This window comes from Eumetopias jubatus, unplaced genomic scaffold, assembly GCF_037043125.1.
Source record: "Eumetopias jubatus isolate StellerSeaLion01/CBP00866 unplaced genomic scaffold, mEumJub1_p1.0 scaffold_9, whole genome shotgun sequence".
In the NCBI taxonomy this organism is placed as follows: domain Eukaryota; kingdom Metazoa; phylum Chordata; class Mammalia; order Carnivora; family Otariidae; genus Eumetopias; species Eumetopias jubatus.
Window position 1 is genome coordinate 136,316,661 of NW_028274815.1, and position 64,281 is coordinate 136,380,941.

The window sequence follows — 64,281 nt, forward strand, 5'->3', positions numbered from 1 at the left end:
AGAAAGAAATTGGTAACTGTGTGGTTGAGTCTAAACTAACATCAACCATATAAAACAATTTAGTAATGACTTATGGGATGAAAAGGAAAAGATTAAACCTGAAATACACCACAATTAAGGCATATAATTTGGGGGATGGGTGGTTAGAGTTAAAGTGTCCCAAATTCCTTGTATTTTAATGAAGCATGGTAAAGACATTTTTAAAAATTGGACTTTCATAAGTACCCACGTCACAACTTCTAGGGTAATTATGAAAACAACAGAGATAGTGTATAAGAGGAAGAAAAGAGAATGAGAAAAAAGAAAATCAGCCCTAAGGAAGAAAGGAGAGGAAAAAGAAAAAAAAAAAAAACCGTCACGGCAAGTAGAAAGCACAAAATAAGCTGCTAGAAATAAATCCAGATGTATTAGTAAATATAATAAGTGTAAATGGACCAAATGCTCTAGTTAAAAGACAAAGATTATCTTTAAAAAACTTATTATGAAAAATTTCAAGTACACAGAAAAGTAGAAAGAATAGTAGAAAGAATACCCAGATGCCCACCACAGTAGGGTCAACATTTACTATTCGCTGTTTGTTTTCTCTACATATATATATGTATAGGAGACGATTAAGAACATGCATATTTTTTAAAAGATTTATTTATTTATTTGAGAGAATGACAGAAAAAAGGGAGAGAGAGAGCTCACGAACACACGCAGGGTGGGGAGGGGCTGGGAGAGTCTTAAACAGACTCTGCCTGAGCGGGGTTGGATCTCATGACCCTGAAATCACCACCTGAGCTGAAATCAAGAGTCGGTCACTTAACCGGCTGAGCCACCCAGACGCCCCTTGAGAATACATATTTTATGTAGTAAACATTACATAATGACATATAGCAATAATGATGTATTGTTCACTTTGGAGGCCAAGCAGATTTAGGTTCCCAGCAATTTTTAATAACATAATTTATTTGTGTGGTTATTTTTTCAGAGGCTGGCTCTCCAGCTGTTTCTAGTTAGAGGGTAGGAACCAGGTCAATTTCTCTGATCATTTTATTTGTAAATGTTTGTTGCATGTATTAGTAAAGGATGCAGTACAGTGCTTGTTACATAGTAAACATTTACTAAAGAGTAGCTTTCATTCATTGGATGGTGCTGTTATTGAAAGCGTTCAGCAGAGTGGCACAAAAGCAGCAAGCAGTAATTGGTAGCTTGCTATATATTTATTGCTTACCATACGTCACAGGGCCTAGCACATACCTCTCACTTATAAACATGCTTATGATAAGAATAAATAGTACTTTCATTATTATTCAGTCTCTACCAGTGCCTGGCACTACATAAGCAAGGGTAAAGTGGAAGCTTCTTCTTTTTATTATTGTTGACTAAAGCACTTTACACAATGGTTGGTCCCCATGGTCCCTGAGTAAGTAACCTTTGAGATGACTGTCCTCACTTCTGAGCATCCCGGACGGCCCCGCCTCCAGACCTGCACGACGCCCCGCCCCCTGCTACCCGGTAGCCCCGCCCTGCGGCCGCGCCACGCCTGCGCACAGCGCCGGGAGGGGCTCCGCGCGCGCAGCTTCCCGCCGCCCGAGCGCGCGCAGGACCCAGCCGGCCGGCCCGCTGCGTGCGTGCGTGCGTGCGTCGCTGCGTGCGTGCGTGCGTGCCGTGCGCTCGCCGGGCACCGCGGCCTCGCCCTCGCCCTCCGCCCCTGCGCCTGCACCGCGTAGGCCGCGCCCCCCCCCGCGCGCACCCCGTAGACGACCCCCGCCCGCGTCCCGGCCGGCCCCCCCTTTCCAGATTTAAAGGGGGCGCAGCATTAACGCCTCCCGCCTCAGGTGACCTCTCAGGGGGTCTCCCCGGCAGAGGTGTCTCGCCGCTGAGGAACATGGCGAAGGTGGAGCAGGTCCTGAGCCTCGAGCCGCAGCACGAGCTCAAATTCCGAGGTAAGCCGGAGGCCCGCCATGTTCGGCCGCGGGCCCGGCCCTGCCGCCCCGCGCCCCCTTCCGCGCTCGCAGGCACCGGCGGCGCGGCGGTGACGTGGGTGCCCGCCCGGCCCGCGGTCACCGCCCCGCCCCGCCCGACGGCGCGCCCGCCCCGCGCCCCGAGTCCGTCGGGCCGCCGGGTGTCCCGGGCCCGCGCCTCGCCCCGAGCCTCCCCGCGCGCGCCCGGCCCTCGAGGCGCTGGGCGCGGTCACCGTCCAGCCTGGCGGCGGGGGGGGGGGGGGTGTCCTCGGGCCGAGCGCGCGCCGCCCTGCGCGGGGCCGCCCTTCCCCGGGGCTGCCTCCTCCGGGCGGCCCGCGGCGGACACCTGCGGTCGTCCCCAGGCACACCTCTGTTCCGCGCCGGCAGGGCACTCACTACCTCAAAGGACCGTTTTACGCACTTGTTTACTGCGTTTCTGCACTAGAAGGGAAACTCCATGAGGACAGGACCTGGCCGTTTGTCTGCCGAGCACACTTTAGGAGCCTGATAAACATCTGTTGGATAAATGAATGGAAGCGCCCCCGCAGTTGTGATGGGACAGGGCTCTGCTTGTCTTCTGCTGGCCTCCTGGTGCCCGTGGCCCCCTTCTGTGAGGCTGGGGGCGTGCGGGGGGGCCGAGGTCCTTTCCCGCCCAGAGCAGCCTGGACCTGGAGCCGGGGGAAACCCAGTGCGCCCTGTGCGCTGGTGGCAAGCCAGGGCCCTGTGTAAAATGCGGCTTTAGACTTTTTATGTTTTTTTTTCTCCCCTGCCTTCCCCACTGAAGTACAAGTGTCATGGGGCAGTGGGGACCACGTAGACGTTCCCAGTCCTTTTAGAACGTGTTGAGTAGTCGTGTACTAGGTATGTGCTTGGCACTGGAGAGGCAAAGAATGAACAAGAGACAAATCCCCTGGCAGCATAGAGCTTACCTTCTCATGGGGAAGGTGGGGGGCAGCAAATCAGCAAACGAGAATATTTCAGGTAGTCGTAAGTTCAGTGAAGGAAATACAGCAGGTGATAGGATCAGAGTATACTTTAGGTCAGATGGCCAGGTCACCGGGGACCGCCAGCACTTGGCCCTCAGTAGGTGCTCAGTAGATATCTGCGGAATGAATGCTGGTCACAGGCACCCAGTTTATATGTACTGGCAGGAGGTAGTATAGAGTAACTTACCCAAAGTTCCGCAGTTGGCACGTGGCACATTTGAACTCAGACTTCAGGGCTCACACTCTTTAACAGTTATGCTGTCTGACCCCTGGGGAATACTCCAGAACTGTGGCTGCCACTTTGCCTCCCAAAATAACAATCTGAAATGCCTCCACGTGGTATAAAGAACCAAAGGTTTTCCACTTAAAATGAAAATAAAACAAAAACAAGAAACCCCACAAACCTAACCTGGATTGTAGTTCTCTGACAGTACTTTGTCTTTGGTGATGTTCTCGTGGCCTTCTGGAGCCGCCAGCCTGGGAAAGGAATCCAAGTAGCGAAAGTGAAGGTGGAGGGCGATGGTTTGCGCTCGAATTGTCGGAAGTTCTCTACCCCAGAAGCATGGTTGAGCTACTCCTGAGTACTGGCACATTCATTCATTTAGTTCACATTTACTGAGTGTCTGCTCCACATGTCAGATACGAGGGAAGACGAATGACATTCTCCTTCAACACCCTACCCCAGAATTCAAGTCTAGGGAAGGGGGCAGATGACAGAATCATCCAGGACGGTGCAATGATAGGAGGTAATCAGAGTGCTCTGAGAGCAGTAAGGAGGTCAGCTCCTGAAAAAGATGTCATTTGAGCTGAGTTTAAAGGTCAAATGGAAGCAGACTAAAAGAAGAAATGGGTGGGGAGCATGTCAGCCAGAGGAAATCCCACGTATAGAGGCAAAAAGACTGAGATGATTGGGCCCCTTTGGGATGCCACTAGGAGTTCGGAATGACAGCAGCAAAGAACATTTGTTGGGGTTGCAAGGCAAGGTAGGAGATGAGGCTAGCTAGCAGGTAGGAGTAAGATCAAGGCCTTCTGTGCACAGACACAACCAATATCCAAGTTCAGATTGTGTTGCTTTTCCTTAGCTAGTCCTTCCTCGGTTGATACCCATCCCCCCACCTGGCTCCCAGTACATACACTCCTCTAATGTTATGTTATGGAAAGAGGTCCTGATTTGAGAAAATTAAAGTTTTTGTACCACTTCTTTCATGTAAAGATGTTTGACCTTGGGCTGACTGCTTCACTCTTCAAAGTCAGGTCATTCTTCAGTCCATGGGGATGGAACCCTTGCCTCCTCTAGAAAGTTTTGTTGTTGCTTAGGAGTGATACTCTGGCTGTTCAGCAGCTTTGTAAACACACAATATTATGCAGATATTGGAGGTTGTATTTAGACAACTGGTTTCATCATTTCGGTTTCTTTACCTGAAAGGTAAAGCAGAGAACAGTGATCTTCGTGGCCCTGGGTTGGCCAAAGTAATGACGGCCAAAGTCACTGGATATTTTTACTAGGGAAGTGGTCCAAGAGAAGTCATGGTGTCAAATTGTTGAAGGCTGTTGGCTCATGACTTCAGAAGAGGCCTCTGTAGGCATGTGTAAACTGGTTTATGAGATAGGTTTATTTGTCTTAAACTGAGCACTAAGACAAATTAGAGGCTCGGTACTGTGGTTTGCTGTATAGAGTTCATTTCAGGATGAGAACTGCCACATTTAACTGATTTCTTCCAAGTTACTCGGGTGATGACTCTGACTTCAGGTGGTTCACTTAGATGAATCAAACCTGCAAGCTAACTTAATAAGAAGGCAATAATTAAAATGCCTAAAACACAACTTATCATCCAAAGGAAAAAAGTTAATTATCTTTTAAAGGAAAAAAAGAAACATCTTTTAAATGCAGCTTAAGATGATACGGGATTATATATGTTGGATTCTTTTTCATCTTGGGCATTTTTTGTGGTTATGTTGAAGTTAAAGATGTCACTGAGGAAAAGAGAACACAGACTTATGTGACTTTGTTCAGACTGCCAGAAAGTGCCGGGCTGCATTGTGTTAAGAATCAGAAAAGAAGCATGACACTGTGACGTTTGCCCTGGTGAAATAGTACTAGCTCTTCCTGGGGCGGGGTGGGTAACGTTTCTGAAAGAGTTAAAGTTCTTTGGAAACCTGTGAAAACTGTGCTTTCTGTTGTTACTCTTTCTCTCGATCTGAGGTCTTCCAAGGCCTAACTCTTCCTTTCCCTTGCATTTCCTGACCCTGAGGCCCCACTTGTTGCCCAGCTCAAAGACAGCTTTCTGAGTGAGTCACTTTGAGGGCATTTTGTGTCTTTTCTTTCTCCTCTCTGTCCACTCCTATCAGATTCCATCTGTGGTAAATAGTATGTCTTGTGTTTTTTTTGGTTATTGTCCAAGACTCTTAATCGTTCTTCACATCCTAGCACCCCCTCCCGCCCATGAAGCAGTCACGTGAGAATGGGCTGTTAACTGTCCTCATGAGCTGATTAGTTGAGGTTTAAACCCACTGTGGACCTTTGCTTTATTCTGAGACGAACCCAGTGGCCTTCAGGACATCTCGCTGTTGGTCAGCGAGGGATGACACCGATAGATTGGTGTGGTTGATGACCACTGTGGGGAGAAAATAGGAACCCGGGTGCTGTAGATAGAGGATAGGTTAGTGACACTGTCTTTTCTGCGAGGAGAGCATGCTTAGAATCATTAGTTCACGCCCTTAAGTTAATGTGTAATTTAATATTGTTTAGGAAGCTAAAAAATATAAAACCCTGTAGATATAGTCCGTTAGATGCAGTAATTATCTTTCAGATGCTGAGTACAGCATTAATTCTTTAGCTTTAGTATAGCACTGATTTCCTTAACATTTCATGATCACATAGAACAGACTGTGTTTTACAGCACAACAAAATGTCAGCAGTGTGCTTAAGATTCTTTATGGTAGTGGTTTAAATCCATCCTGAATAGATTATCTTCATTTATTTAATTATTAACCAGCTTGCTCATCAAAAGCAAGTGGCATTAAACTTACTAAGCTTTAATCAAACTTAAATCTTCTTAGATTGTACTATTTACTTCTGAGTTTATGTTCCTGGGAGAAAAATGTGAATCAGAAGTTAACTTTCTTTTATTCACTTAACTTACTTCTCTTCTTCATGGTTAACTCCTTAGGGGGAGAAATGGATCCACGTGGCCATGTGCTTATATCTGGAAGGTGGTGACAGCTCCTTGCCGAGTATGGTTGTGACATGTACCGTAGTTCTCTTCATGATTGCTTGGTAGCTTTGCATCTGTGTATGGCTTTATTAAAATAATTACTCTGAATGGATGCTCATCAAAGAGGTGAACTCTTAAATATTATTAACACTGTCCTTTATTTATTGAAATTATATAGCATTCTTTTTTCCAGTTCTGAGGACAAAATACTGAGAACCTTGACCTGCAGTACCAACCATTTGGTAGTTGAAAATTAGGGGAGGAGTCAAGGGAGTAAACTGTTCTGGTTATCACTTAAGTATTACGCTTAGGCTCAAATTTTAAAACCTGAAGCTTGAATTTTTACATAAGGAATTACCTCCAAGATTGCTTTATCCATCCCCCATTTGTATTTGAAAAATTTGCCATCTGAAGGATGACCATGATTTGGAACAAATGAGCACAGCTTTCAGCAAGATGACAAGAAAGACCAACACAAAGAGCGCTGAGTTCCATTAGTCAAGACAAGGTTGCCATAGAGTGTCTTTAATAAAATAAAATAAAAGCCTTCTGCACAGTTATTTTGCAGCGGGGATTGTGTTAAAAACAAAGTTACATTATGGTTTCCAGGCTTGCTTCCTCGTTTTCTGTCATTTTCAGCCCCTTTCAGGCTGTCATCAGCATAGCACATCTAGGATTGCTTTGGCCCTTGCTCAGTGGATATGTGCCTTCTTTGAAGTTTTTACCTGAGGGACCTGGGCTGCTGGCTTTATAAAAACAAGAGTTGTTTAAAGAGCTTTGTTTATGGAAACAAAGTTACTGAACTTGACAGACATTTTAAGATTATTTAAAAAAAAATCAACGTGGCAAAAAAGTATCTCTAGAATATCTCTTTTTCAAAATGCTAAATGTGTTAACAGAAGCCATTGATACCTAGATACAATGCCTTAATGTGCTTTAGCGTTTCGTTCTTTACATGGAAAAAAAAAATCATTGAGAAAATGGGGATAGTTCCATGGGAAACAATCTTTAAGTGCTTTCTTTTAATAACATTTTAGCATTAATTGCACAAAACTGTAAAGCTGTAGAAACACCTTCTTAGAGTTTTTCTTTATCATTTCAGAGGGTTATCATAGGTTTTGACTGGTAGGTTAGTATTTCTTTTCATCAGCGTCAGATAATGTCTTCAGTAGTCAGACTTTGGCTTGTGTGTATGTGTACATGGCCACGTGGGCACCTCAAGTATGGCTAGTGGGTACACATTCCTACCGATAACTCATAATGTGTTTGAATTAGTATACACGGGCAATTCGGTAGGCTCCTACATTAGCCTATCTGGGAAGGGTGGTTAGGGAAATAAATATTTTGGGGGAGAGAATGAGAGACTGTTGTTTGAGTCTTTTGAATTGTTCTTGAAGGCAGTGGAGTGGACCCCTGGACCATTTACCTAGATTTGAATTGCTTGCGATGCGGCTCAGTTGCTTGGATTGTCTCCAGAGGCTGGAGGGTGCACAGAGAATGGAGTGGAATAGAAAGCTGAACCTAGGGAGCTAGGAGCAGAGGGCATATTTGTAAGGGACCAAGTGGTAGACTTCCCCTGCTTCCCCACTGGATTGGGTCTGGAACTAAGAGCAGCAGCTGTGGTGGTATGCTGATGTTCGTTTGGAAAGAAAAGGTAGGGGAAGAACGAACACTTCTAGAAGATAAATGTTTAATTTCCAGAAGGTAGTCCACAAAGTGTAGGGACTGTTGTAGATGCTTTATGTTTTTATCTTGCTTAACCTACGGCATAATCCTGTGAGGCCAGTTACTCAGTGGTTAGACAGCTGGCCCCTGAATGAGTCTATAGTGGTAAATGGGGGTGCAAGCATTTAACCCTGGTGTCTAGCACCAAAGCCCATTTCTTTCCAGTATATCACTGTCATCTCTTTAGAATGAACTTATAAAGGGGTTCATTCTTGGGGGAGGAATGCAGAGAATTTATAACCATTAAGGAAGTATTAGTAGCTGTCAGGATAATTGCTTAAGAACATGAATTAATTAAGAATTATTCTTTGTGGAGTTTTTTAAAAAGATTTTATTTATTTATTTGAGAGAGAGAGTGCGTGTATGCATGAGCTGTGGGGAGGGGCAAAGGGAGAGGGAGAAGCAGACTCCCCACTGAGCAGGGAGCCCAATGCAGGGCTTGATCCCAGGACCCCGAGATCATGACCTGAACTGAAGGCAGACGCTTAACCGACTGAACCTCTTCGTGGAATTTTTTTATGAGGGATTTTGTACCATACTCTTAAAAAAAGTTCATATTGATGACAAATGCTTTGGAAGCATTCTTTGGTTTACCTTGTGAATATTCACTTTTTATATCAGATTTTGGTGGTGTTTCATGATTATGTATATAGAAAACATTAGCTTTCAAGTAATTTGCCGGAGTTCTGTTACTGAGTCTTTGGACGGTGGCGTGACATGTGCGTGTGATAGGGATGTCACAGGTTTGCAGGTTTGTGAAGGGGGAATTAGAAAAGTTCGAAGGGTGTTTATGAAGATAGGAGTATCTAACATAAATGACCTTTACAGATGCCACCTTAAACTCTAAACTTTACAGGTAGGGCTGCAAAGCCTTTAGTCCTGAGTGTTCCTGATAGGTCCCTCCCTTCAGCAGGAAGCAAACAGGGTAAGTTAATATATAACTAGAGATTTCTCAAATGCTGAAAGAGACTAACTCAAGGTGTATAACAAAAAGTGCTCTTTTATTCTGTATGAGGTGTACTTTGGAGGTCCTCGTTTCCCCAAGTGATGACCTGCAAGGATAGGAATCCGACTGGAGAGGGTTTAGAGACATGCATGGATATGATGATTGTGTGCATAACAGATGATCATCCAGTTGCCAATATTTGGGGTTTTTTCCTTTTCTGCAACTCATCCTTTGAGGTTTTCTTCATGGACAGACAACCCCTTCTTTTCTGGTGGAATAAACATTACTGATTTGGGGTTGGTTCTATCACCACATAGTGAAAGCTTCCTATGGGCCAGGCATTGGGTTGGGGACTGGGGAGGAGTCCTGGCTCTTAAAGTACCCAGCTTCTAGGTGGTAGAGGGGGAGAGTAGACTATGGAGACAGGACACTTAAGCGTTGTTCCCAGTTGGGAGCCTAGAAAAAGCTGTGTTGTTGTTTGGGATTTCGATCTCATGGGAAGGAAGCACGTGAGATTTATGACTCAGTGGGCTTATACTGTGTGCTAGGCAGTTTTCTAAACCTGCTCGTTTATTTAATTCTAACAACAGGCTTAGGAAGTAGACACAGTTATCTTCAGGTTCATGAACCTGCATTAGAAATTGGAACCAAGGTCCGTCTGACTGCAAAGCCCATGTCCTTTATCACCATGTTGGCACTGTTTCTTCCCTTAAACCATGAGTGGGAGCATGGCTGACTAGGAAGGCCCTAGATTTTCTTATTTATTATGTTGTTAGGAAGATGAAAGAAGGACTGGAAATAGGACAGTGGGAATCGAGAAGAAGCGAAAGAGAAATGAGAGAAAAAGAAAGGAATGGTGCTTAACTGTAAACGTAATCCAGTAATGGCCTCCGTGGCCTCCGTGGCACTGCTGCCACAAAGTACAGAGTTGGTCTGGAACCTTAGAGTGACTAAGTTTACTGACTTCCAGCAGATCTTTCTACCACTTCTTTTTTTCCCTTAAGAACTTCTGTTCTAACTTGATTACTTCTGACTGTGTCATTAATTTATTAGTGTTGAAAATTATGTGCTAATGTTGTCACTGTACCTTCCCTTCTACCTACTGGAAGTCCTTTATTTTCTCAGTGCCTGAGACCCCAGATGATGTCACTTGACTGGGGACGAGTTTAGCCTTTAGCTTCACCATTCAGCATGTATATAGTACAGTAGAGGGAAGGGAAGGAAAGGAATGGTACCTATCTCAGAAGTCCTGTTACCACCATCTCCAGTTTATTTTTTATTTTTTAAAGATGTATTCATTTAAGGGGGGGGGAAGGGTGTGGGGTAGAGGGTGAGGGAGAGAAAGAGAAAGAGAATCTCAAACAGACTCCACATTAGCACAGAACCAGAAGGGCTCAGTCCCACGATTCTGAGATCATGACCTGAGCCCAAACCAAGAGTCAGACCCTTAACTGACTGCCCCACCCAGGTGCCCCACCATTCCCGGTTTAGAAGTGAGAGAACGTAGGCCCAGGACTTGGTGAAAGGTGTAATTTGCACCAAAGTCTTTCAGCCTGCAAAGCATATGTGCCCTGTATTACAAAGGGAGACTTTGTGCCTGCCCTTGCTGTCACTTGGGGACACTCAGCGAGGATCACTGGCTTTGATTTCCTCTTCTGTTGGGGGAGGGCGCTTGAACTGAACATCTCTCTCTCTTTTTTTAATTATTAATTTGACTGAGAGAGGCACAGTGAGAGAGGGAGAAGCAGGGAGCCCAATGTGGGACTCATCCCAGGACCCTGGGATCATGGCCTGAGCCGAAGGCAGATGCTTAATGACTGAGCCATCCGGGCGCCCTTGAACTGAACATCTCTTGGTGTTCCTTCCAGCTTGAGCCTTGAGAACGTGAGATAAAAGTTTATTTTAGCTGAAGAAGAAAGATGGAAAGCTCCTTGAGGGCAGAAACTGGGGCTTGTATTTCCCATAGTACCTACCAGTGTGCTTTGTACTAGCAGGCGCCTGAATATTTAATTAACAAACGCTCTTTTTCTCTTTAAAAGCTCACTATTCTATTGACCTTTCCTGAGTATTCTTGGGGATATTCTCATCTAGTTTTTTCTGCATCTCCTCAAATTGTACAGATTGTACGTCATTTGCATATTTTGTTGATGCCTTACTCTCAGTGCTTCATTTTCTAACTGCTTTATTTTTTCTTCTAGAAAGCAAACTCCTTTAGATTCTGTTTCTTTAGTTTTTCCCAGTAGTGAAAAAAAACCCAGTAGGTACTTTTTGAGGACCACCCTCCCCCCTTTTTGGGAGCAGTTTTAGATTCACAGTAAAATTAACAGGAAGGTACAGAAATTTTGTATATGCCCTTTGTTCCCATGTGCACAGCCTCCCCAGTTGTCAGCGTCCCCCACCAGAGTGGCACATTGGTTACAACTGATGACCCTACACCGACCCATCATCATCACCCACAGTCCACTGTGTACATTAGGGTTCGCTCTCAGTGTCGTCCATTCTGTGGGTTTGGGCACACGTACAATGACACATATTCACCATCATAATATCATACAGAATCTTTTCACTGCCCTAAAAATCCTGTTTTCCACCTAGTCACCCCTCTCTCCTCAACAACCCCTGGCAACTACTGATCTTTTTACTGTCTCCACAGTTTTTTCTTCTTCAGAACACCATAGAGTTGGAATCATGCAGGCTGTAGCCTTTTCAGACTGATTTCTTTCACTTAGTAATGAATGTATTCTTTTCTTATCCTTTTCTTCTGCTAACTCCAAAGAAGGGATACAACCCTGTACATGGTCATTTTTTTAGTGTTTGGTATGACTGTTTGAAATAGAAGCATACATAAGAATGAAAAGAGCGGTTTGCTGGAAAAACCAGAGGTTTGTCCTTGTGGAGCCTTATTTGAATTCTCATTCTGCTGGTTGAATTGATTTGTTGGCATATAAATGTATCCTGATGGACTGCTCTGAAAATCTAAATCTGTGCTTTGTGACCTTTTTAAAGTCAGACACTGCTTTACTAATTGGATGAAGGAAAGCCATGAATCACTCCTTAGAGAATCTGCAGGTGTACTCATTCAAAACTTCCTCCTGTGATTTGGGGACAGAGGGATCACAGTTGCCGTGGGGGTCTAGCTGACCTCTAATCTCACTCGGAACAGCAGAGGTGGAAGGAACATGGGAGGTCATCTGAAGAAGTCCCAGGAAAACTTCCAGCGTTCATTTGGGTCTTTTTATTTTATTGCTACTTTTTTAAATGAATGCCTTTGTTGCCTTTCTCCTTCAAAGCAAGATCATTTCCTTTTTTTCTCTACATATCCCGCTCGCACCGAGGCCCTGAGTGTAGTGCTTGGCCAGTCCGTGGTCGCCAGTAAGCCTCCGAGGGTGCTCTCTTCTGCCTTTGACTGCTTTCTCAGTCACGCTTGCCCTCTCTCACGGCTCCCCTCACGTCCCCTCTGGTCCCGACAGGCTTCTGGAGATGGCAGTCTTCATACCTCTTCTTACGGCCCCTCGCCCCTCGCTCCTGCTGCTGGTGCCGCTGGTGCTGGACCGTCGGTACGTTACCGCCACGCTCCCCCGCGCTCCCCTGTGCGCAGTGTCCCAGGCTTCCATGTGCTCCCGGTGGCGCTTACTGGGGCCCTCCTGCCTCTGACGCTCCTCCTTCCCCTCCCTCAGCCGTGGTGGCTTCGTCCGGTCCTCTTGGGAGTCCTGTTGGCAGTGCGGAGGCCTACAGGGTTTCCTTCTCTGCCTCCTCCCGCTTTTCTTTCTCAGATGCCTTCTCTCCCTCCCTCCCTCCCTCCCTCCCTCCCTCCCTCCCTCCCTCCCTCCCGCGTTCCCTCTGTCTTCGCTTTTCCCTGCTGGGGGGCTCTTCTGCCGGCACTCACGGATTGGCCCCGGGCTTGCCCCAAGCCCATGCACAGGGCTGCAGGGACCTCAGATGCAGCAGGTTCCAGACTGCCCTCTGCACTCCCTTTGCTTTTTCTCTTCACATCTCCTCTTCCTGCAGCCGTCTCTGCGTGTGAGCGGTGCCCATCTGCACACAGTTGACCCGTTCAGTGACTCAGAGAGCCCACGACTCAGATCTGCCCCTTCTTCCTTGTCCCCTCTGTGGCTGCCTCATTGCCCCCTGGATGACTGTAATAGCCTCTTGATTGGCCTTCCTGTCTGAGTCTTCTCCCTTCTCTCTATACCAATGACACTTCCAAATATGCAAATCGGAGCGCATCTCTCACTTGCTTAAAATCATTAAATGTCTCTCCATTGTCAAAAGAATGATTTTAAATTTTTTAGAAGATTTATTTATTTATTTGAGAGAGAGAGAGAGAGAACGAGTTGGGGGGAGGGGCAGAAGGAGAGGGAGAGAAGCAGACCCTGCGCCGAGCACAGAGCACGATGTGGGGCTTGATCCCACAACCCTGAGATCATGACCTGAGCTGAAACCAACCAGACACTCAACCAACTGAGCCACGCAGGTGCCCCTAAATTTTTTTTTTAAGGTTTTATTTTTAGGTAATCTCTACACCCAACGTGGGGCTCGGACCTACAATCTTGAGATCAAGAGTTGCGTGCTCCACTGACTGAGCAAGCCAGGCATCCCTGAAGTTTAAGTTTTTTAACAAGACCTGGAAAATAATTTTTTTTTAAAGATTTTATTTATTTATTTGACAGAGAGAGACACAGCTAGAGCAGGAACACAAGCAGGGGGGCTGGAGAGGGAGAAGCAGGCTCCCCACTGAGCAGGGAGCCTGATGCGGGGCTCGATCCCAGGACCGTGGGACCACGACCCAAGCTGAAGGCAGACGCTCAGTGGCTGAGCCACCCAGGCGCCCCTGGAAAATCCTTTGGGCTTGTTCCCCTTGATCCCCCGTCTTCCCTTCACCTGTGTTCCAGCCTTTCCTCCTTCCTGGTCTAGGGCTTTGCAGAATGCGTGTGTTCCTCACCATGTCTACTGCCCCTCCCACTTCCCTTCAAGGCTCAACACAGCTTCCATTCTTGGGGTCACTCTCCTGTCATCTCCCCTCACATGTGTCTGGGTCCGTACCCCCACACTTAGTAAGGTGTGTTTGGTTTCTTGACTCTGTCCCTCGTTAGTCAAGAAGATCTTTGCCCTTTTCGGACTGTGTCTGTCCTCCCCAGATGCCAGTGCCGTGCATGGCACATGGCAGGGTCTCAGGGCATTCGTGGTGTCTGGGCGTAAGGAGGCTGAGAAAGGAGACAACTGGGAAAGAGAGGAGGGGACTTGGCACGTGCGGCACGGTGACACGCACCAGTGAAGCCAGTGGGAGCCTCTGACCCGTGCGGCACAGTGCCTTCCACTCAGAAATACGTGAGGAAAAAAGAAAAAGATAACAGGAGAGGAAGAATGAAGGGGAGTAAGTCAGAGGGGGAGAGGAACCATGAGAGACGATGGACTCTGAAAAACAAACTGAGGGTTCTAGAGGGGAGGGGGGTGGGGGGATGGGTTAGCCTGGTGATGGGTATTAAGGAGGGCACATTCTGCATGGAGCACTGGGTGTTATGAACAAACAATGAATCATGGAACACTACATCAAAAACTAATGATGTAATATATGGTGATTAACATAACAATAAAAAAATTAAAAAAAAAAAAAGAAATACATGAGGATTTTCTACCGTGTGCAGGCACTTTCTCCCGCAGACTTCTCACCCGTCCTCACCTCCTGTTTCGGAGCCAGACCTGGCTTCTCACCCCGTGTTCTTTACCCGTTCCTTTCCCGTCACGTGGTATCTTGCTCCATTAGTCAGCCTGTTCTGGTGTCTCAGTGTCTCTTCTACTTAAGTCCCGCCCTGTGCCTACAAACGTACTGAAGTTTCCCCTTCCTGAAAAGCAATCGCGTTCCCCCAGACCTTCCCCCACTTAAGTGAATGCCCAGTCTTCCATCACGACTAAATTTCTGGAGACAATGAATCTCAATCACTGGTTTACGTCTTCACTTTCCTTTCAATTCTCAGGCCTTACCACTCCACTGAAACCATTTGTAGTTCACCAGGTTTCTGTCTGTGACACTTATTTTTGACTTTTCTGGTGAACTGCCCACCTCTTTATCATTTCTTTTACTGGGTGTTGACATCTCCCAGGCTCTTTCCTCTGTCTTCTCCACTTAAGTGCCATTCTCTTTATGTTTTCTCATTAACAGTGCCTTCAGCTGTCACTCCTGCACAGAAAATTTCCAAGTTGTATCTCCAAGCAGGTCTTTTGATCCCTGGGCTGTGCCTACTAGGCATCCCTCCCTGCCTGTCTGGTTATCATGAAAGCACCTCAGACTCAACATTTTCCATCCTGCATTCAGGATTCATCCACTTGTTCCCATCAAGTATTTCTTTCATATCTTGGGAATGGTCCTTGCACCGTGCTGGGTTATTTGGGAGTCCCAGACTCATTTTTTATCCCCGTCTCCCTACTTCTCCACCTCAGCACCCTCTGCACCACTGTGTGTCTTTTATCCCCACTGCCGTGTCCTGAGGATAGACCCTGTCCCTTCAGGATTATTGCCCCATGTCCCAACTCTGTTTCTGATTCTCCCTCCTTCCCCCACCATTAAAGCTCTTCTGTGTGCAGTTTTCAGAGCTGTTTTTCTGAAATTGAAATCTGATCATGCCATTTCTTTATTTTAAAGCATTCATTGGCTTCCTGGATCTTACAGGTTATTGTTCAGAATTCCTAGGCCGGGATCAAAGTCTTTCAAAATTGGGCCACACTTTTTCTCTTTTTAAACAGTGTCAGCTTTCATTTTCCATTTTAAATGACTACAGTATTTATAAGCTGTTTAGAGTAAGAAACCCTCCTACACACACACACACACACACACACACACACTCAGACACGTGCAAACACATGTCTTATTTCTGGTTTATACTACATGCTGTAAATGCTGTAGAGGCAATGGATGCTTTCAGAACCCGTGTCAGAAAAGAGAGACACGGTTTTTTCCCTCACACCTGTCTTCCTAGGATTATTTTTAATATTCTTCTTTTCATATCCTCATGCTTCCATGCATTTCTCAGCTTCATTCACTTCCCTCGTATCCCTTCTGTACCCCTGTGACGTCCCCTGTGAAAGTCCCGCTTTGATTACACCACACGGCTCTCCCCAGGGCTTTCCTGCAGCTCAGAAGATGTGTTCCTTCATCTTTTCAGACCCCAGGACTTCCCTCAGGGTTCAGCCCCCACCCTTAGCTTTAGTGCAGCATTCAGTGCAGTGAGAGGTGGTGTACAGCGCACCAGTTCAGAGGTGAACTCTGGGGCCAGACTGCTTGGGTGTGAGTCCTGGACCTGCTCCCTAAAAGTCACATGACCTTGGATAAAGTATTTAACTTCTCTGTGCCTCATAGTCTTCACTATGGGGCATGTTAGGATTAAATGAGTTAACGCATGTGAAGTGCTTAGAATAGACCTGGCACAATTTTTTTTTTAATTTTTCATTTTTGTGTAGTCTCTACCCACAACATGAGGCTCGAACTCATGCCCCTGAGATCAAGAGTCGTATGCTCTACTGTCTGAGCCAGCCGGGCGTCCCAGACCTGGCACAATTAAATGTTAACTAATGTCACTATCATTTGATAATTTCTCTCTCTCTTTTTTCTTTTTCTTCCCAAAATATATCATCCTAGAGCCTCAATCCTAGATTCTTATTTCTTAATTCTGGATGGGTCCTGGAGTGGTTCTCCAAGCATACTTACTGTCTTCCTAGGGTTCTGGCAGGAGGAACAGAGCCATCTCTGTAGCTGGAGGGCTTAGCACAGCACCTGGACAGTTCATTCATGTTACTTATTGAATGCCTACAGTGTGCGAAGTACTGTTCTGGATGCTTGAGAGACCGAGGTGAAAAAACTGACAAAACCTTTGCCTTAGCTCATCTTCTGGTGGGAAAGATGGGCACTAAATAAAAAACCAGGAAATACATATAACATGGTGCCAGATAATGCGGCAGTGGAGGGGGGGTTGTTGTGTAGAGGTTAAAGGGGTTTGGCATTATATTAAAGGGGTTCTGTATTAAAAAGGGTGATTGGAGAAGGCCATGTCCCTGAGAAGGTGATATTTGAACTGAGACCTGTATCGAATGAGTGTGCAAACCATACACACATTTGGGGGAAGAGCATTCCAAACAGGGAAGGGCAAGTGCAAGGCCCCAAGGTGGCACCGAGTTTGGTGTGTTCAGGGAGCAGCAGCAAGATCATTGTGCCTGCAGAGGAGTGATGGAGTGGCGCAGGAGATGGACTCAGAGCGAGAGGAGGAGCCTTCCTGGTAGGCCAGCCACAGGACAGACTTGGGATTTTGTTCTGAGATGAGAAGCCATGGAGGATTCTGAGCAGGAGTCCGTTTTTAAAAAAGACCACGGTGTGAAGTAGGGAGAGTAGGCTCTGGGAGGTGTGAGATGTGTGTGATGGTATGTGTGCAAGCCGTAAGGCTACTGCATGAATCCAGGCCCAGAGTACACGAGAGACCGTGGCTAGCACTAGGGTGGTGGCGGTGGAGAGAATGTGGTGAGAAGTACTCTGATTCCAGATCTGTTCTGAAGGTAGAACTGGCTGATGGGTTAAATATGGAGTGGGGAAGGAAGAGAGGAATCTAGGGTAATTGCTTTTGGCCCAAGCATGTTAATGAGTGGTGGTTCCTTTTCCTGAGATGGGAAGCAGTGGGTTTGGGGGAGGGGAGTGGGATTTAAGAGTGTTGCAGCTTCAGATGCTTAGTACACCTGCAAGCCGTGATCAAGGGAGAGGACCAGGCATGGATATAAATTTGGTTACCACTAGCTTATTAGAATATGGTATTAGAGGGAATCCTTTTTTTCAATTGAGAGATTAGGAAGCCTTTCCAAAAGAGAAGGCATTTGAGCAAAACTTTGAAGAATGAGTATGATTTCTAAAGGCAGAAAAAGGGGGAAATAGAAGATTTTTCATCCCAAGTCTCAGAGCCTTTTTCCCTGGTCCCTGGTTGAATTTGTTTAAGAAGGTGCTGACCTGGTTGATAATCTCTTTTCACTGGTATAGCCACTTAGGTTCTCTGTTGAAAAGGAAACCAGAGCAGATTACATGCTGACTGATAAACCACATTCTGCTATTCCTCATTGTTCACAAATTGAAAATGTAAGATGAACCATAGAGGTGCCGAATGCAAAATGTGTTTTGCTTCACTCTCTGTGTCTGCTGTGCATTGGGATGTGTTGATTTTGGTGTGGAAGCTTTTCCCATGCCATCATCTTCACTAAAGATTGAACATTTTTGGGGAGTTTTTATTTCTACTGATACTGACCTTATGCACTTGACTTGAGCTGTTAATTTATAACTTAGTCAAGTTAAAACCGCAGCTACAACCATAAGGAATTGGGACCCCCTTGCTGTCTTACCACTCATGTCCCTCACTTGGGCATAATGTCTGTCCTGACTCTTCTTGCTTTGTGTGAAAAAAATGAGTCATGTTTTGCCACTCTCCTGTTTAGGTGGAATTTTATTTGGAGCGGAATATCGCTTATCTTTTTATTTTCATGATCACTGTACTCTTGTGATTATTTTGGTCTTCTAAAGAGAGAAAAATTACTAGATATTTGTTACAATGGGATAAAGATTGTACCTTCAAAAAATTCAGTTTATTAAATGGTCTAAGATACTTTTAGAACTGATATATAAAATACTAGTCAGGTGTACTATTACTTTAATCTTCAGCTGTCTACTGTAGTCTGTCTTAGTGCTGAGTATAGATAGGATTATGCAGTTTCAGCCTTTATATAATACTTTTAGCTATTTTTCTATTTAGAAAAAAAAGTGTTGCATTAAAGAAAAGTAGTCATAGTATTTCTCTCTGAAGGGGTAAAGGCTTTGTAAAAAATTTTAGGTTTGGGTTTTTGTCTTAAATTAGTGAGACCACTGCTACTTTAAATATGTTTTTAAATGATAACCTTGGTTTTTATAAATTACACAAGAATGGCTGTTGATGTAGGTATATTGGTTTTCAAGAACTCCATAATTCAGGATTCTAGTATTTTTTATATATACAAGGCATTCTGGGTAAGAAGAAAATGATCTCAAACATTGCCTGGATCTGACATAAACTGCAGGTAGCTTTCTTTATCTGGAAAAACACTTAAATACAGAGAAATACAGATAATGTAATGAATACCCAAATACAGAATAACTAAATGTTAATTTGTTATACTTGTTTTAAATCTTTCTTTAATAAGTACACTTTGCTAAGAATTTGAAGACATGTCTGCCCATTTTTGCTCCTCTCTTTACTTTACTCTCCAGAGGAGTTTAGTGTGAACTGCTTCCACTGTTACATGACTTCATGTGCTATTATGGCTCAAGTGTCCCTTAGCATTTTGAGACCCATCTCCTGTCGAAATTCAGGTCTGGTTAATTCTTTTCAATTGTTGTTTAGTATTCCTTCGTAAGAATGTAGCATATTTACTAACAATAAGAGTTCTTTGTATAGTCTGAATAGTAACTGCTTATCTGTTAACATAAGCTACAAAGAGCTTTCAGTTTCCTAAGCTGTTGTTTCCAGCTGTATGTCTTTTTCAGTAGCCTTCCTGAGTTTGACCTTAGGCCTTTCACAGTACTTTCATCTATTGAACTCTTACACTACAGTAGAGTGCCTTGTGGTCTAGCTTTCCCACCTGTGGAGTTGGTGGCTGACTGACTTTTATTTCTTTCTGCTCCAAGGGAGCTAGGAGACTAGTGAGTTGAACAAACAGCCTGAAAGTTGGTAGTCTGTTTCAGTGAAGCTGGCTTCTGGTGTGCCTGTGATGGTATTATCAGTGAGTATTCTTGGTGTTGATTTCTCCCGCTCTAATAATGGGTATGACGTGTCTGTCTCCTGAGGATATTCTATTTACTTTATTAATTTAGAGGTTACTTTATTAATTGAGAACACTTTGCATTCTAAGATTTCTTCAGGAAAGGGATGTGTCTTTGCAGGGTTCTTTATGTGTGGTTATTTCAAAATAAGAGCTACACAATTAGGCTTTCTGTTGAAATATTGGAATCCAGTGTCTGCCATTAAAAACACATTGGTTGCAAAGCTTTATTTTTTTTCTAAAGCATTGATTTAATGTGTGAGCTAACAATTCAATCAAGAAAATAGATTAAAAAAAAAAAACTTCTCCCAGTGTCCTTACTCTTGAATTCATAGTTATTTAAGAGCTCACCCTCTTTGACTATCTGTTACTATGATATCTTTTTTTCATTTTTTTAGAGGGGGGGCGACTTTAAACAAAATTATCATAGAATAATAATGATGAAAGTATTATTGACTCAAGTGAACATTTTTAATACCTTCATCCTGTGTATGAACAGCATGAATTTATCATGACTTCAGATCCCATTTATGGCGTAGGCATCTGTTTATAGGAACCGTGCCAGGATCAGAATTGAGTTGCCTTTAAGGGAGTCTGGCATTCATTCACCCTGTACACATTTATTGAGCCCTTTTACTGCTTGGGTGGACTCAGGGCCTCCAGTGATGAACAGGACAGGCACAGCTTCCTCTCCCATGCAAGTGTACTCTAGGTGGGAAGCAGTCAGGAGAGCAACGTATGAGCCGTCAGGTGACAGAAGTCCTGCGCTGAAGGTAGGAAGGGTGATAGTGCTGGGGAGGGGGGCAGCAGCAGTCTCGGGCCTTCATTCACCCAGAGCCTGGTTGTGCACACAGGGGAGGCATGCGCTATTGCTTAAAATAGTTAGGATCATGGTGTGGCCATTCATTCATTCATTCATTCACTCAGAAAATGTACTGAGTATTTTGCTTTGTGTCTGGAAGTATTCTAGATGATGATGATCAGTAGTGAACAAGAGGGACAGAAATGTCTCTCTTTCATGGAGTTTCGATTTTTGGAAGGGGAAGACTTACATAAACAAGGAAAACAAATGTGACAATTGGTGCATTGCAGATGGTTAGGGAAAGCAGGAGGCAGTAGGATACTCTAATGGAAATAGACTGCCAAAGGATAAATTTTAAAGACATCTGTAAGATATCCAGCAGATTTTACTTCATAGTGTCCATTTCTCCCCATTCCTATATACTTTTCCCGTCCTCGGAGTCTATTGTATTGAAACCTCAAGCATGATTTTATTGTCTTAACAAAATCCATCATCAGTCCTAGGGTGCTGGAGACAGATTATTACCTTCCCAGAAAGTAATCTTTTCAGAGTTGAAGTGAAATATGGTAAGTTGTTTTTTGGAAGTGTTGAAGAAAGGAGAGATACTGTACCTAAATTGTGTTTGCAAAAATATAAAGTAATACAGCTCTTTTTATGCAGAGTGAAAAAAGCTGTTGTGGAGCTAATAACTTTAAGTTTATATCTGGAAAGCTGAGACCTGATAGATTATATGTCAATTTGATATATGTTATTTGGTAACACATATAGTTTGAGTTTCAAAGTATTGTAGCTACATTAGGAACATACTACAAAGGAAGGATGTGTATTGCTAACACCAGAATTTCATGAACTCCAGGGGCGCCTGGGTGGCTCAGTTGGTTAAGCGTCTGCCTTCAGCTCAGGTCATGATCCCGGGGTCCTGGGATCGAGCCCCGCATCGGGCTCCCTGCTCCGCGGGAAGCCTGTTTCTCCCTCTCCCACTCCCCCTGCTCGTGTTCCCTCTCTTGCTCCGTCTCTCTCTGTCAAAAAATTAAATCTTTAAAGAAAAAAAATTTCATGAACTCCAGAAAAAGGAAGAAAAGCAATTTCTTTGCAAAGCATCTTTCTTCATGTATACGTGTGTGTGTGTACTTCCTTTATGTGTACACATATAAAATATATAAATATTTCAAAATTAATATTTAGTATCAGAAATGTTGGGGTGCTTCCAAAACTTAATTAATACAAAGTCCAAATACTTTTTTTCTCCTCCCTTTTTGAAAAAAAAAAAAAACAAACACAAAAGCTCTATTTTTTAAAGTAGTTTCAGGTTTACAGCAAAATTGAGCAGAAGGTACAGAGTTCCCAAATATCCCTGGTTCTACACGTGCACAGCCTTCCCCCACTATCAGCATCCAGCACCAGAGGGGTATATCTGTTGAAACTGGTAAACCTACGTAGATACCTCATTATCACCCAAAGTCCGTAGTCTGCATTAGGGTCCAGCCTTGGTGTCATATATCCTGTGGGTTTTGACAAATACATACAATGGCATGCATCCACCGTTGTGGTATCATACGGAATAGTTTCACTGCCCTGACGGTCCCCTGTACTCCACCTCTTCAGACCTTTTTCTCCTCCCACTTCCTGGCAACCACTGATCTTTTTTAGCTTCCATAGTTTTGCCTATTCTAGAATGTTATATAATTGAAATCATACGGGATATAGCCTTTTCAGATTGGCTTCTTTCACTTAGTGTTATGCATTTAAAATTCCTTCTTGTCTGAATAATGGCATGATAATATTCCATTGTCTGGATGGACAACAGTTTATCCATTTACTTACTGAAGGACATCTTCGTCGTTTCCAAGTTTTGATGATTATGAATAAAGCTGCTCTGAACCCTGATGTGCAGGTTTTTGTGTGCACATGAGTTTTTGACTCCTCTTAGTGAATTCCAAGGCGTTCGATTGCTGGATTATATGGCAGGAGTATGTGTAGTTTTTTTTTTTTTTTTTTTAAGAAACAGCCAAACTGTTCCAAAGTGGCTGTGCCCTTTTGTATTCCCACCAGGAAGGAGTGAGGGCTCCTGCTGCTGCCCATCCTGGCCAGTATTTGATGATATCAGTGCTGTAGATTTTGGCCCTTTTGGTGTGTGTTAGTATCTCACTGTTTCATTGTTTTAATTTGAAGTTTCCTTTTTTTTTTTTTTTTTTTTTTTAGATTTTATTCATTTGATAGAGACACAGCGGGAGAGGGAACACAAGCAGGGGGAGTGGGAGAGGGAGAAGCAGGCTTCCTGTGGAGCAGGGAGCCCAATGCGGGGCTCAATCCCAGGACCCTGGGATCACGACCTGAGTGGAAGGCAGACACTTAACAACTGAGCCACCCAGGCGCCCCTAATTTGCAGTTTCCTAATGACATATGATGAACATCTTTTCATTTGTCTATTTTTCCATTTGTTTATCTTATTTTCCATCTGTATATCTTCTTTGGTGAGGTATCTGTTCAGATCTTCTGCCCATTTTTTGTAGTGTTCATTTTCTTACTGAGTTTTAAGAGTTCTTTGTATATTTGGATTGCAGTCCTTTATCAGATAGGTCTTCTGCAAATATTTCCTCCCAGTCTGTGGCCTGCTTGTCTTCTCATTCTCCTGACAGGGCCCATTGCAAAGCAGATGTTTTTCATTTTAATGAAGTCCAGTTTGTCAGTTATTTCTTTCATGGATGATACCTTTCGTGTTGTCTCTGAAAAGTCATCGCCAAACCCAAGGCCATCTAGATTTTCTTCTGTGTTATCTTCTAGGAGTCTTATAGTTTCTTGTGGTGTGTGTGTGTATTTATATTCATTCTGGTTAAATTGAATTGCTGAGTAAAAATGAAATGATATATTTACCCCTTAAAAAATTCTGTCCTGTTGTTTACAGATGGGGTGATAAGATGTGCTTGAGGTCACACAGATAAACAAGGCTAAGATGGAGTTTTGAGTTCACTTGGCAGTTTTCCCTCTTACCTTTTACAGTCACTGGGACCTGAGCTCTTAACTTACTCTTTTGTAAAAATGGTATTTGCATTTCCTGAAAGGAAGACTGTTGTTGGTCTTTTTCTCTCTGGGTCTCTGAATGAACAAATGAATGATTACAGAAAAGAGGTACAGTACTTGCACTGTGTATGGATTGGTAAAATGTTTAAAGATTTAATGGAATACTTTTTTCTACAGAGCACTCTTGTATTTCCTTCATGATAGGTTTATCCAGCCATTTTTGATGACATTTTCAGTGCTTGGAACCTGACCTCTTACCGTTGAGAAGTTTGCTGGATTGTGACCTTCTTTCCTTGGCCTTTAAACCAGCACTTTATAATTCCAAGGCTCCATGTTTGTAAGACTAAAAAATTAACCGTTCCTCCTTTCACCTTTAGTGCAATGCATACTTCTGCTGGCTTTGTAGTCTCTATATTGTTTGCTTTCTAAGACAGGTGAGTTCCAGATCTTGCTGTCTGAAAATACACACTTCAGAATGACAGCAAGTCACGCCTTGGTGGAGAAAATAGTTTATACTGTGCTTAGCTTTATCTAAATTCCATTTAGAACATGTCAAAGAGTCCATACCCAAGTTAGTCATTGCTCTTTGTGAGCATCTACAAACTCAAGAATTTTCACAGATGAGTATGCATAATATAGGGCATAAAGAATATTACTCAGATTAAGAAAAATTAAAATGCTAAAGATTATTCCTAATTTCTCCCATAATATAGGGCATAAGGAATATTACCCAAATTGTTAAGAAGAAAAATTAAAATGTTAAAGATTATTCCTAATTTCTCCCAAGTTCATCTTGCTTCATTTTTTTTGGCCTTCATTTCACATTTTAGATCCTTAGTTCCTAGTTTTATATAAACATTATCTGAAATAAAGAATAGAAAATTGGAAAGAAAAATGATTAAAAGTGTGTGCTGTGGTTCTAGAGGTACCAAGTCATTTTTTCATTTCTTGGAGGAAAAAAGTCTAACTTTTGAAGGAGATTTCATTTGTAAAATTGACTCTGTACTTTATAAGCAATGTTTAAATTCATTGGTGATAAATATGCATGTTGGTATAGTAAAATCCCATTTTTTACATAATGCTTTAATGGAAATGGCAGTTTTATGAAATGAAAGTGACTAGTAAAAATCTGAATGATGCTCATAAGCCCTTACATCATTTTTATTGAGGTTTTTGTATATTCTAATTCATTAATACAGGGAAAAAGGAGATCACTAACATGGTTTATTTCCTATAATTACTCAAATCGAGTATAATTTATTTTCAATAAAATTCTTAGAGTACATTGCCCAGGGTGGGAAGAAAAGGGCTGGCCTGTTTTTACAAAATGTCTAGATTTTTACTCATGAGACTTTGCTGTTTTAACAATGTTGTTCACTTGCATGTATTTTCTGTATAGTTCCCTCTAGATTTTTTACAAATAAAAACCTATGTAAGTGCAAGAAATCCCAAACACTTAAAGGCTCAGGATTGAGTGTTGAGGGAGAAATCTGGATTATTTATTTATCCTGCTTAATACTACAAATATTGTTTGTCTTTTAATAATTTAGACTACCTTTCATGTGATTTATAATGTGAAACATTATTTATATTACTGTGTAATTAACTGGGGGGAATTTCCAAAAACCACTTAGTGTTTACAGTTAAATTTGGTTTATTTTTGTGGAATACCTAGAAGAAAAGGTGAGTGTAAGGGATAAACAAATACTTAAATTTTGGGGCGCCCCTACCCCCAACTTCTTGAGGTAGGGCAAGGAGGAAGAGACACTACAAACGGAGTTGGAAACAAGTAAACATTCGTAATTTCATCACAGTGAAATCTTGCCAACAACCCTATTTTCTGCTCCCAGTATACTTCAGACCACCATAGGAAAATCTGTAATTTTTTTGGATGTGATTGTGGGCCATTATGAATTCTTGACATTCTCATCTGAAGATGCGTCCATGTTCTTGAGACAGAATTTTGTTGAAACTAACAACTTTAAGTTTATATCTGGAAAACGTTAAGGCCTGATAGTTTTATAAATCACCATCAGATTGTCAGTACCCTCCCTCCCAGCCCCCACCCCCAGGGTTTATATTTGAAAACTCATTCCTTTTCAGGTGTCTCTTTGTGTAGACACACAGCTCGTCTGTTTTCTTCTCCTTTGCCCCCAGCATTGTGAGCTGTTTGAGCTGGAGCTATGCTTATGTGAGTTCTTGTGATTGGCCATTCTTCTGTAAAGGCCAGGGACTGTGTACATGCGTGGTGTGTATGCCATTGTGCGTGCATGAGTGTGTGTGTGCGTGTTTAATTGCTGTCTTTGACCCCAGAAAATCAGAGTTGTGTTTAGCTGTTCTTTTTTCCTTTTACCATTGCTGAAGTGATCTCCACTCTTAAGCAAGCAAAGAGTCTTTTGGGGGATAAGTCAGATTGTGTGCTTTGTGGAGAGTGGAAAAGGGTAGAGGCGCAGGGAGCTGCTGCCTCCATAATCCGCTAAACACGTCTCAGCACCAGGGATACTGTTCTCCCTTGATGCCCAAAACTTGATACAAGGATGGAGAGTTGTCAGCATGGGGTTCTTCCTCATTGTAGCTGAAAGTCGTCTTAGGTCACAGAGTACCTGCCCTCTTGGGTAAGCTTTTGGTCCTCAGTAAGGAGATGACTTTGAGTGTAGTGAGAGGGTTGTTTGTGATGGGCGTCAGTAGGTGAGATGCACTGCCAAAGATGTTTTTTACCCATGTCTGGCTACAACTGCACCTACAAAATGCCTGATCGCAGAGGGCCAAAGGCAGGGCTTATTAGAAAGATAATCAAATGGAAACATTCTTTAGGCATGTCATTCTTGAAGGTGCTGTTGCCCATGGAATGAGAATAAATTCTAGTGTAAAAAACTTAAAACCATCAGTGATCCAGTAGTACAGTTGATTTTGCTATAATGCAACATACGCATTCCTAAAAATCACCATACCACATAAAATAGCAGGATAAACACTGGAGGACTTACAAGAGGGAAATGAGGTTAAGTTCAAAAACTTTGTTGGTCATATACACACACACAGACAGGAGCCTGATCATGGTTTTACACACATTAAATGGGTAGGAAATACGGTATTGTATTTCAGTAAACATGGCACTTCACCTTGAAGAAGATGTGAAGTTTGCCTGTGGAGGTGGCATCGGAATAGCTGTAGTTTGTGAGTCACTGTCCAGTGGAGGAAGGAGGGCAGGTGGTGACTCTGGGTGTGGGTGGTTGTGGCTGCCAACCCACAGGTGAGCTGAGGTAGCTGAGAGGGGTTGAGGTGTGTGTAGGGGGTGTATTTTGTGTATTTCTAGGCAGCTTGGTTCAGCTGGATGCACTTTTCTGTGTTCATCTAGCATTTCTTGTAGACAAAATCATGCATAAGCAAATGTGAAATTTGTTTTATGCTCAGATTGTCCCCCTAATATGCACATCAGTCACAGTGGAACAAATTCACGATTTCAAACTAAGCTTTGTGGCAGAACTGGCTATAGTTTATTTGATTTTGGAACTGAGTCCCTTTTCCTTTCTTCCTTTCCATCATTATTGATTTCTTAATTTATATTTAAGTTAAGCCCATATCAAATTGATTTTTTATACCCTGAGCGCTTCTGAAGGAGAGAAAGTAGCCTGAGATTTTAATTTTGCTAGTGCTTATCCACCAGGTAGTTCCCTCCTTGGTGAATATCTTTGCCTGTCTGTCTGTCTGTCTGTCTGTCTGTCGTCCATCTAGATACACACACAGTGAGACCCTTACTAGATGCTTGGAGATACAGAATGTATTCTGTATTCTGGAGATACAGAAACTGGTAAGGTATCGTCCTTATCTCAAGGAGCTTAGAGTCTCATTGAAAATTTTTCAAGGCACAGATTTGAATGTCTTTTTTGGGTTTCCTTAGGGAACGGATGAACCAACATCTATTTCTTGGTTTGTGAACATAGGAGCACCCAGACCTTCCCACCCCACCTCCTACTTCTTTGTAAATGTAGAGATAGGAGTGAAGTGCTTGTGTGGAGGAAACACAAAGATATCATTGATTTACATGGTGAAAAGATGTCAATTTGAAAAAAGGTTGAAAAGGACTTAGGAGGTCTTGTAGTCAACCCTCCCACTGACTCCTTAATAAACCTAGTAGTCAGGTATCCACGGTAGAGCGGTAAATGGAAAAAAAGCAAGTTTCAGAGTAATGTGACTAGTATGACCCCTTTTGTTGTCCCCCCCCCCGCCATACATGTGTGTACGTGCTATTTGTATAAGCACAGATGATGTGAGAAGATCGCCCGTAGTAGTCACCTCAGGGGACAAGGGAAAGCTTATTAACTTCCTCTTTATACATCTCTTACTGTTTGGCTTGTTTTAAGAAGCATGTTTTACTTTTTTAATTAAAAAATCTAATAAAGTAGAAAATGAATAAATAATAATAATAAAAAATACCCTCCGGGCCCTTAGCTTTGTTTCCATCGTCTCAGTAGCCTGCGTAGTTATAAAACTGAACATCACATTCCAGGTGTGGGCTGCCTAGCAGGACTCCAACCTTGCTGTAGTTAACGCGGTGTTGGGGCGGGGGGTTCTGTGTTTATAGACCATTAACACCTTAAAGTCTTTTTTACACCTGCTACCCTTGGCACACTCTGCCCTTGGTAATTGTGGGACCCAAGTTTAATCCTTCAAATTCTGTTAGAGGTCATCTTATTGTGGAAATCAGTATTTAACATAGGTTAAGAACTGGTCTTGGATTGGATTCAAGCTGCCTGGTTCAGTTCCTAACTACCTACCACTAACTAGCATGAACACTTAGACAAGAAACGCATATTCCTGAGCCTCCATTGTCTTCTTCCTCTTCTTCTTCTTCTTTTTTTTTTTTTTTGTGGGCAGCAAAGCAAAGTTTATTGAGCAATAGTCTAAAACTCCGGGAGACGGAGGGGGCCTGAGAGGGTTGCCTGAGCCTCTGTTTTCTTATCGCTAAAACGACAATAACCATAAAGTTGTGAGGTTTGAAGGAGAGACTGGATGTTAGAACACTTACCTAGATTGCCTGGTGGTGTGATGAGAACATGGTGAATTTCAGATGCTACTGTTAGTGCGTTAACGTCAGTTCCTTTCTCCCATCCGTGATAGTGAGCTAGTTTTGGATCTTGAATCTTCCCTTAACTGTATACCATATCCCTCCCCACCCCAAAACATAAATCAGTCAGTCTTCTAAACTTTCCTCACAAGGTCTCCAATCAGTCTCTGTCTCATTCCACAGGTCCCTTCACCGATGTCGTCACCACCAACCTAAAGCTTGGCAACCCAACGGACCGAAATGTGTGTTTTAAAGTGAAGACCACAGCACCACGTAGATACTGCGTGAGGCCCAACAGTGGGATCATCGATGCAGGGGCCTCCATTAATGTATCTGGTAAGTTCAGAGACTGGAGGCCAACGGGGGGGGGCTAAAAAGTCCCCCTAAAGCCACTAGGATTTCTTAAAGTTTGCATTTGGTATAGCAAAATAAGACAATAGACTTCTCCCTGAACCCGCCACCCTCTGATTGAAAAGCTTAGTGGGTCCCACGCACCTGTTGGTTTTCCATAATTAAAGCCTTTTTGGTTTAATGCTGACAGCCTTCTGCGCCTTAATAGTTACAGCAAAAGTAAAGTGGTAACTTCAGACTTTACTTCAGAATGAGTTTGGTTTTCACTTCCTTGAAATTAAATCTGCCCTTTGGCAATAAATAAAAAAGGGCTAAACAAACTTAATTTTACTTTGTGGGAGAATGCTAAATGGAGTTATTTTCTTATTTAAGCTAAATGGTTTCTGACATTAGGCTTGTGTCATTCCCAATGATTGGTAACTGCACTTTACTGATCGTGAAAAGCTCAGGGAGGTAAGGACTGAGGAGACTGGAATATATCCAAGGGCGAAAGTTTTGTGCGTGTCTCATGGGTTTTTCCCTTACAGTCTGAGAATGCATATATTTTCCAAAGTCCAGCTTTTGAAAAGACGCTGGTAAAGTGCCCAGATTGAGAATTGGATTTTAAAATTAAGGAGATGGAAGTGATGGGTTTGAGTTTAAATGTCTTTTAGAAATGGAATAAACTTTCAGCTCATTAGAACTTCTGGATCCAAGATGCCTTTTGTATTTGTGGAGGAGCTGTGGGGGAGTGTGTGTTTATCCTGTAAAAATCAGGAGACTGTGTGTCACAGAGGGTTCTGCATCATTAGAAGCTACTACTCATTGAAATGGGTACTTGACTGGCTTTTTCCATGACAGATTTTGATTGTGATGCATTTGGCTATTCATTTGACACCTAAAAGAAAATGATTCACCTCTTTGGAAAGATATAAGGTGTTTCATTATCTGATCATTTCTGTAAACTCTTATTCCCCACACCCATTGGTTTCTCTCATTATGGTGCTCCCACACCAGCTATACCCCTGTGTGCTTCTCTCTGAGGCTGCAAGACCTGATCTGGACTCTTGAATTGGGTTGTTATTCAGGAAGTCAGAAGGATGAGAGCCAGATTTTATTGAGGGTCTCCTTTGTGCTGAGCCAGCACACACATTATCTCATATAATTTCTGTTATTTGGCCTGTGAGGAATGCATCATTACCTGCCTTGTACTAAGAAGGAGACTGGTGGCTATAGGCTCACGAACCTAGCAAGTGACACAGCCAAGATGTGGATCACTGTGTCTGGCTCCGAAGCCCAGACTAAAGTGCAGCGTGCTGGGGAAGGCAAAGGGTCTGAGGTGTTGGCATTTCTGTACTCCTTGGATCCAAATGGTTTCAGTTTTTCTCCTGAAATCAGGGGCAGCTGAAATCTTTATTCCCTTTTATTGACTTTGGTTTTCCTCTTGATTTCTTTGCCCATATCATATTTGAGCAAGGTTGTCAGTAGATGAGAATTACCAATTTTCAGGGTAAATAAGGGGGCAGCAACATAGTTTCTGAATAAAATAGTCTCCGCAGGCAGTTGTACAGTGTAGGTGTGCTTTCCAGTATGAAATATAAATGTGTGTATGTCTCTTTCAGAAAGATTCATCCCTCCCCCAATCATAGGAATGGTGTTTTGTTTTGTTTTAAGATTTTATTTATTCATTTCTTTGAGAGAGGGAGCACGGGAACTGGGAGGGGAGGCAGGGGAGAGAGAATCTGAAGCAGACTCCGTGTTGAGCATGGAGCCTGATGTGGGGCTCTATCTCATGACCCTGAGATCATGACCTGAGCTGAAACCAAGACTCAGATGCTTAACCGACGGAGCCACTCAAGTGTCCCTATTTTTATTTTTTTAATTAAAAACATTTTTTTGGAATGTTTTTTAAGGTAATAACCCTGGGCATTTGTTTTGATTTATAATTCCCTACTTAAGGAAGACCAAAGATTTTGTGGTTGTGGCCTTTCTTTTGCAGATAAGAACGGAAGGTATAGAGAGTGGGTGTGATTATCTAGGTCCACATGGGTGATTAGTGGCAGAGCTGGCACCTGAAACCAGCTCTGCTCCTGACTCGGTGGGTCTTCTGTGATATGAGGCTGCATCAACAGTGTTAGGGGGTGGCCACACTTACAGATGAATATAAAATTTTAGATAAAGTACCATGGTTCTCAAAATGTAATGTACTTGGGGAAAAGTAATTGAATAATAAAATGCCCATGTGTCTACAGGTCTGACTCCCAGATAAACAAGATTATGTTTGCACATGAGAAGGGCTCCCTTGTTATTATTTGGTGTGTATTTTTCGCACTGTTTGAGGTGCACCTAGGTGAAGCCAGGTGTCGCTGCGTTTCTGGGACAGCATCTTCAGTTGGCAGAGGACACTGGCACCCATCTGCTGCCGTTTTCTGTGCTGAGGGACCAGTGTATAATGTATTAGACATTCGTATCTCAAGGTAAAAAGCACTGGGCTTTTTAAGGTCCTCTTAAAATGCAGCTATAGGATGACATCTTGGTGAGTACATAGAGTTTCTAGGTTCCTTTGGGAGAGAAGATAGCCTCAGGACATGAAGGATACCAGCAGAAGGCAGTGCAGATTGTCCACAGGCCCAGTGGTACACACGGCCACGTTTGGTGTTACCCACTCTCCTCCGAGATCACTAGATTTGAAGTCTGGGAATCTGAAAGGAAAGCTTAGTTGTGCTGTTTAACCTGTTGGCCGATCTTTGTCCAATCTATTAATGTATCTAGGTTCTAGTTTTCTCATTTGTAAAATGGAAGGAATAGTATCTACCTCACAGAGTACTTTCCGGTGCTGTTAACTGAACACATGGCACAAGAGTGGGATTGTGTTATTTTCCCACTAGCTTTGATAAAAACTGTTTTTGTTGAACATGGATTGTACATATTTGAATTGCCTTTTTAGAAATAATTCCATACATTTTATTATTTGACTTTTTCTAATTTTAAGAAGAAATGTGTATTTTTTCTTTCTATGATATGCATTTGTTTTCTAATGAAAAGCCACTAGTGAATTTTCAAATATAATCAATAAAAAGGTGGCCATCAAATCAACCTAAAATACTACCAGCATTGCCCTGTCTACCACACAGAATGTCACGGCATACCCGCAAATGACATGCCTAGTACATTATTTCTCTCCCATCTCTGAAAACCCTTGGGATGTGCTAGCTATTAGGGAAGGTTATAAATCATTCTTCGAGAGAGGGGGCAGGGAGGGAAAGAAAGAGAGGGAGGAGGAGGAGACCCACCCACATAGCTGGCCAGGGGGCTGAGGTTTTGAAGGCACACAAATCAGGGTTGTGTGGGGGGCACGCGAGGAGACTTTGTAGCTGTCACATACCTTTCTGACACACCCTGTGAAACTCTTCTCAGCTTTTAGGTAGGCTTGATATATTCAAGGGAGCTTACATTGTGTGTCAAAAGTCCAGACTCTGACCTGTCATGTTATTTTCTCCAGAAGGTGGCAAATTACTTATTGAGTCCTTAAAAAATAACAGCTGTGTTTTAAAAACTTAGGTGGTAAAGTAATGGTTGGAAACAAGCATAACCTAGACTTCGTGTGTCTGTAGGTGAAAATGTGTGGATTTCCCAAAGGGATGGTTTGAGGTCTGGTCACCTGGGTCTAGGATGGGAGTCCTTTTCTTTGTCCTTTATGTAGGTGTTCATTTCATCTCATCTCATTCTTCCAGTAGCCCCTTCTGTGGTCTGTGCCTGTTGGATGAGGCAGTGTGTAGGTGAGGGGGTGCAGAGTGCTTTCTGTTTGCATTAATTGACCCAGAATGCCATGGTTTTGGCCCTTGCTCCTTGATACACACCATCTACTAGAGATAGTTTTGAATTATTCAAATCTGGACCTCAGCAAAATAGCTACACTTAAATGGAGATTGGAGAAGAGGAGATTGGATTTTTCCCCCCCTGAGATTTTAAATGCAAGGAAAATAGAACTTTTTGAATTAATGAATTGTTTGAAGCCGTGGGGGGTCTCCCCATTTGTTCTAGCTTTACAAAATTAAATCTATTTTCTGAACTGTCTGGTGGGAAAATATTTTTAAGGTAGATAATTTCTGAAAATGTCTTTGTGGTAAGCTGTTAGTGGTTGTGGATTTTTTTTTTTTTAATACTGCAGTTTAATAATGAGGGAGTTTTCCATTAATATTCCAAACCATGTTTGCCAGTGGATACAGCAGGTGAAGTGGTAAAATTATGGGCCCATCAAAAATACTTATGCTTCCTGTAATATGATATTAAGTTTAATATTTTTATAACCTTCACTGAATTCTAATTTCACTAAAGTAGCAAGCATGCTTCCATTTGCAGTTCAATTATGCACATTCGTTGCCTTTGTACCAAGCAAATTAGAAATGCAAAATATCTGTATGGGGGGGGCATTGGAAAGAGTCATTAAAGATACCAATATTTAGGTACAGATACACTTTACTAAGTGAACCCTGGGAATTGAAAATGGATTAAAGACAAACAAACACAAATCTACTAGTGTCTGAATCAGTATTTTAAATTAAAATTCAAAGAATTAAGGAGCAGTGTTCACTTCTGACACACAATCCCTTCCAGCACTCCTTTCAATCACATGTTAAAGCATAAAGTTCTTCCAGTAAAATCCTGAGGACAGAGAATTCATAGCTCTTCTTGGATGGAAACATTGGTCAATTAATGTAATTGGGTAGTATTGCAATTGATAATTAATCCTTTTAAGATTTTGCTGACTCAGTTTAATGGAGCTGCTTGCCTGCCCTGGACCAGTCAACCTTGGGCTGCAGCTTTTAGGTGATTAGCACCAGCGTATAAGTGCACTGCCCTTAGAGAAAGAAGCCAGGCATTCATCTGTCAAGTGCTGATAGCAGAAGCTAAATTTGGGGGGTTTGGGCATCTTAACAGCAACATTCTTCTTTGTTTGATCATTTGCTTTGGAAGTCTCTGATAAGCAAAACCTTTTTATAAATGATTTTCATGAACCAAGTTTATTCTTCTCAGATAAGAATGACTCACATTCATACCTAAAAGATGTCTTTAATCTTTTTCACCAGATAGATGAGAGATTCTGGTTTTTTACAAAAGGAAATTAATAAGAATTCAGCCTAATTACGCTTTTTAAAGATTTTTTAAAATTTTACTGTGATATGCAGGTTTCTTAAGAATCCCATGTTTCACTTTTTAGGAGTATGACACAGTTTATTTATTCTTTACATTTTCTTTTCTTTTTCTTTTTTTTTTAATAAAGATTTTATTTATTTGGGGCACCTGTGTGGCTCAGTCGGTTGAGTGGCTGCCTTCCGCTTGGGTCATGATCCCAGGGTCCTGTGATAGAGCCCCGGGTCTGGCTTCCTGCTCAGTGGGGAGTCTGCTTCTCTCTCTCTCATATAAATAAAATTTTTTTTTTTAAGATTTTATTTATTTGAGAGTGAGAGCTCACAAGCGAGAGAGCAGAAGCGGGGGGGGGGGGCGCAGCAGAGGAAGAGGGAGAAACAGACTCCCCCACTGAGCAGGAAGCCCCATCCAGGACCCTGGGATCATGACCCAAGCCAAAGGCAGATGCTTAACCAACTGAGACACCCAGGCGCCCCTCTTCTTTACATTTTCAAAGATCATGATCAAGAGGACTTATCAGGTACACTGAACACCTCACTTAGTGGACAGTAACTTCAGCTTTCAGTGGAGTCACTGAGGAGCAGAAATTAAGCTCAACTTTGGAGCAGCCAAGAGTTATGTTCTTTTCACTCATTATAGTTTCTTGCATATTTACTTATTTATTTTTAAAGATTTCATTTATTTATTTGACAGAGAGAGAAAGGGCACAGAGGGAGAGTGAGAGGGAGAACCCGACTCCCAGCTGAGCAGAGAGCCTGACATGGGGCTCAATCCCAGGACCCTGAGATCATGACCTAAGCCGTAGGCAGATGCTTAACCGACTGAGCCACCCAGGTGCCCCAGTTTCTTGCATATTTAAACACTTGAGCTCCTCATCTTGACTCTCTTGTTTACTCTTGCTTTATTTTTTAAAGTTTTAAGTTTTTTTTAAAGATTTTATTTTTGAGAAAAAGCACGTGATCACATGTGGGAGGAGGGGCAGAGGGAGAAGCAGTCTACCTGCTGAGCCAGGGAGCCCAGGGCTCAACTTGATCCCAGGACCCAGGGATCATGAAATGAGCCGAAAGCATACGCTTCACCAGGTGCCCTATTTTTTTAAGAAAATTTTTTAAACGTTTTATTTTTAAGTAATCTCTATACCCAAAATCTCTATACCCACTTACAGCCTGCGATCAGGAGTCACACACTCCATCGAGTGAGCCAGCCAGCTGCCCCTTCTCTTACTTTAGACTCATTGTTAGCCTTGTCCTGGTGTCCGGCCCATCACAGACCAGAAAGAAGTGAAAGGGCTTTGGGAGGTAGCCACAGTGAAGGACTGGACAGGAATATCACAAAGGGCGAGTAGGGGAGAGGGTTCAGAAATAACAGCAGGGGACTGGAATGACTTAAGCCTCAGGGCAGACAGTTCTCTGTATTCTAGTTGATCAGTCCCAAGAGCCATGGCTTGTAGGTCTTTCTAAGATAGAATATAATGGGTGTTCATAATACCAAGAGTTAATCAGAAAAAGGCTATTTTGTATTCCATTGTAAAGTATTACAGGAAACAGGAAAGTATGTTGGAGTTTTTTTTAAAAAAGATGTATGTTTTTAAAAATGTTTATGGGGCGCCTGCGTGGCTCAGTTGGTTAAGCGACTGCCTTCGGCTCAGGTCATGATCCTGGAGTCCCAGGATCGAGTCCCGCATTGGGCTCCCTGCTCAGCGGGGAGTCTGCTTCTCCATCGGACCCTCCCCCCTCTCATGCTCTCTCTATCTCATTCTCTCTCTCAAGTAAATAAATAAAATCTTTTAAAAAAATAAATAAATAAAAAATAAAAATGTTTATAAGAAAGAGTGAATGAGGCCTGTTCTTTGGTCAGTGCTGTGCATCTGGCACATCTCATCTTCCAGTGACACTGAGGTACGTTTGTACTAGTCTCTGCACAAATAAGTCAACCAGACAATGAAGAGTTTGTTATCTACGATGGGCTGTACTGAATTGGAAAATCCTATAGAGAACACAAAGATAATTCAATGTTAACTTATAAGTAGATAAAATTATTTGCCTGCTGGATTTGTCATTCCATCCATAGGACCCTGAATAGGCAGAGTCCCTGAAAGCAGTTATGTTTTCAACATTTTGAGAATCCTAAAGGAAGTAATAAATTTACTCATGATAAGGGTACACAGTCTACAATTCTGCATTGCTTTGCTTTCGCCTAGAATTATTTCACCTCACTGTGGTAATACTGGTCTTTTAAGCTGATCAAGCTCTGGCTTGTTTCTGATTAGCTTAAAAAAGTAGAGCAGGAACTACATTACTACACCATCAATGCAGTTTGGGAGAGAATAGCCTTTGGTGGCACACAGGAGATCAAAAAGGAGAAAGAGGGGACAGTTGTGACGTGAAGATTGGAACCTGCTGTCTGAGCCCACGGGTAGGAGAGGGTAGCTCCGGGAGGCAACACAGAAGGGAAGCCAGATGGTTGTGAGTGAAAGAAGGCTTCCTCTCTTTGTGTCGCCCCAAGGAGATTTTTAGAGGGAGCATGATTCAGGAGTGCTTTGAATGTTGGAAGGGAAGAAGGTACACACCTGTCAACCAATGAAAAACTAGTATCCAGAATGTGAGCTATCAAAACATGAAGTCCTGGTCTCAGTCAAATTGGGTAGAAGGGCAAACATGTGGGAAGGAGCTTAGGCATCTCAGTGTCAACAGTGTCCACTAGTAGAATAAGGTCCCCAAAGAAGAGCGAGGGTGTGAGACAGCATTCTGGTAGGGGCCAGAGTGCTAGGTGAAATACTGAATACGCGTTCTCCAGGTGTGGTTCCTGGGCTGGTAGAATCAGTATCCTGTTAGAAATACACGTTCTCAGCCCCACCCCAGATCTCTTTGAATCAGAAACTCTGGAAGTGGGTGGGGTCCCACCACCTGTGTTTTAACAAGAACTCCAGGTGATTCTTTTGCATGCTGAACCTTGAGACTCCCCTCGTTACCAAGTCGGGTTGGTGGGTTAAGTTCTGGAAGGTCTGTATATTGAGATGTGAGTAGGGCAGGAAGACCAGAAGAGACGTGCCGGGTAGGGCCGACATGGTAAGAAGAGACTTTGGTGATGACAGAGCACTCTGCGTGCGAGGGCAGCCGGCAGATGGGTGTGCCTGTCATGGGTCCGTGCCGGGAAAGCTGGGGAGCCCGGGAAGAGTTGCACTGATTGTCCTTTACTTGGGAAATAGGGTTTTTTGGTAGGAGGGTTTTGGTCTGAGGAATATGGTAATAGTGAGTAGGGTGTGTCGGGAAGATTAAATTGACAGGGGTCATAGGAGCTGTGCAGGGTGATTTGATGGGAGAGACACTGGGAGGAAGGGAGAAGAGCTCCTAGTTGGAGAAATCTAGACGTCAGGGGGGAGCCTGAGCTGTGATTGTGGCCATGTAGAACGAGGAGAGAGACATCTCGAGGGTAAGATTCTGAGATTAAAAAAAAAAAAAATGAAGCATGTGCCATGCTGCTTGTGAGACTTTCATTCATTTGCTCTGTTCACATTATGATGCAGATGAAAGTGATGTGTAACTTCCGTGGGTTCTCCTAGGAAGCTGTTGTGCTGCGTTTAATGAGGTCATCATTTCTCTGAGGGGTGTGTGTGTGTGTTTAGTAACATATATTCTGCATTTCTTCTCTTTTGAAGAAAGCCTGATCTTATTGACCCACTGTTTTATGACCCCTGAAGCCCCTTTCCTGACAGGACCCCACTTCTGCAATCTGTGACACAGCAGACATTGTATCACAAAGCATTAATGTTGGTGAATGGTGAGCAGTCTCCTGGTAACCAGCTTCTTCTTAATGTAGTATCAGCAGATACATTTTAAAAGTAGGATAGATGGTTCGTTTAAGAGGGTTTTATCATCAGTGTCTCTGATATTCAAGTGAAATAAATTAAGTTAATGGGAAGCTCTTTTATAGCCTGTCACGGAAAAAAGTACATAATCTCTGTCACAATTTGCATGTATGGAGCTGACAGAACAAACGATTAACAACACTTCTTCTGTCATGTTCTCATAAAGCTCCAGCTAATAGGGTTTAGCAAATTGAATTGGACATGAGATGATAGCAGCTGAGAAATACAAACTTTTCGACATGAGTTGGGGGCAGTGTTAAGCAGGATGTGGATACTGAGGCACAGCGAGGGTTTCTGAAGGCTCTCAGGGTCTGGGTGGCCACTTGATTTCTTCATTCTTGCTTGCCGATTGGGAGCCCCCAAGGAAAGGAGAGCTGATGGGTGGCAGATACCTTCTCCACTTGCAAGTGGAGGGAGAGTGGCTGCCGTGGGGGAAGGGCCGAGGCCACCTAATACCCTGAGCTTCCTGGAAGTTCACCAGCAGGCCATGACTTTCACTCCCAGTTTCACGTTTTCAACTTGCCAGCCTCACGTTTGTTTATATTTCACAAGTCCCTGCTTCTGGCTGTCTCCAGTGTTCTTGTAAGGTGATTTGATTGCTGCCAATACCCACTTCTTTGTGTTTGTACATTCTTGTTGAACTCAAGGGTCTAAATGTAAGTGATAACTTTTAGCTGTTCTTCTGATCTACACCGTGGCAGCTTTTGGTAGGTAGGAAGCTCTCTAGGCCTGGAGGTGTGCTGATGACACCTGTGACATCCAGTGGTGCCCGTGGGTGTCAGCGCCGCGCCCATCTGCAGAGGTGGAGCAGGCAGCTGCCAGGTGGTTTGGTTAGAGGAGCGCAGGGAACCCCAGACCCCTTCCTCTGGTGCATATGCGTGCGTTCCTGCGTGTGTGCTTTCTGTCTCTGCCCAAGGCCTGGATGCATGCTGGAACTCATGGCTTAGTTTGTATGAAGTTGCTTTCTCTTTTATTTATCTACCTATTTAAAGATTTTATTTTTAAGTAATCTCTGTACCCAACATGGGGCTCAGACTTACAACCCAGAGATCAAAAGTTGCACACTCCGTCCACCGACTGAGCCAGCCGGGCGCTCCAGTTGCTTTCTCTTTTAAACTGCACTTTCTCTTAAGAGGCACTGCACAAAGCCACTGATGCGTTCACTTGAATTATTTAAACAGGTCATTTTCCTCCTAGAGGGGCATATGAGGCAGCTTGTTTAGAATAACAGGGCTCTCAGCCTTTTGGTCTCAAGACCCCTTTACACTCCTCGAAATTGTAGACCCAAAGAGCCTTTTCACTTGGAGATTATATTAATATTTATCATGTTGTAAGTTAAAGTGAGAAATTTAAGGAGTATTAACTCACTTAATAACATTAATAAGTCAATTACATGCTAACAGTGACTTTTTTTTTCACATTTTATTTATTTATTTGACAGAGAGAGACAGGGAGAGAGGGAACACAAGCAGGGGGAGAGGGGAAGGGAGAAGCAGGCTTCCCGCCGAGCAGGGAGCCCAATGCGGAGCTCAGTTCCAGGACCCTGGGATCATGATCTGAGCCGAAGGCAGACGCTCAACGACTGAGTCACCCAGGTTCCCCTAAAAGTGACATTTTTAAAGAAAAATAACTTCAAAAATTCAGTGAGAAGACTGGCATTATTTGACATGTTTTGCAAATCTCTTTATTGTCTGGCTTAATAGAAGATAGGCTGGATTCTCTTTTTGTGTTTTTGCATTTATTTAGTCTGTTACAATGTGTTGTTTTGATAAATGTATATGAAAGGAAGCCATTTTTGCCACACATATGTGGTTGGGGAAAGGAAGAGTGTTTTCAGTAGCCTTTTCAGATAATTGTGGACATTATACTTTGATACTACACCAAAACTTGACAAGTGGCACTTTTCTTAACATTTAGTACAATGTGGAATCTTGAAACCGTGACAGTATACTATTTGAACTTTGTTTCACTAAAATGCATTGGTCTCTTTTGCACTTTGAATGGGTTTTGTAATACTGTATGTTAGCTGAGTTATGCAGATCTTCCAAATGTTGACATATTTCATGACACAATATAAAAAAAAAATCACTGATCTCATCAGAAAAGTCTTCAAGTATTTGGGAAACTGAGCTCTTGATGTCAGATAGATGTTTTCCAAGAGTCTCCTTTTGATAGAACGCTTGGATTTTATCATTGGCAACAACTACTATAAGTTGTTTTCCTTGAGGTGACAGGCACTGTTGATTCATTTTTGAGCAGATATCTGCCATATACTTGGGTCTGCATAACCATTGTTTTTCTGTCGATTGTTCTTTCTAGTAACTGGTGTTCCATGAGAAGGCTTCTAGTTCAGCTCACAATCTGAACATGATACAGCTGTTTTCCCAAGACAGCAGAGCACTTCACGTACATGTGCATTTCCTCATACAGAGTGTCAAGATGTGTCGTCAAGGTTGAAGTTTAGTAAAATGAATCCTTTTTATTGCTTCCTCCAGGATATTATTAAGTGAAAACGGCCTTTTAAAAAAAGCTGCAAGTGTGTGGCGATGCCTGACACAGAGACCCTGCCGTGTGGGAGCCACTGCCTGGCCTGTGCTGAGGCGCTGCTAGTTTTACTCTTCACTTTGCACCAGCCATCACTGCAGAGCGCGGCACCGGCAGAGGGACAGAATGTCTTGATGTTACCGTGCCCACGGCTGTCGACTTTATGGGTCACCTCATGGGGGGACTCATGGGGTCCACGGATAGTGCTTTGAGAACCTGGGTGTGGAATCTGACTCTGGACGCAAAGCCAGTGTGGAGCTCCGGCTCCCTTTTACTCTGTTGGCCATGGGGTCTGAATGAGACCAGTGAGACCGGGCTTCTCTGGCGCACTGTTGCGAGGACTGGATGGGATGATGCAATGAGAGCGTGCCTTCTGTGGTGCCTAGTACGTGGTAGGCACCGGTGAGGTCCTTTTCCTTTCTTTCCTGGCGCGTTGTGAAGATACTGGGGCCTGGGAGACTTGGGTAGGGTGGAGAGATGGAAAGGGTCAGTTTTGCCTTAGCGCCTGCCTGGAATCCACAGGAAGGCCTCTTGACTCTTTTTTTCTCACTGGCACTGCTTCAAGGAAGGGGGGAGGGGGAGAATGCAAGGGGAACAGCAGACCTTTCTGAGGCCGTTTGTGGGTGGAGGGATCTTAGGTTCTCTGGACCTGTCGGTTGTCTGTGTGACCCAGTGTAGTTTGAGCTAAAGAGCCAACTCTGAAAATTAGCAATGTCTTCTGATTACTGCCATCTCCTGAGCACTGGGGACTCTTTACAGATAATTCTGATTCAGCCTCATAGCTGTCCATGTCCATTTCTTAAATTCGGGGCTTACATGGGGCACCTGGGTAGCTCAGTCGGTTGAGCGTCCAACTCTTGATTTAGCTCAGGTCATGATCTCAGGGTCATCAGATGGGAGCCCCGCGTCGGGCTCCATGCTCACGGCGGAGTCTGCTTTGCTCTCCCTCTGCCCCTCCCCCCACCAGACGCGAGCTCTCTAAAATAAATAAATAAATCTTTAAAAAGAAAAAATTGGGGGCTTATCCACACATGACATCAAGTCTGGATACCAATAGTGATATTCTGAGTACCCGAAATCCAAAGTGTGACCATCAGCAGAGAGAACAAAAGGTCATTTAAAACTCAAGGCCACTCTGAGTGGAATTTTACTCTTAAGGTGCAGAGACACGGGGCCTTTCACGGCTGGAAAAATAAAATCTCAAGGATGGGGCAGTTTTTAACCTAGAGCTTATGTGCTGCTAGAGATCTGAGTGTAGTCTAGGACAAAGTTTTTTCTTTCCCATACTAAAAAAATACCAGGGCATGATTTTGTCACAGCCAAGTGAAATCTGAAATTCTCAAAACCTAATTCACATTAATTTTTAAAAAATGAACACTAATCCAGGGGTACCTGGGTGGCCCAGTTGGGCGTCTGCCTTCGGCTCAGGTCTGATCCCAGGGTCCTGGGATTGGGCCCCGTGTCCGGCTCCCTGCTCCATGGGGGTCTGCTGCTCTTTCTCTGCTCCCCTCCCGCCCGCTCATGCTTGCTCTTTCACTCTCTCAAATAAATAAAATCTTAAAAAAAAAAAAATGAACACTAATCAGACAGTAGTTTGAACACTGTGGCCCATCTTCAAAAAAGGTTGGCAGTCTCTGTCCAAGAAAGATCATAGTACAAGCGAAGGCATTGGCCCCCTCGTTTATTATGTGTACTTTCCGTGTTGCATTCCTGGAGGTGGACAAAGCATGATGGGAGCTTAGCTTTCAGAAGAAGAGTCTGTGGGGCTGACCTGCTAGTCCACTCATTTGTTCCCAGGGTTAAGTGTCAAGCCCATGTGTATAACGATGCCCCGGGTCTGTCCACAGAAGAGCTCTTGCCAACTTGGTGGTGCCAGAAAGGGGCGATAGTTGCATTCCAGGTCCAAAGCCACCAGCTAGAACTGCTTTTTTGGGAGGGAACCGTGTCTCTGCACCTTAAGAGTAAAATTCCACTCAGAGTGGCCTTGAGTTTTAAATGACCTTTTGTTCTCTCTGCTGATGGTCACACTTTGGATTTCGGGTACTCAGAATATCACTATTGGTATCCAGACTTGATGTCATGTGTGGATAAGCCCCCAATTTTTTCTTTTTAAAGATTTATTTATTTATTTTAGAGAGCTCGCGTCTGGTGGGGGGAGGGGCAGAGGGAGAGCAAAGCAGACTCCGCCGTGAGCATGGAGCCCGACGCGGGGCTCCCATCTGATGACCCTGAGATCATGACCTGAGCTAAATCAAGAGTTGGACGCTCAACCGACTGAGCTACCCAGGTGCCCCATGTAAGCCCCGAATTTAAGAAAGCTTTGTAGATTTATTGATTTTGTCCTGAAGAAGTCTCCCAGTAATGTCTCCTGTAGCTCAGAGCATGTCAGATGGGTGCTGTGGGCAGCAGAACTGCGCGGGTGACTGTATACCGAAACATTGAAATCTGCGTGGTGTTAGATTTCAGTAGACTTTCTCTGTCCCTAAGGTCGAGGGAACTCTGCATCCCCAAGATGGATGGCAGGGATATTTGCATTTCTGTTCTCTGTCGTGTTTGCTTTTATAAGATGTGATGGGGAATGTGAATTCACAGAGTGTGAATCTGTCTCCTCTTGGAGTGATCAGTGTGGCAGAAGGGTGATGGGCTGCACTTGGCTCTTTGTTGAAGTTTTGCTGCTTCCTGACACTGTGATTTTGAGCAAGTCACTTCATTCTTGTTTAGCCCCAGATTCTTCATATGTGAACTAGGGTTTAGGACAAACTATGGTTTAGGACATTTCCCCTTGTCTGCTGCAGGGGGTAGTTGACGGCAAAGCTTTAGAGGAAGCTGCAAGATGGGGCTCAGAGGCCAGAGAACCCTGATTGAGTGCCCTGCAGGAGAGGTGCTGGTGGAGAAGGACAAGCACTCTAACTGGTAGAGGACAGGGAGTCAGTCCTTTGTGGTGGGGCACCTGGGGTTGAGCATCCCTCCCCTTCGTGGTGTGACGTCGGGCAACTTAATTAACCTTTCTGTGCTCCAGTTTGCTCACCTGAAAACAGGCATTTAAATAACCTCCATAGCAGTACCTACCTCTTAAAAGTTTAAATGAGGTAATAATAGACCTAACGTACAGAGCCAGGTTTCTGGCTCATGGGAGGTGCCAAATCCATGTTAGCGCTTCTCATGGTCCGGACTATAGGAGGCTTTTCCTGTGTGTGAGAAAGGTGTGTGTCAGGGAACCTAACCAGATGTGTGGTTTAGCCAGAGCCTTGCAGCACATCAAGTATTTTAAAGCAGCCGCCATTTAACAAGGGTGGTGGGTACTAAGGAAGCCGGTAGGAACGGGGAGGCACCTACTCAGTGCGGTGGGCGTGACTTGTCCGAGAGAGCCTTTATGTGAGATGCCTTTAGGTTCTTGGGGAGGAAGGGAGCCTTTATGTGAGATTCCTCTAGGTTCTTGCGGAGGAGAGGTGGTTTGTATACTGGTGGTGTTTTTCCCATGCTGTGAGTGTGCTGGTTGTGAAAGTTTCCTAACATTGCATTGGCAAAATTGTATTTGAAGCAATACTTGAATACCTTGGTATGGGAAATGGACAAAAAAAAGCTAAAATGAAACCGTCACATGTCTTGGATTTAGTCTAGTTTACTTTCCGAAGAGATCATTTCGCTCTGTTGTCTTGAGCAAAAGAGGCATACGGTATTTGCGCCTGGTTTACCTCGTCTGTAGGACCTGTAGCTGACCTCTGTGTCAGGTGGGCAGTCGTGAAAGATGGGGGGCTAGGAATCCGAAGACCTGAATCCTAAGCCCAAGTCCCAGCTCTGCCACTATCTGCTGTTTAACTTTAGGCAAGTCCCCCAACTTCTCAGGATCTCAGGTTTGAGACCTGAAAAGCAGAGAAGATGCTGGGCACCTTGCTTGCCCTGCTGGCCTCACCTGGGGCGTTGTAAGACTCAGATGAGAATCCTGGTAAACTGCTGTACAACCAAGATACGAGTTTTAACATAACAAATGGCTGCTGGTAACCAAGCTCTGACCCTCCTAATGAAATATTTTCTTTCTCAGTGATGTTACAGCCTTTCGATTATGACCCCAATGAGAAAAGTAAACACAAGTTTATGGTTCAGTCTATGTTTGCTCCGACTGACACTTCTGATATGGAAGCAGTAGTAAGTACTGAATGCTTCTTACTTTTTTTTAGTAATTAAAAAAAAAATGATTAGGTACAGAATTTTGGGTGCATGCATTTCAAAATGTGTCAAAATTGTTTTTAAAGGGGAATGGTGTTTTCAAGGAGGTTTGCACTTTGACTTCCTTTATGGTTTTTCTTAAACTTTGATTTTAACATTTTACATAACTTTCCAGAATACTATTCTTTTCTGACTTTTATATCTCAGTTTGCTTCAGCAGTTCCTTGTTCTGATGGGTTGTGTCTTGAATGGTCTGAGGATTCCTTTCCTTTAAACCCCCCTTCCATCCCCCATAGAAAATGGTCCTTAGTCTAGGGAATGTCTCTTACCATGTCTCCCTGCACACCCCCCCCCCCCCAAGAACCCAGAGGGATGTGAGAGAGTGGAATACTTAAATGTCCTCCAACGCTTGGGGGTTTGTTTTTCCGCTTGGTTCTGGTAAGCATGATTTTTTTTTTCCCCTCCCTAGTTTCCCTCATTTTTCCCCCCCTGCTTAAATACATGTTTAACTCTGTCTCTAATTTTGGTAAAAATAAGGTAACTTTGTTTTTATAAAATGAATAAGTGATATTATTGGTTTTTCTGGAATCAGCGGGCATTCTGGTGTCTGCGGGAATCACAATGTACAGGTGAACCTTACCGCACACAGCCCCAGCGTGGACAGACTGGCCAGTTCTTGAGCTCACAGAAGGGAAAAAGAAGGCAGGGCTCCCTCAACACCCACATCACTTTCCAGCTTGCCAGCCCAAGCTGGGAGATGGGTCCGCCAAGGAGCACCTGCAGACGGGAGTCAGCCGTGGCTCACAAAGCACTATGGTTTTTCTCTTTCAAAAGTTTTATGTGAAGGGCTTTCTATGCACAGCTTCCCTTCACGTTCCAGTGTCACCTCTCAGCCTTCTCTGTTAGTCTTGGAAAAGCATAAGTGACCATCTTTGCGGATGTTCAAGTTTGGGGCAGGAGATGAGGGTAAGCTGGATATTTTGAGGTTGGAGAGAGATGAGTGATAATAGGCAGCCTTCCCCTTTCATAAGAATGATTATTGAGGCATTTACTACTTTTTCTTTTATTTCCCAGAATATGATATACCACTTCATGTTAATTTGTGTGAGCAAGGAAATGTATGGCAAATACAAAATTTGGAATATCTAAGAATGTGTTCGCTTGGCTTTTGCTGCATGGCTTAGTGACAAGAGCATGGGCTTGGGCGTCTCGGGTGTGGGGCTGAGCTCTGCCTTGTACTAACGTTGTGGCCTTGGGCAGTTTTCATTAACTCTCTGTAGGATTGGGTCACCTGTAAAAGGGGGATAAAAACCTAGGTCACACATTGTTGTGGGATTCAGTGTGTGCTCTGTGTGTCGAGCACCTGGCACAGTGTCCGGAGCTGTTGTATCTGAGGGCTCTTGTGGTCCAAGTCCTCTATATACAATAAACGTGAATTTCACTCCCTTTTATGATAATTTTTATAACACTTAAAATTTTTTTATATGAATGTACATTGTAGGAAATTTTGGAAATACACAAATAAGCAAAAATAAAACTAAAAGTGACCTGTAATTTATTTACCCTAGACCTAACCACTGTTACAGAGAGTTTTGTGCTATTTCTTTATTTTAACTATATTTTTTGTATTTTGATATACAGAAAGCGGAAAAAAATTGTACAGTGACTACTCCTATAACCTTTACCTATATTCACCATTTAACACTTTGCCACATTGCCTTCATTTCTGTTATACACTTTCTTTTTTTTGCTGAACCACTTGACTGTAAGACGCAGACTTAATGACACTCCACTCCTACATGCTTCAGAACAAGGACAGTGTCTCACATAGTCACAGCACCGTCCTCATAGCTGAGAAAGTTGACATAAATCCAATCATATTATCTAACAGAAACCTATATGCAGCATTTTCCAGTTGCTCCAAAATGGCCGTTAGTTGTTGTTCCTCTAGTAGAGTCCAATACCCTCAACCTTTTTTGTTTTTCATGACTTGAATTTTTTGAGGCCAGGCCAGTTCTGGGATTGTCCAGTTATTTCCTCATGATTAAATTCAGGTTAAATGTTTTTTGGCAAGAATATTCCATAAGTAATGTCATCGTATGCATCATATCAGAAGGCGTTTAATACTGGGTTGTCCCTCTATTGGTGATGCTAAGTTGGATTACTTGGTTAAGATGGTGACTGCCAACTTCCCAGTGTCAAGGCACAATTGCCCCTTGTGGTTAATAGGTAATCTGTGATACTCTTGAGTAATCCCGGATACTTGGAGATCATGTGAATATCCTGCTCATCAGCAGTCTCACCTGGTGGCTTTAGTGTCCAGTGATGATCTTTGCTTGATGCTTTTTTGACATACGCACACAGGCACACGTACGCTCATGTGTGTGTGTGTGTGTACAGAGGAACAGACTAGACTATTGTCTGTAGCTTCTTCACTTAACGATTCTGTGAATTTTCTCTGTGTACTCTTCAGTATCATTTGAATGGCATGCTGTTCCACTGAAGGGATCTGCCATGATTTATTTGGCAGTTCCTATTGTTCGACATATAGATTGTTTCCTATTTTTGGCTCTTGGTAGTTGTGTTGCGCTAGCTGCCTCCTGCATGGTCCTGGGGTGAGGGTGGAGAGTGTTCTTTTTTCCGTATTGTAACCTTCTTGCTATGCTGGTCTGCAGTTCTCAGCATACCCTGGGATTCCTGCCCTCCACTGCCCAAAGGAGGAGGATTAAGCCAGGAGTACATCATCCCAGAGCATGGATTTAGCCAGGAAGTCATCCCCACCGGTGGGCTGGAGGGAGTGGGGGTCAGCCCAGGTAGTGGCTTGCTCATAAATGTGCCCCATTGGTAGTTGGCAGCGTGGTTCTAAAACCACTCCCAGGTAGTAGTATATGCTTACTCTAAGAAGGATGTACCCTGCAAAGTAAATTTTATTTTCCTAAGGAGAGCCAAAGTTACCTCAGACATAATTTATAATTATGCTCAGACATAATTTAGAAAATTCCTCTTCCTTCAGCGGTGGTTGTCTCTGTTCCATGTGCTTTCCACACACTAGCAACAGGAGCAGCATTGGTTGACTTGGAGGAATCAGGCCGTAGGACTGGGATTTGTGAAGTGTAATAAATATTCAGGAAAGCTAGTGTATTTAATCTTGTCATGTTAAAAATATTGAAATCTTAGCAGACGTAAGTTCTTTATTTGATATACATCAGGGCTTTCTCATTAAGAATATTTTTTTGAAATTGTCAGTTATAGGAAGAAAATTATTCTTCCAGCAGCTTTATAATATCCTGATTATTAAATTTAAATTGTTTTAGTGGAAGGAGGCAAAACCGGAAGACCTTATGGATTCAAAACTTAGATGTGTGTTTGAATTGCCAGCAGAAAATGATAAACCAGTAAGTATGTTTATAGTTAACAATAATTGAATGTTGCAAGCTGATACTTATTTGCATACCATCTTCTGCAAAACCAAGATTTAAGTTGGCAAATTATTTTCCTTCGTCTGATGAAAAAAATAAGCTGAAGTCAACAAATACGTGGGCCTTCATGAAATCAGCCTTTGAGAAACTTACAGAAAGACAACTAATTGAAACAATTTTTTTTTCTTGAAAAGTGCAACCTGTTGGCTGTTGAAATGTCATAAATTCTAAAGAGCTTCTTTGACTTGGCAAAGTTATAGGTTGCTGTAAAGAGTGGGTAAGTCTACAACAGGGAATAATTTGCCGTTTATCCTGGTGCTTGATGGACAGGTGGTAAGCTCTCGGGTTCTGTTGTTTCACAGACTGCTGTCTTAGGTCTCCCCGTCTGCTCTTTCCCCTAACACCAGCTCACCACCCCCTTAACCCTCCTGCCTCTTTAGTCAGACCTGCTTTTAGATTAGGGTTTCTCAACCTCAGCACTATTAACATTGGGGCTGGATCATTCTCTGCCATGGGGGCTGTCTTGGCCCATGTAGGATGTTTAGCAGCATCCCTGGCCTCTCCTCACTGGATACCAGTCATCACCCCTCTCATGTGACAACCAAAACTGTCTCCAGACATTGCGCAGTGTGCGCTGGTGGGGGCGGAATTGCCTCCTGTTGGGAGTTGCCCCCTGTGCTGCCTGAGGGGGTGAGGGAAAGGACTAGCTGCCTCCAAGCTGTCAGCTCGCTTTTCTCCATGAATCCAAGGGACAGACCTCTCATGGCCCTTGCTCGTGACCAGTTGGGAGAGCAGACTCTATCTGAAATGCTGATTTGGGCCTTCCTTCAACTTAGAAGAACTTAAATTGCATTAAAAAAACACCTTGCAGAATATTCTACTTACCCTGGCTGTTAATAGCTGGAGTTGGGAAATCGAAACACCCACATTCCTTGAACATTGTCCATAGCAATCTGCAGGAATGCTGTTGATCTGTGCCACCGCTTCTTAGTGATTTCTTCCTGCTCAGCGACTGACTGCCATTGTTACCCTATTTCTTGGAGTGGGTAATGGGTTTTTTGTTGTTGTTGATTTTTGTGTCTTCTCATTGCACATTTTGTCCCGGGAAGGTCAGTTTGGGAACCTGTGAGACCTGTGTTCTGCTCCTGGCTCTGTGTTGTACGAGCTTTGTAGATGGGGGCCTTGCCCTTTGCAGGGCTCCCCTCTTCTCACCTGGAAAACGAAGGGTCAAGCTCGAGAGTGCAAAAGGGAGAGTTGGTCGTTTTCGGTGTGCTGCACAGAACCCCTAGGGCAGTGATCCCCAGCACACCTGACCACCTCCATGCCCTCCCTGGTACCGGCTCCTCCCCAGTCACTCTCCAGAGACTGTCATAACTGTCTCAGCAGGGAAGTGGGGGATGTGTAGCTTCCCTCGATTGAAATATTGCAGACACTGAGCTAGTTTCACCTTCAACCCAGCTTCGAAGTCCTGAGTTCGTGAAATAAATCGCTCTCTGTGTAACGTCCTCCCTGGCCTCCCACCTCCCCCGTCTGGGCCCGTCCTGGGGATGTTGAGGTCTTCCTGGTGACAGTAATTTGTGGCTGATAACTCCTGAGCTTGCACGATTACGATATGCTAATTTTTGCATGGCAGGAATTTGATAGTGCAGTATGCACACCTCTTTTTCTCTTCCTTTGAAGTATTAGTCTCAGCCGAACTTCATTATTTGTCCTTATCCATAATTTCTGGGGCCCAGTTGCTTTAGATTATTAAGATACTAGATAAAGTGATCCATTTTAAAAATAAATGTGACATTTTACAGTGTGGATGAAATGCTACCACGTGTGGTGTTTGCTGAGAACTACTTTACTTTGCATAAAAAAGTCCTTTATTACATAGTTGGTGACACTTGGGCTTTCATTTATTTCTGAACAGCATGATGTAGAAATAAATAAAATTATACCCACAACTGCATCAAAGACAGAAACACCAGCGGTGTCTAAAGCTCTGAGTTCTTCTTTGGATGACACTGAAGTTAAGAAGGTGATGGAAGAGTGTAAGAGGCTGCAGGGGGAAGTGCAGAGGCTCCGGGAGGAGAACAAGCAATTCAAGGTAATGGCATCTTCTTTTCTTTCCTTTAAGGTTTTATTTAAGTAACCTCCATGCCCAACATGGGGCTCGAACTCACAACCCCGAGATCAAGAGTCACATACTCTACCGACTGAGCCAGCCTGGTGCCCCAGTGGTGTTTTATTTCCTGATAGTCTACAGAAAACAGGGGCTTTTCCGCTGTGATCTTGGGTGGGGAAGTTGACACATCCCTGCATTTGTAGAAGTGTTTTGTATTTACACATCTTTTCCCTAGGGAGAAATTTCTATGGCTTTCATCAGGTTCTCAAAAGAGCTCTGACACATTCCCCCCTACCCCCTAATTATCCAGTGTCCCTGAGCAGAAGTTTCTCAACTATTTAAATTCTTGTTCCCTTGTACTTGACATGTTATAATTTCTTTAATCTTCTAAACCTTCTACGAAGTAGGGATTATTACCATCCCCAGTTTACAGATGGAGGAGACTGAGAAACAGGTTAAGTGACTTGCCTGAGGTCACACTTCAGTGAGAATTGAACCCAGGCTTTGTGCCTCAGAGTCCACATCCATTCCATTGTCCTGCCTTAGCCTGCAGACTCTCATCCTCTTGTAAGGAAACCAAGCCTCTCTCGCCCTCCCGTGAGTGTCAGCCGAAGACAGACTCTGAGACTAAATGCAAAACAGCAGTGGTTATAACCCTACTCCATCCCCGGTGGGTGAGAATCTTTCTTTAGGAGGGTAAATAGGTACTCTTTTAATGTAGGCATAATTCTCATTTTTGAAGATTCTAGGTGAGTCTGGGCAGTAGGGTCTCCTCAGACTGTTCACATGGTGATGAGATTGGAGATGGAAAGTTGTCACAGTAGGCAGGTGGAGATTATAGAAGAAGAAGCCTGAGTCTCCATCTTGTGGATGCAGACAAGGTGATTGGCCTTGGCGTTAGAAGGTGGGCTGCGCTGGGTGGTGAAGGGAGGTGGGGCGCCTCATTTGGCCTTGGCGGCCTGAGGTGGTGTGCCGGTGCCTGCTCACACTTGACTAGCTCAGAGTCTGTCATGGTCACAGCATCTCCTGGGCCTCCACTCGCAAAACATGTCTAAGGCCCCTTCCAGCTTTAAAAGTCTGTCTGTTTCAGACAAGGTCTTGATGAGAATGTTTCTGAACATCTGGTCATAGGAACTTCTGTTGCAGCTTAAATCTGAGACTGGTCTAGTCCGTTCTCGATCATGCCACTCACCCGCCCTTGGCATTCACTCTTTAACCACCACAGCACCAGACACATGTAGTAAATACATGCCGTTCGGTTGATGACTTCTTTTATTCTGACAGTGCCATAGATACAGGACGACTGACAGTGTCTGGAGAATGGCATCATCTTCTTTCTTTGCAGTAATCTTGATTTGCCTCCTTCAGTAACTTCTTTTAGTATGGAGTAAATTATGAAGCAGGCATTTTACTTTTTGGCTAAAAATCTAAGATATGCCTAAAGCTTCTCCTTGAGTGTATTTCTCTTCAGAAACAGAGTCCTGTGCCATTTAAAGTGATAAATAGGTAGAAATAGCTTCTCTATAAACCCAATAAAATAAATGCTGTATTTTGCTGTGCCCATTTTTTTTTTGAAGTTAATCGAATAACACCAGTCATTTATCACTGTGCAGCGGTATTGGCCATGGCCCCATGAGCAGAATATCTTTAAAATATTATCAGACCAATCTTGACGTTAGAAGATTCTTTATCCTGCCAAACACTGATTTCTTGTTTTGTGTTCATTCTTTCATTTGGCCAACACGTTTTCTGAGGCCCTCCCATGTACCCGGCACTGTGGGTGCAAGCATGAGCTATCCCAGCCATGGAAGAGATGACCACAAGTGCCGTGGAGACTCAGCTCGATGGACTAGCTGCCTGTTGTCTCCAGGACTGGCTAGTTTGGGGATGAGTTGATGGGGCAGTTAGCCAGAGATGCACCTGAGCCCAAGTAGAGAGGCCTTGCTGCATGCCCTATTGAGGAGTGTGGACTTGGCCTTGGAGCAGTAAAGGAAGAAAAAGTTTCTATTCCATGCATTAAGTAGAAAATATCGGAGATGCCTCTGTCAGATTCAGTGACATTTTAATATGTCACGTATCATGTCTTCTATCCAGCAGTCTACATGTAACTCAGCAATACAGAGCTCTGCATTTGAAAGCTTCTGGGCCCCCCACTTTGTAGTTTCTTGTGATTTTTATATTTGCGCTTTGGGAAGTGTCTATTATTTCAAAACCTGTGCCTTGGTTAGGGAAGCCTGCTCAGTAGAGGAAAGGAAGACAGAGCGGGTTGAGTCTGATGTAGGAGAGCAGCCGGGAGGCATGGCCAGAGAGGTGGGTGGTCCCAGGGTGCAAAGGGCCTGGTGGACGCTCTCAGGGGCTTTTTTTCTGTAAGTGATGGGGAACCGAGGCGTGCCTGCTTAGATGTGCGGTCTGAAAAGGTGGCTAGCAGCATCGTGTGCGTGGGTGAAGGCAAAGAGGGGCTTCTGGCAGTGTTTTCTCAGTGGCCTCAAGCCGCTACCTTCTCCGTGGGATTCAGTTTCTCCCTTTGAAAAATGAGGAGGCTGGCCCACACCATGTGATTCAAGTCTGCTTACAAGCCCACACTGATAAAGCTGGACAGTTGACTTCTCCTTCTGGTGCCTTGGGTTGTCTTTGAAATGTGCACTTGCTCCCGTAGGAAGAAGATGGGCTTCGGATGAGGAAGACAGCGCAGAGCAACAACCCTGTTCCTGTGGTAGCCGCGGCCGGGAAGGACGAGGGCCTCAGTGCCCGGCTGCTCGCACTGCTGGTTTTGTTCTTCATCGTTGGCGTGATCGTAGGGAAGATCGCCTTGTAGAGGTGGCAGGCAAAGGGCGGCACGCTGGATTGATGGGCCCGCCATACCGTGGGGTTTGGATTTATCATAACCATGTGTAAAAAGAAGTTAATGTGTGATGACATCTCACAGGTCTTGCCTTTAAATTACCCCTTCCTTGCGCGTGAGCACGCGTGCACACACACACACACACACACAATTATAACGTAACAGTCTTTTAGAAAGTGAAAAATGTATAGTAAACGATTGGGGGGAAAGAATGGTCTTTGTTAATGACAAGGGAAACCGTGATTAAATCGTAATGGCATGTTGTGTCACCTTAGACATTTGTAGCCTTGGTACATGTGGCTGGGTTGATTACCTCTCTTAGAACAAGACCCACTTCCCGCCTGTTGGTGCTGGCCTTTGGGGAGCGGAGCCCAGTGTGGCGGGGAGGGCCGTCCCTCCACGTAGCACCCCCACTGCCCGCTCACCCCCGGCCTGCTGCTCCGTGGTCTGCCCTGGGCCTGGCCGTCGGTTCCTTGGGACCGATGAACGAGGTCAGAAGCCAGTGGCGTTGTGCTGTGGTGGTGTTGGGTCTACCCATCGGGAGCGGAAGGCGGGTGCTCAGCGACTGACCCAACACTTTGGAAATGAAAGTCAATGCTTTGTTCTCTTAAAGGGACCAGGCTAAATTACTGTCCGTTCATGTAGTGAGATTGAATTGTGACTCAGAGATGTTTAATGCATATTTAACTTATTTAATGTATCTCATCTCATGTTTCCTTATTGCCACAAGATTATAATTAATGCTGTGGCCTGATGCCAGGGGGTGAGGCTGGCACTGCTGCCGGAGAGCTGAGGGCTCCTGTCTCTCCAGAGGTTCTGGGCTCTACGTACACATGGAGGTGTGGTTTGTTTGAATGTTGGAGAATAGCTGCCAGGAGGTGTTTCTCTGTGTAAATAAATAACAACCGTCAGAGAGGGAAGTTCTTAGTAGCAACAGTCAAGTCCGTTACCCTTTCGAATGGGGAAACTAGCTGATCTTCCGTTTTGTTCCTTCAGTGCCCCTCCGCCACCACTCATACTTCCAGCACACGTGCCCCTAGCCTGGTCCTGACCTTTCCCGAGTGGCCCTCGCTCGGACTGGGGCGGCAGAACGGCTGCAGACGGAGCCAGCTGGGTGGGGCCGGGGGGGTGGGAGGCTCTTCAGATAATCGTCAAGTAGCGATTGAGAGTTTGACTGTAAATTAATTTTATGCCATAAAAGACCAATCCAGTTCTGTTTGACTATGTAGCATCTTAAAAAGAAAAAAAAATTAAAATAAAGCCCCAGAATTAAGAGTTCTTTTGTCATTTTGTCACACTTGCTGTAGGGGGGAAATTATTATTCTTATGATCATTATTATTTTGTTATTGGAAGGGTGGTTCTAAAATGAGACCTATCAATGAGAAATACATATGTTTAATGATTTGAATATATATGTATAAATCTCGTGTGTGTTTGTGTGTGTGTGTGTGTGTGTATTTGTTGTTGGCTTCAACTGAGAGTATAAAAATAAAACTGCTGAAAATCTTAAGCAGCTGGTCACCCTTGCCCTTCCATTGCTTTGCCCCTCAGTAGAAAGAAATCTCCTCTGGGTCAAGGAGCCATGCAGAAAAGATGAGAGATAAGCATGCTAAGCATGGCGCCAGGGAGTGGGTGGGTTTGAAAAGACAGATTCATCAAAAGGAAGGCAGTTCTTAGAAGTCATCCACTTGAGTCATGTTCCTCCTGAGCTTAGCTGGGGCAGAAGGGCCTTGGTTCTGGCCCTGAGGATCTGGTCAGGGACCTAGAGACTGGGAGCTGGGCATCTGCGGTCTAAGTAGCTTCTGTCTTCATGAGAAGTTACTGTATCCCGAGTGCTTGCAGGGGACAGGGAGCAGACCTAGTTCGCAGCCACACACCTGGGGCTCAGATGGTGTTGAGTGCGCGCACGGGGAGGGCTGCCCAAGGAGAAGTTAGTCTCCAGTATCATCTTGTCCACATGGATCCAGGGACTTAGGGAACGGGGTGAAAAGACTGTGCCTTCTGCCATTAATTTTCTGTAAGTGGGCTACAGTCTGTCCGAATGTGGGAGCTGCAGCAAACCAGTCTTGATAGCCTCCAGCCCCTCATGGCCTCGAAAGGACCAGGCTCACTCAGAAGGGTCTCGGACTGTTCCTGGGATGCGGCACAGTCCCGTTTCTCTGGAGCGGAGCTCTGCAGACTTTTTCTCAAAGGGGTGTGGCTGTGTTCCCATAAAACTTGATTCACAGAAACAGCTGGTGGGATTTGGCGTATGAGGCTGGAGCTTGCCTGCGCTTGCACTGGGGCGGCTGAGTTCTTAAAAAGAGTGCCTCGGATATCTGTTCTGTTCTCAGACTTGGCAAGTGACTTCGTGTTTTGTGTATATGCAGGAGACAGCATTCAGCTTCTCAGGAGATGCGGGCCTTTTGTTTGTAGCTGAAATGCAGAATTTAAAATCCAGAGTTGTCTTCTTTCTAACTAATCATCCTGTAAGCTTTCTCCTTTCGAGGTTAAGATTCGGTGAACGCATGTTAGTTTATGGGGCTTTTTGACTGAGCAGAAGAAGGGAGCTTCCCAGGGAGAGAGGGAAGGTAATGGTGGGGAGATTGGATATTATGTAAATCATCCAGTCAGTAAAGAGTGTGCTAGGAGAGGCAGAGTGTGTGCGTGCAAGCACTGCTAAGGGTCAGGGACCATTTGAAGAGCCACAAACACTCAAGATCTCAAACCCGGAGAAGTACGCACCTTTTGAGTGTCTTTCTTTGAATGACAGATGAGGAAGCATGAGAGTCAGGCAGAGAGGTAGATGTGTGGTCCCCTCCTGCGGCCTGGCCTGTCCCAAGCAAGAGAAAAAGAGACAAATAATCAGAATAAACTGGCCTGGACTGAGCAGGGCTGACTCTGGCAAGGGCTCAGGCCGGGAGGTGAGCGTGAGCCCTAAGCCAGCAGTGGCCAGGCCTCCCTCCCTCCCGCCTGCTGCCTGGGTACTGCTTTACAGCACCTCCCGGAGCGGTGCCTTTGTTCTAGAAATCTGCCACCGAGCCCACCAATACATAAGAGATGTAAGCAATAACAAGAGTCTTGTAAATTTTTATTGATTGAATTTTTAAACTGATAATTTAAGCTCCCTCCACACAATACAAAATACTTCTTAAAGACAGCAGGCTGTATTATTTGTTGGTATGAGGACCCGGCTTTAGTTTTTTTTTCCTTCTCCTTGTTTGCATGTTTTCCCGCTCTAGGCTTCTAAGTTGCTGGCACCAGCAGTAATAAATACTGATAAAATCAAAATTGATTTTTACCAGTGGACAGTTTATGCCTAGAGAGACGGCTTATACCTACATAACACAGAAGGGGGAAAAATGAGGAACCTCCAGTGATCCGTGAAAACCTAAACGCTTTCAAACAAATCCCAGGAACAGAACTGCTATCCAAAGATATCAGTGCGGACTTGCAGGCTGTGTTGGGTCAGATATAACTGAATGCAGTGATAGCTCAGAGCTAAATAGCCTTTCAAATTAATTTGAAAACAAACTGTGTGTGTGTGTGTGTGTGTGTGTGTGTGTGTAGCATATGTACCATATGTAAGTAGCTTAACATTTTTCAAATGGTGCCTATATTTTTTGCACACACAGATCTTTATTTTTGCAAACTCAGAAATCCATGCCAAAATACAATACCGTTTGTAATTTTCAGTCCCTTCTCTAAACTGGACCATTTACAAGTTTCTTGTTATGGTTTGTGAAATTCTTAGTTTGAAAGAAAAAAATGAGAGAGATGGGACTTGGGTGTCCTGGTCACCTTGAGCACCGGACTGCCAGCCCTCCTCGGGTGAAGAGGCCGCTGCGCCCCCTGCTGGCGATGGCAGCTCACTGAGGGTGTCCGGCGGGGCCCGGGGGGTCCCGGGCAGCCTCCCCTGCCCCTGTCCGTGGAGTCCGTCTGGCTAGAGGAGGAGCAGAACTAGGTACAACTCCGGAGTTCTCCAAAGTGACCACTCCGAGGAGTCCTCTCTCAGTTAAGCGTGGGCATGTTTGCTGTTGCTGGGTGTGAATGCTTTCAAAGATCAGCAGAAAGGGACCTGTTCTTAGAAAGTCCCTTAAGGAGTCAGTTCCCGCACACAGATCTCCTAAGGCCTGTGATTACCCATGCTTGAAGGCAGCTCGGGGACCACGCATGCTGCACGTTGAGTGGGGCCCCTCAGGGTTTCCCTGACGTGGTGGGTTTGTGGAAGTCTTGTTTTCTTTTTTAACCTTCCTCAGACAGAGCTGCTTTGACAGCAGCATTTTAGGGAAAGTTGCTGTTGTTCCGGTGCTCCCTCTGCCTTGTGCAGAGCACTTCCAGAACGTTTGCTCAAACAGGTGTGACCCAGTGGGGGGCTGGTGAGGGCTCTGTTTCGCACATGAGGAAATGAAGTCTCCAAGAGGTTACACTGAGCAACTTCTTAGAGCCTCTCATTCAGAGCGAAGTCGGTCTCTGAGAAGCTAATGGTGAGGCTGGGGCGGCTAAGCCTGGGTCTGGACCGCGTTCCCACTCAGAGCAGTGTGAAGGCTCTGGTGAGTGAACTCGCGGTCTCAGCCACTCGGACCACTTGTTCCCCTTTTATGTGTTTGCCTTCATACCTCACGCAGTTATTCTAAAGATGAAGTGGACAGAATCCAGACGCTCATTGAGATGCTTTTTTATTTTTCTTTTTGAAACCAAACACACTTCAGACAGTGAAGAAACTGTGTGCATTTTCCATTTTCTCGTTGCCTGAAGATCTCTGCCTGATGCTCGTGGGGAATGAATTTTGGGGGCTGTGGAAAGAAAATGCCCAGTCTGTCTCAGCAAGACAGTGACAGGGATGCTTTCTGTGGGCCTTTACATAACTTGTAAATGTGAAGCCAGGGCAGGTCATTAAAATTGGTATCACCGAAGTGGCCTGCCAAGGTTTAAGAACAGCCAAGCTGCTAGGCTCAGACCTCTCCCCGAATTAGCGCTGCACTTCTCGGGGAGATCATGGAAGGGAGCAAGTCCCAGCAGACCTGGTAAGGGGCAGCAGCCCAGAGGCGGGCTTGGGAGGCTGTGAAAACGGGCCTCCAGCGAGACTCCCAGCCCTCTCGCTCCTACGCCCGAGTCCCATCTGCCACCCACTTAGTCAACAGGGTCGACCCCAAGGAATGTCAGTTGGGGTGCATGAGCCCCCCCCCCCACCCCACTGACCCCCTGCAGGGGGATCCAGACCTCCCTCCACGGGGTGTCAGCGACATCGTCTATGCCACTGAAAAAGAAGGTTTTGTTTTATTTTCATTACAGGAGTATTTGGGAAAATTTAGAAGACATGAACACACACGAACGGTTGTGTCTAATTGTTACAAGTGAAACCCGTGGAGGTAGATGAGAGGTTGTCTCGAGTAATATAATTACTTCACATTTTTTTCCTAATGGAATTAATTCATTAGAAAATGTCTGCATCGACTCCGTAGAAGAGGAAGAAAAAGCCAGCAACAAAAGCATAGCTATTCCCTAACTCGCCGTAGATATTTGCAACCATGATACCTTGGAATGTTGCCACAATATGGATTGCTTTGATTAAAAGATGTCAGTTGAATAAAACAGTACCGTGGGATAATAGTTTTCTGCTGCTAGATAAATGCTAATGTTTATTTTTAAACCAGGAAACATTGATCCTGTGACAATGCCCTATTAGAATTACTTTATTATACCACAGGGTTGATGTATATTTAATCATTCGGCTAATGGACGTGGGTGCAGGACTGCTGCGCACTCCCTGCGTCCTGATGGGCGCTGGCAGAGTGGCCCCACTCCTGCCCAGTGCCGCGGCCGGCCCCAGCGGAACAGGGTCCCGTTTACTTTTTGATTCCCTTCAGTACATGCCAACTAGGGTAGACAAATCTGATAGCTCAACACAGTTTCATTAAGGCTTAGTGCTAACAAGAATGCATAGCTTTTTGTGACTTAAAACAATGATAAACCAGCATGCATGTTTCTCACGTCAACTCGATGGCTTTCCATGTGATATGAAAAGGTCTGGTTCTTTGTAGGAACCGGATGCCTGCATTCCCATCTTTCTTTTGTACTTTAGAAGCCAACTACATTCAGCTGTGACCCTCCACTGCGGCATTCACTTAAAACGAGGTTTTTCCCTTGACTCTTCTAGTTGGATTCAGAGGTCAGAATTTATTGTCTGTAATCCTGAGACCATGTGTACAAGAACCGCTTGCCTCCAGCGTTCACGCATTTAGCAAACATTTATCGGTTTACTTTCTGTAATATGTTAGATACTGTAGGAGATGCTGAGGAATTAATCAACAGGAGTGATTTGTTTTTGTGCTTTTCATTTGTAAGCAGCCTCAGTGAAGTGATTCAAGCTTATATGTAGAGAGCAGACTGCAAAGTACATTTGGTTCTCATTTCTGCTGCTAGCGTTTCCTTTTTTAAGAATTTATAAACTGCTGCCATTTGGAACTTCCTATAAGAAACTCAGAATGATCTATTTAAATGTTCCCTTTACCTCCTCTCTCCTTTGTGAGTAAAGAAGTCATTTCAGTGGTGTGCGCTGTCCCCCTCTGCTTTACAGCTTTTTCCCTGTCTTGGGGGAAAAAAAATCTCTGCAGTTTGTGGTGTGTGTTTTTATTCTGACTTCAATGTACATTAACATTTTGGGGATTGAGTCTTTTAAGAGATGTCTTAGAATGCTATCGTTTTAATAATTTTTCTTTTCTGTATTTTAAGTTGTATTTCCTGTTTTGACAGAGAATTCATTTAAAAAGTTGGTGCAGGAAAGGACTCTTTACCATCATCCATTCTGGTTATCTGATATGTAATAAATTCATGGTTTTATGGCTGACTTTACATTTCCCGGAGGGAAGGAGATGTATCTCTGCAGTGTCCAGATCGAAAGAGCCATTCAGAGCGTGTTCTCAACATGTTCCGCCGTGTCGGCCTGATGAAGCCCGCCCTGCCAAGGCATAAACTTTTGTACTAGCTGTCTCCGTATTCTGTTCAATAAATTCTGTGCTCTGAATATATTTAAAGGATGCTTCAGTGTAAAATTATTTTGAATGGATGGCTTAAGAGCATTTGGATATGCTTTAGGGAACACAGCAGAGCCCATTGCTTTGCTCTGCCACTGATTCTCAGGAACATAAAATCGGTTGAAAATGAAAAATCATAGATATCTTCTCTGACGGAAACAGACGTAAGGAATGACTTAGGTCAACTTCCTCATTTTACTGATGAGGAAACTTTTGCCCAGTGTGGGGGCCAGGCACACATTCTTGTACTTTCCTAAGGGGTGGGGGTGGAGAGGCTTTGTCATTGACAGAGCCCTGGCTGGTGGAGATTGCTTCCAGGTCTGCAAGGTGCAGCGGCCTCTGTCTTTAAGCAGTGCTGGACAGTTCTCCATCTTACAGTGTCATCTTTTCAAAACGTTAATAACAACATTTTAACTTCTTTTGAAAAAGTAACACACGCAAACGTTAAGACTTGACACCAGTCCAAAAGACTCGCCCCCAGGCCCAGACCCACGCCCTTCTCCAGAGACTCCTGAATGCCCCATTTCCTGTTTGCCTCTTTCCAGAGATCCTCTCTCCACGTGTGTCCGAGCATGCACAGTCCCGTGTTTCCTTACACACAGATGGCAGCACACGCAGCCTGCCCTGTCATAAGTGTTTTTTGACTTTGTAATATGTCAGAGATCATTTCATGTCCACACACATTTTCTTAATGGCTCTGTCGTTTTCCTTTGTGATGTGCCTATAATTGACTTAACCAGCCCTCCACGGAGGTGCACTTTACCCATTTCTAGTCTTGCCTGCTGCAGCAACACCCCTGCACACGAGCGAGAATCACAGGGCACAGTTCCTCGGGGAGAAATGGCTGAGTCAAAGGGCGCCTGCATTTTAAATTTTGCCCCGTGACTTTCCCACCGGCTTCTGCGGAGGACGTGCGAGCTCCTGTCTCTCCGCCCCACCCCACCCCCCCAGCCCGTAGGACGTTGCCATGGCTGATTTTTGCATTTCTCTGCTCATCTGGAAAGGGCGCACCGTTTCTTGGTTTCAGTCCACATTTCTTTGCATGAGGTTGAGCAGCTTGTACGTGTAAAGGTCGTTTGAACACACACGTGAAGATCTAGAATGATGGAAGTTCAAAGGAAGGGGAGTCTTAACGGCGGAAAGGGCCAGTGGTAGAACAGCAGAAATGCAGTTCTAAAGGGGTACATTGATGAATGTGGAAATAGGAACCTATGGTATTTTACTCCTGGGAAAACCACTTGCCACAGAGGGTATAGAAATGGATTGGGCGGGGGCGATAGATAACCTTGTACTGCCAACTGATCAAGCTCTCGTTCCTGACCTCTGCCAGCGACATCACGATGGCATCGGTCTAAGTGAGCCTGCCCTCTTGCCTCTCAGGGGTCCTTACTGCAGGGGGCACAGGTGAGGCACATTTCAGTGTTGCAGACCATGGAGAGTTCTGGAAGAGGGACTAGAAATGGTGATCATCCTTAAAGCTGTGGAGTGTTCTGTACTCAACAATCGAAGGAGCCGTTCTGGCATTCTCTTTCATCATCTCATTACTCAAGAAGACAGATGCCGCCTGGGAAGTTGCCAGGGTCCTGTGATGGGGGAGACCCACCCCGCCCCTCAGAAGCTGCACTTAAGGTAGAGGCTTTACCTTGTCCAAGTAGAACTTTGCTTCCTGTTTTCTTAGCAATGCTTGACCACTAAAATCACTTCAAAGAAAAAAAAATTTGGAGAAACACAAAATTAGTGTTACGGACTTTTTTGAAAAATGTAACTTTATGCTACTTCAAAAATGTTAGGAAAATGTGTACGGAAGGCAGGAGGCTTTTTAAAGTCAAGACAAGCAAGACCCATTGTTATGTTTCAACCCCCGCCTTGCAGTCACATTGCCGGTTCTAAATGTGACTCCAAAGCACAGAAAGTATTTTCTGTTCGTAATGGTAAAACCATCAAAAGGTATCCATCTGGTGGCTGTGTGAGACGGGCTGGCAGCTCACAGCTGGTGCTTCGGGCACTTTCTCCCGTGTTTCCCTCAGTCAAACTCAGCTGCTCCCTCCTCCCCCACCCTGGGATGCCTGTGCAAGGGCACCCTCCCTTCTCCACCACCCCCGTCCCCCAAAGCATTTGACACCTCTCTTGCCGTAGTCTGTCCTTACTGGATTGAAAGCAACTTGAAGGGAAGTTCTAGGTTTTGTTGTTGGATTTGGTTTTGCGGTGTTTTTTTTTTTTTTAAGTTTTTATTTAAATCCCAGATAGCTAACATACAGTGTTACATGAGTGTAGGGTGCGCAATACAGAGATGCAGCGCTCCCATCCATCACCCGGCGCTCATCACGGCGAGTGCGCTCCTTCATCCCCATCCCGTTTCCCCGTCCCCCGCTCCCCTCCCCTCTGGTGATCAGCAGTGTGTTCGCTGTAGTGGAGAGTCTGTTCCTTGGTTTTCCTCTCTCTTTCCCCCCCTTTGCTCATTTGTTTTGTTTCTTGAATTCCACAGAAGAGTGAAATATATGGTATTTGTCTATCCCTGACTGACTTTGCTTAGCATTATATCTGTAGATCCATTCATGTCGTTGCAAATGGCAAGATTTCATTCTTTTTTGGTGGCTGAGTAATATTCCCTTGTGTCACACACACACACACAAACACACTACATCTTCTTTGTCCGTTCGTCTGTCGATGGACCCTTGGGCTGTATTCATAATTTGGCTATTGTAAATAATGCTGCTATAAACATCAGGATGCGTGTGTCCCTTTGGATTAATGTTTTTGTATTCTTTGGGTAAATACCTAGTAGTGCAGTTGCTGGATCATATGGTAATTCTATTTTTAACTTTTTGAGGAACCTCTATACTGTTTTCCACAGTGGCTGCACCAGTTTGCATTCCCACCAACAGTGCACGAGGGTTCCCCTTTCTCCACATCCTCACCAACACCTGTTGTTTCTTCTGTGTTGGTGATTTTAGCCATTCTGATAGTTGTGAGTGAGGTGGTATCTCTTTGTGGTTTTGATTTGCATTTTCCTGGTGATGAGTGACGTTGAGCATCTTTTCATGTGTCATGTGTTTTGCAGCATTTTTAATTTTACCTTTTACCAAAGCATTTCATGTGCATCGGATAAAATGCAAAATAGTTCTAACAGGCTCGTAATGAAAACCAGCAGACCCTCCTGGCCCTGTACCTCCACTTCCTAGAGGCAGCCATGTTAGCACTTTCTGCCTTCTGGTAGTAACATGTCTATTTCTCAGTCATGTGGCTATATTACTTTTTCTTGAGTTTTCACTTCTAGATCTTATCTATTGATTTCCTTCTAAGGAAGGTAAGGATTTGGCTCCAGTCACCTTTCTCTCTCCACCCGTCTGAAGCACAGTCTCCTTCCCTTCCCTTTCGTAGTGTTATGTCACAAATTTTGGCTCTGTCAGTATCCTTTTGCTTGATGAAGACTTAAATATCGTTTGCAGCAAGGTATTGTCTGTTCCGTGATTATAGTTCCCTTTTATACATAACCCTTGCCCTCTCCCCTGCTTAGTTTCTTATATAGCTTTCATTAATTCAGCCCTGATCTCTGATAGAAGTGTTAAGAGCATTCACACATTCAATACTCTGTGATTCTTACGTATTTTCTTGGGAAGGTCCCTCCTGGAGCTCCCTGTTCTTTTGCTACTCTCTGGACTGATTGGTCTCCAGACCTGCTACCCAGCTCTCATCCCAGGAAGGCCCTTCCTTCACCACCATCTGGGGATCTCCCTTTGTTCTCTTCTGGGTGGATCTCCTGTTTTCTGGATCTCTAGCTTCCTCTTTCTTGTTTTACCTCCTCACTTTGGTGGAGTACATCCTCAAGCTGGTTTCTGAGAAAGAGTGTATGGGAGATAACTTTTCTGAGAACTTTACATATCTGAACATGTTCCATCCTGCCCTCCCACTCAGTTGATAGTAGTACTGGGTATAAAAATCAAGGTTGGAAATCATGTTGAGGATTTTAGAACATTTGCCGATTGCCAGCTTCCAGTGTTGCCCTTAAGAAGTCTGATACCATTAACTCATAATCCTTTTTTTTTTTTTAATTTAATTTTTGGAGAAATTCAACTTTAACTTCCAACTTTCTCTTGATTTGTCTGCCACCATATTTATAATTTTCAAGAATTCTTTCCTTTCTAAATACTATTGTTTGTAACAAACTGCTCTTGCTAGATGTATATATTCTTTTCACTGAGGATATTATAGGTTTTGTTGTTCTCATTCTGTAAATAAGAGGGACTGAAAAATGTTGATGGTCTTTAAAACATTAGCATTGTTTTCACCAAGGGTGGTATAG

The 64,281-nt window shown here is 44.0% G+C and overlaps 1 protein-coding gene across 1 annotated transcript; it reads left to right on the plus strand.

Moving 5' to 3' along the window:
- The first annotated feature begins 1,734 nt into the window (after window positions 1-1,734).
- Window positions 1,735-59,978, plus strand: VAPB (VAMP associated protein B and C). Its single transcript, XM_028089132.2, has 6 exons — window positions 1,735-1,931; window positions 28,714-28,866; window positions 44,466-44,569; window positions 47,905-47,985; window positions 49,925-50,101; window positions 52,776-59,978. The coding sequence occupies exons 1-6, from the start codon at window positions 1,874-1,876 to the stop codon at window positions 52,932-52,934; spliced, it is 732 nt and encodes a 243-aa protein (XP_027944933.1). The 5' UTR covers window positions 1,735-1,873; the 3' UTR covers window positions 52,935-59,978.
- The last annotated feature ends 4,303 nt before the right edge of the window (window positions 59,979-64,281 follow it).

Excerpts from the sequence above, each read along its gene's own strand:
- VAPB (XM_028089132.2), top strand. The coding sequence starts at position 1,874 with ATGGCGAAGGTGGAGCAGGTCCTGAGCCTCGAGCCGCAGCACGAGCTC. Across the intron at positions 28,867-44,465 it reads GGCCTCCATTAATGTATCTG|TGATGTTACAGCCTTTCGAT; the intron begins GTAAGTTCAGAG and ends TTTCTTTCTCAG. Across the intron at positions 47,986-49,924 it reads CAGCAGAAAATGATAAACCA|CATGATGTAGAAATAAATAA; the intron begins GTAAGTATGTTT and ends ATTTCTGAACAG.